General features: G+C 39.1%; 2 protein-coding genes across 9 annotated transcripts; both read left to right on the top strand.

Annotated features, from left to right (window-relative positions):
• The first annotated feature begins 17,793 nt into the window (after positions 1–17,793).
• syt9a (synaptotagmin IXa) lies at positions 17,794–42,476 on the top strand. 3 transcript variants are annotated; one of them, XM_026169994.1, is made up of 7 exons: positions 17,794–17,908; positions 26,591–27,086; positions 27,741–28,296; positions 33,166–33,286; positions 33,384–33,555; positions 33,807–33,936; positions 41,820–42,476. In XM_026169994.1, the coding sequence occupies exons 1-7, from the start codon at positions 17,851–17,853 to the stop codon at positions 41,886–41,888; spliced, it is 1,602 nt and encodes a 533-aa protein (XP_026025779.1). In that variant the 5' UTR covers positions 17,794–17,850; the 3' UTR covers positions 41,889–42,476. The 3 variants fall into 3 exon arrangements, with proteins under 3 accessions (XP_026025779.1, XP_026025778.1, XP_026025768.1); XM_026169993.1 differs by having other exon boundaries at positions 17,846–18,743; positions 27,741–28,235; positions 33,183–33,286; XM_026169983.1 differs by having other exon boundaries at positions 17,846–18,743.
• Positions 42,477–51,972: 9,496 nt separating this feature from the next.
• ppfibp2a (PPFIA binding protein 2a) lies at positions 51,973–70,682 on the top strand. Of its 6 annotated transcripts, XM_026169926.1 has the most exons (23): positions 51,973–52,754; positions 55,152–55,238; positions 56,264–56,377; positions 58,017–58,148; positions 59,730–60,026; positions 60,319–60,411; positions 61,612–61,723; positions 61,917–61,949; positions 63,312–63,373; positions 64,007–64,085; positions 64,237–64,361; positions 64,487–64,554; positions 64,637–64,697; positions 64,929–65,067; positions 65,988–66,111; positions 67,215–67,343; positions 67,611–67,761; positions 67,958–68,069; positions 68,339–68,427; positions 68,602–68,724; positions 69,171–69,296; positions 69,409–69,597; positions 69,685–70,682. In XM_026169926.1, the coding sequence occupies exons 1-23, from the start codon at positions 52,707–52,709 to the stop codon at positions 69,904–69,906; spliced, it is 2,715 nt and encodes a 904-aa protein (XP_026025711.1). In that variant the 5' UTR covers positions 51,973–52,706; the 3' UTR covers positions 69,907–70,682. The 6 variants fall into 6 exon arrangements, with proteins under 6 accessions (XP_026025711.1, XP_026025719.1, XP_026025746.1 ...); XM_026169934.1 differs by lacking the exon at positions 61,917–61,949 and having other exon boundaries at positions 51,974–52,754; XM_026169961.1 differs by lacking the exon at positions 59,730–60,026 and having other exon boundaries at positions 51,993–52,754.
• Positions 70,683–72,089: the final 1,407 nt, after the last annotated feature.

Here is a 72,089-nt window from a genome sequence, read left to right as displayed (position 1 = left end):
ATCAATGAGTACAGCTCAGTAAAGGAATGACCTGTTTATGCAAGCTAATGGCTCCCAGAGCAGTGTCAGTGCATGTAATAGGTCCCAGTAATGTCTTCCTTGTACCATTTAATTTCTCTCTCTCTCTTCTTCCACCTCTCCCAAAGGAAATCTTTATCACAGGCAATATAACTCTGGCTTCTTCAGTCGCTTCAGACAACTTTACTTTGACATTATAGGCCAGCATGATGACCTAATATGTATTAATATGTATACTAGCATAGACAATCTACAGGAAATGTATATATTCAGTATTACCCTAGGTCTTTACAGAAATATGATAAAAATAGACATTTTTTTTCCTGTTTTAACACAGAAGTCAAATAAGAAAAATTTAAAATTAAGTTAAATGAAATTATATTTTATTCACATAGCATGAAATCACAACAACAGTTACCTCAATGAGCGTTATATTGTAAGGTAAAGACTCTACAATAATAAAGAGAGAACCCCATAAAAATCAAAAGTCCCCGAAGCACTTGGCGACAGTGGGAAGGAAAAACTTCCTTTTAACAGGAAGAGACCTCTGGCAGAACCAGGCTCAGGGAGCCATCTGCCACAACCGGTAGGGAGCGAAAGGAGAAAGACACACTATGGAAGAGAGCCAGAGATTAATAATAACTGATGATTAAGAGTTGTGTATAAACACATAGTGTGTGAAAAAAGTGAGTGAGTGAAAAGAAACACTCGCGGGAATCCCACAGCAGTCTAGGCCTAAGCGAGGCAGGATAACTAAGCGAGGATTTAGTCACCTGGGCCCTGTTTCAGGAAGCCGGTTTAGTGGAAAAACTGAGTAAGTATACCCTGAGTTAACGAAAACTCTGGGTTTTCGGTTTCACAAAGCGAGTTCAGCTGAAGCCTGAGTGAGTCACTATGACGACACACGCCGTGAAGCTAACCTGCCCCCTAGCAGGTTTACTACAACTAACCCTGACTGACCCCGCCTCTTTGTCGGAAACCTGACAGCAGGAAGTGTCAGACATGGCGTGTCCCTTCCTTGAAGAGCCAGTAGATGTTGAAGCCCAAATTCTCCGCAGAGCACTCCGCCGGGAGAGAGTGATCAGAGCGCGTATGGACATCTTATCATTACCTGATGATTTCCTGTGCGAACGTTACCGTTTCTCAGCACAATCAATAAGTTATTTGGATAACATCCTCAGGCCATATATTGCGCATGTGACACATCGCGGACATGCGCTCAGTCCATTACATATTCTTTGTACCGCACTCCGTTTCTTTGCAAACGGGAGCTTTCTGTACAATATCGGTGACGCTGAGCACGTTTCCAAGGCTACCGTCTGTCGGGCAGTCAGGAATGTTACAGTAGCACTGAAACGTCTCCTGCACTCGTTTGTGGTGTTCCCCGGTCATAGACCCACAAGATTTATCAAAGAGGGATTCCACAAAATTGCAGGTATCAGGATGAACAAAACTCAATGCATGATGTGGTGATACGTGAACTACCACTCAAATGGTTCATAAATTTCCAGGGTTCCCAGGCGTGATTGGCTGTATAGATGGCACCCACATCCCAATCATTGCACCCTCAGCAAATGAAGGAGACTATGTGAACAGGAAGTCCGTCCACAGCATCAATGTACAGGTACATAATTCCCTGTAGCATTTCACACCAACAAGTGATGGCATCATGGTAATGGATGCTAATATGTGTTCTCTGCACTGGGTAGATCATATGTGATGCTGCCAACATCATCACAAATGTGGAAGCCAAGTGGCCAGGCTCTGTACATGACTCACGAATCTTCCGGGAATGTACACTGAGCACCAAATTTGGACATGGTGGGTCGAAGTAACTGTGAAATATACAGAGACCAATTGCCACAGGGACGTTTGCACTGACATGTATTCTTCTGTCCTAGGAGAGTTCACTGGCCACCTGCTTGGTGATAGGGGGTACCCATGTCTACCCTATTTGCTCACCCCTTACCCTGACCCTGAACCGGGCCCACAGCAGCGTTATAATCTGGCCCATTGCAGGACACGGGCCAGAGTTGAAATGACCATCGGAATGCTCTAGGCCCTGTTCCAGTGCCTTCGTGGACTCAGGGTCACCCCAGAAAGGGCATGTGACATCATTGTGGCATGTGTGATCCTACACAACATTGCCACGATTAGAGGTGAACAGTGTCCAGCTGAACCAGACAACAGCAGTGATCCACACGATGAACATCCTGACCCACCCACGAACGTACAGGATGGAAGAGCAGTCAGAGACACCATATGCCACAACCATTTCCTGTGACCCGTCAACCCAACATGTTACAAGACAAATACACAGATACTGTGGTCAACTGCCTTTATTGGTCACCCTGTATGTCCTGTACACAAAGAATAAATGCGTATATTAGTATGTTGTACAAACACTGACATGATTCGTTCATCTATGATCACTCCACCCACCCTTAACTGTTGTTCCAGCAGTACAATCTCCAGCTTCGACTTTTGGATCTGCAGCTGGAGGTGCACCATTTCCATGTCGCACTTTCTTATCTTCCTGGCCAGATATGTCTTATACAGCTGCTTCACAGGGAGCTATTGCAACAAGGGACATAGCATTGGCATCCATAGTACATGCCTACTTAGGTTGGTTGTAAATCAGTGCTGAACAACCCACTGTGGAAAGGTTCGTTGTAGGAGTGGCTGGACCCTCTTCCTCTTCATTTCCAGCATCACTCTGCCGGGGACATAGTAAGTCCATGGTGTCATCATAGTACCACATTGTCGTCAGTTGTTATATTTTCCACTGTACACTGTATACCTCATAGTGTGGCTCTGTTGCGGCCTCCTCTGTAGCAGCTGTCACTGTTTCGTCATCATGTGCCTGTGGTGGAGACATTTAACAACATTGCTGTTCTACTGTTGACACATGTAGTCTGTGGAGTATTACGAGTACTCACAACTGCATGTCGGTCTGGCTCAACAGGGGGCTGCACCAGATGCAGTACACCATCACCGTCAACTGGAAGAATATGGGGTTCATACAGGTCACTCATGACTTATGTGGGCGCAAATGGCAATTACCAGACATACCAATCACCATACACCTCATTGTCAGTATGCTCTCAGAGACAACCGACACTGAGAGAAGGCAAAATCAGTAGGTGTCAGGGTGGAAACGCTTTTATGAGCTTTATGTTGCATTGAGGTATATGTTCATATGTTACACTTATTGGGAAAGGTACGGAATGTACTACTCGCTCTGTCTCTGGGAACAGGGAGCTCACCCTGTGGGAGGTTAACACACACACACGCATGTATGCAAAATTAAAGGACACTGCTATGCTCATAATAAAGACGTACCACTGCAGCTCGGTGTGTGTGAGTCTCTCCCTGGGCCCTCACCCGTGCAGCACGTTAACAGTTTCCAAGTGTCTCAGTGTTGTTTATTCACCTAACTGTTTGATGACTGTCATTCTCTGTCAGTAGGACAGTAACTTCACTACGACATAGTTCATTTTGGTCAAGGTGACTGTGCAGAATGGATGTATGCACGCCATGTATTGTTTTGGATTTACCCCTTATGTAGGCACTTGTGTCTTGTGGGGTTGTTGCCACAGAGGATGTCCCCGCAGAGATGCCTTCAGCCACAGGGCGCCCACTGTTTTGGCTGAGGGCCAACTGCTCAGCCTCTGTGAGTGGTGGTGGTGGAGGACCCCCACCTGTTTTTCGGGCCTCCGCTTTTTTTCTGTTGGCTGTGACGGCACACATTTGGGCATACAGAGTAGGCAAATGTGTACTTGTGATGTGCTCAGATAATTTCAATATGTGCTTACAGGTGGTATATTATGCTGCCATCAGAATTTCCGCCTCGAGCGCTGTGAAATACGTCGACCGCGCCTTCTTTCCCTCCGTCTCCATGGTGACTCGCTTAATCTGTGCTCCACTGATCGGGGCTTTATGTATCCTCGTGCGCGTGCTTAACTTGGGGTTGTAGCAACTCCGCGTTGATTGAACTAATTGTTATCAGCCTTTCTGAAACGGAATATTCCGAGTTGGACAGTTTGGGGTTACTCAACCGTGAGTGTCGTTTTTCACTCTGAGTTTTCTAAACGGGCTTCCTGAAACAGGGCCCTGATCCAGCCCTGACTATATGCTTTGTCGAGAAGGATAGTTTTAAGCCTAATCTTAAATGCAGAGGGTATTTGTTTCCCAAATGTAAACTTGGAGCTGAAGGTCTGAAAGAAAAAAGGAAGCTTGATTAGACCTTACTGTCACTCCTAAAATGATGTTAGAATATTAATCGGTTTCAGGGAGTAATAATTTAATAATATGTGTTAAATGTTCCAGAAGTCAATCCTTGAAGAAGTGCATTTATCTTAAGTGTCTCGAAAATTACAATACTTTGTAGAGGACAGTAACTGCAATTATGTGATGGACAGGTGACCTGCTCAGGGCGTAATCTGCCTCTCACTCAGTGACAGCACCACCGAAGCCCTAAATCGGATAAGGGGTACTACATGTTATTGTTGCAGATATTCTTTGAGTGCAAAACAAAACCATACATAATGTTATTGGTGTCTATAGGATAACCATAGTCAAAGAAAACCAACCAGGTGTTTCAGGCCTATTAGCACACAAACATTTTTTTTAAAATTTTATGTTCTCTGAAAATATTTCATGATGAAAATAAAAGATAGCAGATGTAAATGAAGCACAAGAGGAACCTAATGGAACTTCAGATGATGATGTCACATCCAGAAGATTTCATCAGACTTAGAGAAATAAATTATTTAGATACAGAGCATCTCCTGAGCATGCTAGAAGTAACTGTGTAGGAGTTTCTTTCTGTTGTCTTATGAGAAAATCTTTGGTGATTTTTTTTGTTTGTTTGTTTGTTTGTTTTGTAGATTAAACAAATCGTAAGTGCTTTCTCCACAACAAAAATACCTGCATAAATCAAAAATTGCAGACAGAAACATTCCATGTTAAAGTCTACAGTAATAAAAGAGAAAGAATAGAGTAAAATAATACTGTAGCTGATGTAGTTAATTGTGAATTAATACAGCTGAGCAGTCCTGATATGCTGCCACACGTCAAAATAATATGTTGTTGCAGGTTTTGTTAAGAGACAAAGTTGTGTGTATTGTCATGGTTATTTGCATCTTAACAGGTTCCACCACCCTTGTGACTAACACTGTTATCATGTGATAACATTGTGGTTCACAGCCATACCCCAAACACATAATTTCTTAATTAGTTTCTTCAGTGTTGCTAAGCAATTTCAACTGTACCAGCAGATACAGGAGCCAGAAAGAAACCGTTTTAATCAACACTTACTCCATCATGCTCAGGTTAGGTTCAGAGAGACACCAGTTTTTCTACATCATCAACGTGTGATGTCAAGAGGTTGCAACTATTTTCTGCGTATTAATGTAAAATGTGTTTAAATATTTAGATTGCAAGTTAATGAGGGTTTTTACAAGTTTGTAGTGATACTGGTCACAAATACATTAGGTTGGCTGTTTCCACCTGTGGTGGATGGAACAAATTTCATCTCTCCTAGGTTCCATCAGATTTTCCCTCTTATGTGATTTCTCATGTAAGAAGCAGGTAGTCAGTCTCAGCTGGGGCCATCCTCAGATGTTCTGCCCCAGTGCCACCCTGATTCGATGATTGGTGAGCAGAATAGTGATCAATCCCTGCACCTAAAAATGGAAACGGACAACCATAACCACAGATATAAGAGCTATAGAGGTACTCGTTGCTCTGTTACCATGGCAACACTGGGTGGGGGTGGGGTGGGCATCATCATCAGCTCTCTGAGATTGGCTGTTGGTGCTATGGTGCAATGGTTCAGCTCAGTTGGTTGTTCTGCCCTCTGACTGGCACGGATAATGGTTCATTCTACCTTGATCTGGTGGACAAATGGGAAAGGCTGTATAATTGACACATTAAAGCCTAATCACATGAAACATGAAAAGAATAATTCCTGATTCAGTTATGTAAAAGCCATGTCAGACTTTGCCATTAAGGAAGCATCCTTTGTCTGTGCATCTCTGTGTGAGTGCGCGCATGTGTGTGTGTGAATCACATATGGTCACATGTTTCTCACTATTTAGTCTCAAATACAAATTAGGCATAAATACACTCATTAGAACTTTATAAATAAAAGAAAAAATAATATAAACTTTATATATTGTGCTTGAAGTAAATTTTCCTTTATCATACAAAAATTACACTTCTGTAATTCTGTAAACTATGATAGTTGTTCCTACAACTCACAGACAGACATGCAGTATACACATCACAAAACCTAGCTGATGAATTATTACTGACATGGTAACACTGTCACCAAAACAAGTGAATTCCCTACCATATGCACGCACTAACGCAAACACATGAATGCTTCCACACACACACACACACACACACACACACACACACACACACACACACACACACACACACACACACACACACACACACACACACACACACACACACACACACACACAACACTGTGAACCTTCGTGTTGTCTTGCTCCCCTGGGTCTACTTACAAAGCTCTTTCCCAGCAGTGCAGTAAGACTGTTGATGCTCTGGGAAAGTGTCAGAATAACAGAAGAGATAGTTACTACATTGCTCAGACTGCCCTCAGGGTAAGGATATCTCTCAAACAAAATCAATAGTAGCCTGCAACAAATAAAACTCATCAGCGTTATTATATGTGAGTCACACGTGTGGTTTCATGCTCACTAATGAGAAGGTCCAGGCATCCTCTGACTGTTTGTAAAGACTCAACTCCTTTGCGCTAATTTATATGTTGGCTTCTTCACATATAATAGATGTTTTATTGTGCATTTTGGACAAAAAGACAACTGTAAACAATACAAAATCTGGTTCCTCAAGAAACAACAACTCAAAGGGCTTTTTTTTTTTTCAACAAACTGTGTCAGCTTCTCAACTATATCATTTTTCTTTCTCTTTTCCCCCTCTCTTGCTAAGATGCACTACAGCCAAATCAACTGGGCAGCCTACACATTTTACCTATAGGAGCTGCTCAGCCATGGAAACTCGTGACATGAAGTTCCTGGCGCACAGTTTTTGTGCTGATTTTAATGCCTAGGAGATTTTAGAGCTCTGCAGTTACTGAGTCAGCAGAGCGTTGGTGACTTTTGCACACTGTGTGCGTCAGCACTCAGCAACCCTGCTCTGGAACTTTATGCGGTCTGCCACTTCATAGCAGAACTGCTGTGGTTCCTAAATGCTTCCATTGACCGTGGAATATTTATGAGGAAACAAATTGCACAAATTGACTTGTTGCAGTGGTTACAATGCCACACTCAAATTCAGTGAGCTCTTTAGAGTGACCCATTCTTTCACAAATCTTTAAAAACTCTATGCACCTCAGCTAGTGGTTGTGAAAACACCTGGATTCTAAGACTAAGTGGTGTGGCTCAGTCGTGTTCTTTTTCTTTTGGCAGGTCCGTTTAGAGGTCACCACAACAGATTATCTTCTTTGATTTCACACTATCCCTAGCGTCTTCTTCTATCACATCAACCCTCTGCATGCCCTGCTTCACTACCTCCATGAAAATTTCTGTGGTCTTCATTTTTATCTGCTGCCTGGCAGCTTGATATTCAGCTTCCCTTGACCTATATATATCCACTATCCATCCTCTGCACATGTCCAACCCATCTCAGTCTTGCCTTTCTAACTTTGTCTCCAAACTGCTCAACCTGAGCTGTCCCTCATATATACCACTTCATCCAGGGTACCCTAGAATTCCTCTTTCAGTTCTAATTGACATCCAACTTGTGGGGAATAAGCCCTGGCAATATTCAACACCACCTCTTCAGTTTTAGCGACAAACACGTGACCCTATCTGACTCTCTCTTCACTTTCATAATACTCCCTAAATATAAAATCCTCACTGTCATGCTGCTTCCTAACACACCTTACCCCTCTCCTCTTCCGTTTCCTTTGGGAAAGAGTGGCAAAGTTTCCAACCTGTTGGCCCATGACCTTCTTGATTCAACACTACTCATTTATCGGGGCTTGGGACTGGCAATAGAAGCATGCTGCCTTAGTGTGGCTCAATACTTTTGTCCATATAGTATACTGGAGTTCACTAAATATTTTCTGACTACTAGCAATTTTACATTTTCTAAGTAATTCAGACTGTAATGTTTCCTAGTGCCCATGGCAAATTGTAATGCAAAGCATCTAAACATTCAAAAACGGTGCCATCGCTTTCATATGTAAATTTAAATTTATTGTGTGCAAATAACAGACTTTTTATGACTGTGAAGAATAATCCATATAAATAATTTATTTGTTACATAAAGTGCTAATATAAATGCAAAAGAAGATGGATATTTGATGTAATCATGCACTTAACAGGTTCTCAGGTGCCGATTTTATAATGCATTGGCGTGCAGCATACAGTGGTTGCAATAGCAGTAATGAATTCCAGACTTAGGACAATCTAAAAAAAAAGTGCACGCTGACAGGCATCAAGTCCATGTTTGTTTGTTTGTTTGTTTGTTTTTTATTTCTAAAAATCACATAGACATTGAGAAAAACTTGCCCAAACAGGTCTGCACGTGTGCTGGTTCCTAGCTGCTAATACCTGTTTAATATGCATTTAACCAGAAAGCACATGTGCGTGCATGCTTGTGTGCATGTGTCCATGAGTGCTTCTCTGTTTATCTTTCTCTCCCTCAACTAAATTCTTTTTATAGGAGCATCCTCCCACGGGCCTCAGCAGGTTTAGCAGGTGTTAACCTCTCTCTGGGAGGCTCCCTCTTGAGGCAACACACCATCTAGCAGAGCAACACATCTCATTCCCAGAGTAGCCTGCAGTCTGCCAGTCATGCGGGCAGAGATGATGGACAGGCAGATGACTCTCCATCAGCTTCAAAATAATATAATGCTCCCTGCTCCCTGTGGAGAAAATAACATGTTAACTTTATTAAAGTTCACGTGGTAGGTAGTTAATTTCAAGTCCCAAGATTTCTGATTTTGATTCTTATATGGCGACTTCTATAGAAGATTGACCCCAGATTTGTGATCATTTTCTGGGTCACCAAATCAAACATCGGCTCTGAGCACGACCTTTTTTCAGGTAGAGGGTTGATTCGTGCTCATGTTCTCTCATTCTCTTCTTCTCTCTCTTTTCGTTTTACTGTTAAATAACTGTTAAATGTTACTGTTAAATAATAATAATTTATTGTTGTATTTAATATATATTGTACACTGTACACTGTACAGTGTACACTTTTATGATACTAAAGTTAGAGCACATTTATCTTGTGTCATGACACTGGTTATGTGAGAAAAGATCTAACCCCAGGTTAAATAATAAAGATAATTAAATGCTACACATTGTATGTGTAATGTGCGTGTACTATTGGGCCTGGGGTAGTGAGCTTTCGTAAGACCAGAATTATACATATAACCACTGTTTTGGGATTGTTGGACACCCGCTTTTCAATTTTCAGGAAGTAGTTTAAAAGTTGATCCATTGTCATATGCTATTGTCTGATGTGTTTAGAAATGCCATGCATGTCACATTTTAAGCGCATCTCGTGGCACTCTTGTGTTACTTTAGTGCAATAAAACACATACCACAATGCAGCTGTGGTGAATCGGTGAGGTCTATAATTATGGTCACGCTGGATGTTAGAGAAAAGGTCAGACTTAAACCAAGGGATGTTACACTGTTCCTGGGACTTTTTCTTTCTTTCTTTATGTGTTCTGTGTTGATACAGTCAGGCATTTATATGTCTAAAATAGCAGCTCTGTTTTCTCCTGAAGACACAACTGTCAATAAAACACACAGACTGATATAGAGAAGCATGTAAATTTTATTAAAACAAAACGTAGTAGACCACCTTATTGAGGTTTATAATGTAAACATATATAGTTTTAACTAATGAGTATCAGCCCACAGTTACATTACAAGATACAAATCTAAGAGTTCATAGACTTTGTACATTACTATCAGTTAATGGAATTCAAAAATCAAGATAGAGAAGATAGAGAGAGAGAATATCTAATTTCATATTCTATCTAATCCATTTCTCTCGGGTAACAGAGAATAGCATGTGCCTCTGTGGCTATTTTTAGCTTCATTCACACACTGTTTTGCATTCAAGCATGCAGAGAGGTTTGTGGCATTAAAGCTGAACTTTTCAAAGCTAGTGCTTTCATGGCTGAACATAACTGTCTAATTAACAAATGTTTTCCACTACTTTTTCTAAACCTATACAACCTCTTATCCACAGATCAGTTGAGTAGGGGGAAAAAACTTCTTTAGGGTCACCACTATAGATCATCTGCTGTTCACTACATTCATGAATCTTCTGTTCTCCTCCAGCCTGTCAACTCTGTATTCAATATACCTTTTTCAGTATATCATTTATCCCTCTTGTGGACATGTCCAGAGCATCTCAGTCTGGACTCTTAACTTGTTCTCTTCACCACTCAACCTGAACTGTCCTTCTAATACACTCATTTTTAATCCTGTCCATCCACATGACTCCAGATCTTAGCATCTTCAACTCTGCCACCTTCAGCTGTGCCTCCTGTAAAAAGGCAATTTATTTCATGCTCGAGAGCCCATAGATCTGACAGTTTTATCCATAATAGCAAATAGGCATGGGATTAGTGCAAACTGATTCAGCTGTGTGGTGTACTATCAGCTATGATAACTGTACCTGTATACATTACTATTGTCACACTGTTCTGGCTGCATTATTAGTGTACATCTGTAAATCATAATGAGGGAATATGATATAAAAATTAAAATAAAATAAAATGGCTTTGGTGTACATTTCAAATTAAAAGTGATCTTTATATATATATTACTAAATCCATTATTATTTGTTAATTAAACACATTGTAACTTGGAAATATATGTGTACAAATGCCTCAATTTATTTACCCCAGGTGGCTTCGTCCCCCAGGAATCCCTTACTTTTGATGTTTTCACTGGCATGATGTGGCACCTCACAGTGTGTTCTGCCTTTGGCATGGTTTTCCCACTTAATTCTAAGAGAGAACTTTATGGTTTTGTGCCTTTGAATATGCAAGTAAGTGGGATAATTCACAGCTAACGGTAGCTTACTCACTGGAAGAAGCTGAGCTCAGCTTCATGTTTCTTTTTTCTTTCTCTGCAGGAGAGCAAAGCCCTAAACTACAGTAAGAGAGGAACAGAGACTTTTAGTCTTAGCTAAGCAACAAAGGGATAGTAAGCTGATACCTGGGGCTAAGTGCAAGAGTGATCATATTGAATAATAGCAGACAGTGAGTGGTTATGTTGTTAAGGATGCAGTAAAACTATTATTGTTACAGTATATCATAGTAAAACAGCCAGTCATATAAAGCCCTGATCTCCAACATTTTCACACCCTTTTACAAATCTCCAAGCTTATTGGTCATGCTGTACATTTTTATGCTGAGAAGGAATTTAACAGTTTAATTCTTGCTTTACATTATGGAAGCGTTTTTGTGTGTTTGTTAATTAGGTCAAAAGCTGTCAAACAGATTTATTACAGTCACTATAGAGAAGTATAAGTAAAGGTATAGTGCTCCAAGAGTGCAAACCCCCACCGAAGAAGCTCACTCTTTTCTTTTAATTTAAGTGGATAGAGATAGTGTTGTTTCAATGTTTAGTAAAAAATGTCAAAAAAATCAAAATCAATCAAAAAAAATTTCATCACACATTTATTTGCCCCCCCCCCCAAAAAAACAAAAAAACAAAAAAACAAAAAAACAAAAAACAAAAAGAAAAACCCCGAGTTATTTCTGGATATGGTATTAAAATTGTTATGTATTAGTATGGTTATGACCTGTTACCATACTGTACATAACAAAGTCCTAATAAGTTAATGTGACATTTAGAATCCCCATATATCATTCACATTCAATTTAGTTTAACTTTCAGGTTTTTTTTGTCACGTTTCAATTAACACAGGGTCAACAAGAATGAAAAAAGAGATAAATAATAAGTAATATATAACATAAAGTAAGTACATAAGTAATAAAAAACATGGGGATGGGGATGGTATGACAGCTGCAAGTAGCAGTCAAGTGTCAGGTGTTGCATTTGGGTAATCTGAAGGCTTGACTAAAAATTGCTCTATAATCTCGCGATCTGTGCAGCCACATCCCTGTGCCATCTGCCGTAAAAAGGAGATAGCTGGTGTGGTGGATGGCTGTGATCAGTCATAGTATTTTGGGCCTTGCAGGAGCTGCTGGAGGTAGAAGTCCTTAATGGCAGGAAGGCTGTTGCCAGTAATGTTCTCTGCTACCTCCATCAGTCTCTGTAGTGATTTCTGGTTGTTGGCAGAACAACTCTCATACCAAACTCTGATGCAGCCCATCAGCAGGCTCTCATTTGTGCTCCTGTTGAAGGTTAAGGAGATGTTGGCGTGCATGCCAAACCTCCTAAGCCTCCTTAGGAAATGACGCTGATGAGACTTTCTGATCACAATGTTCGTATGAGGACTCCAGGAGAGATCCTAAGTAATGATATGTGCCTTTATGTTTTGAGTAAAAAACAATGGCAGTAAGAAAACTAGTTTTAAATAACTTTCCATACTGTTATTATCCCTTTGACCTTTAGCTATTGACCTTAAAGGAGAGGTCAGAAGTCAGATGTCACATGATTTATATTGAATATATACAACACACTTGAAAGAATCATAGTTCCTAAGTTATAAGACCTTTTGGCAATTTTTAATCAATAAATTATTAAGTTGACCTTTGTGGTACCTCGGAGTTCACATCACGCAGGACCTGTCATGGTCCTGTCACATCAACACCGTGGTGAAAAAGGCCCGTCAGCGTCTCTACCACCTCAGATGCTTGAGAGACTTCCAACTGCCCTCCAAGGTGCTCAGGAACTTTTACTCGTGCACCATAGAGAGCATCCTGGCGGGAAACATCTTAACCTGGTTCGGGAACAGCACCATGCAGGACAGACGAGCTCTACAGAGGGTTGTGCGGTCAGTTGAGCGCACCATCCGCTCCGAGCTCCCTGACCTGCACTCAATCTACAGCAGGCGGTGCTGGACCAAGGCCAGGAAGATGGTGAAGGACCTCAGCCATCCCAACAACAGACTGTTCTCTCTGTTGAGGTCAGGAAAGCGATTCCGCTCCCTGAAGACCAACACAGAGAGACTGAGGAGGAGCTTCTTCCCGCAGGCGATACGGTCTCTCAATCACACCACCACACAGTACTGACCCACACATATGGTTCTTACACACACACTGGACTTTCTGGACATTGTTTCACTTCATCACTTAATCACTTTAAGCATATTTGCACTGCACAAGACATAATGTGGATTGCACAACACTGGACATTATATTTCTTTATTTCCAGTTAATACTTGTACAGCTGCTGTTATTGTATATATATTTATTTATATTTCTTCATACATTCTTATATAGTTCTATATTGTGTATTTTGTTGCACAGTTATTTTATTTTCAACTTTAATTTATATATTTTATCTTATTCTTTCCCAGTTAAATTTACCCTTCATTCTAATTTGTGTTGTACAGTTATTTCATTTTTAACCTTAATTTATATTTTATTCCTTCCTAGTTAAATTTACCCTTTTTAATTTTTCATATTTATTTCCCATCTTATTCATAGCCTTTTCCTTTTTTTGTTTTCTTTAGGTCACGAGCAGTTGTCCAAGCATTTCACTACATATCGTACTGTGTATGACTGTGTACGTGACAAATAAAATTTGAATTTGAATTTGAATTTGGATGTAAGCCAGATTTTAATGAATTGTTAACACGACCCCATTCTACACCTCTACAAAGTTTTCTCAGAATTTATTCAACATTTTTCAAGCTATCATGTTTACACACATAATGAGATGTGACACACATGCCCACACGCATTCACGCAAAAGCTACCAAAAACAAAACCTCCTTTTCTGAGGTAACAACTTCTTGGTTTATACACCTCCTGATCAACAGCAACTGTTAACCCACACGGAAAGTACTTTATATCAAACAGTCTTCTTTTTAATTCTTGAAGTTCTCATTGCAGTAATTGAAAATCAGTAATCAGTGATTTCATCAGTGATGAAGTCGCCGGTTCACTAACAAAGAGAATGGCTTGAAGCATTAATATGAGCTGAGCTGAATTAATGTTCCACTTTTTACGGAACAAGGCTTAACTGCAGACACACCAACAGTAATATGGAACAAAAATCCTTGTGAGGTTATAATGGTCCAGTTTTACCTTGTTTGATGGAAAAGCTATTGTCCATCAAATTGTACAAAGGATAATTACAAAAGATGAGGATATAAAAGCCAGTTTTGTTGCTTATTTCTATGATAAAGTTCTAAGTTTTGAAAATTGAGATTCCCATCCAATTTTAAGACTGCTTTTACAATTTGTTAGAATTAAAAAAATCAAAAATATGCTACTCCACATAGACTGAATATGTTTTCTTTTTCTTGTGTCATCTGCAAATCTGTGTTGTTGACTGTATCTTACCTGCCCACATGTATTCTCTCCCCTGTGACCTTTTACTTACCTGCATCGAGTCCCTCAAAGCCTCATTATGTTTCCTGTAACTGCATGTACCTCGCTTGAGTGTTCTGGCCTTTCTAATTAGCTTTCATGTTTCATCTGCTTATATGATTGCATGCTGTCCATATAACTACAGATACAGTTGAGTGATGTGTAGCTGATACTACCCAAGGAAGAGAAATAACACATATTGTCAAAAAAAAGACATATCTCATTATTTTTTTAGCATTTTTGTCTTTGCTGATGCAAACCTATGTATGTATTCCTGATTTGCCTTTGTGTATTTTTTTCTCTCCTTAACAGCTTTTCCTTCTCATTTCTTCCCTCACACACTCACACCCAGCATTATTCTGTTATTCAAATACACAGCATGATTTAACTCTTAACCACGCTGTCTCTCTCACACAGAAACCAAAATATCTTGAATTGGCTTTGCCTTTGAGCCTTTGCCTTTTCCTTTTTTTTTCTTCTTGAGACCAGTTGCTCAAACCCTTAAGGCCTCACTGTTAGCTGTACAGAAAAATAGAGATGGAGCAATTGAGATGAGAAAAAATTCCAGCCCATCCTCCTCCTCCTCTCTGCACAGCTCCTCTAAGAAAACACTTTGTTTGTTTCAAAGGATGCTGAGAAGCTTGGGCAGCAGATGTGAGATTTTGTGGAAAATGACAAGTAATGAATCTCTTCCACAGTTTTCTAGTCACATAGTATATGATGTTCTGCTGCCTCTTATGCGGCTGATTAATCCATGTGCCATGGATGCTTCCTGTTCTCCCTCTTAAGTCTGTACATAAAAAGAACATTTAGAAAACTCGTGTGTGATTCAAATCATGAGGCAAGTTGTGATTAATTGTGTACACTATTATGTGAACACTATGACTCAATCATTGGATTGAGTCATAATGGTAATTCAGAAAAGACCATTTTATACCTTCTTGGAACCATCATCCTCTTCTTGCTGATAAAGAGCAATTTTGCAGTTGTACTGGTTGAGCCAACTACAGGGATTTACCATGGCAAAATAAGAAATGTGGTGCTTGCAAAGGTGAACTAGTTTACAACAAAAGAAAAGAGCAAGTAGACAAGCAGAAAACAACATTGGGGGAGGTCTGAGAAAAACAGAGAATTAATGGATGGCATGGAGGGGAGAGACAAACGAAATAAGCTGAGGGAAGAAATGGGTGAAGTGTGCCTTCTTTCTTTTACAGTTGCCATGGACACCAAGAAAGCTGAGTTACTGCTGTGTGAACCTTTTACAATGAAAAACACATATGCACAATAAAAGGCCATCATAATTGTCATCACCTATGTCTCTCCACTCCTAAAACTCCCACCTTCTTGAGTTAAAGAAGAAAAAGAAAGGATTTCACATAAATGCCTGTTATCACAAGGCATTTGGGGCAGGTCAAGTGAATTCAGCATACATCTGCTGAGTTGGGTCCTCAATTCAAATGAGGTAAAACTAACGACACAAACACCACAAAAAAATCACTGAGAGGGAAAAAAGGGATGAGCGCAGCACATCATTTGCAAGACAGCAGTGCAACAGGATAAATGCACTCGTTAAAAAGTTGTGTTTATCTTTGATGAGAGCTGACTGCTGGGCTCTTTATTCTTGGTGGAACAAGCAAGAAAATCATCAACACAGCAAGCCCATTTATCTGTCATTTCTCTCACCCTGTCATCCTTTTCCTTCAGAATTTCTTTTTCCTTTGTCCCTTTTAAAATTATAGCTATCAGCGTGTTTGAGATCTCGATGCTGTAATATATAAATAAAAAAGTATGTATATAAGAAAACACTATTTCCTAACTACTATCCCCTCACCTCCACACTCCCATTTAGGAGTTCTCCCCATACATCATTTCATATCATAGAGGAGATTACTTTTCATTAAATGTCATTAGCATATATGTTTTCTGTGGCTTTGTGTCAGGTTCATTACTTTATCTACTCAAGTGTAATGATGTGAATTGTATAACCACAAGGATTATATTCCATAATAAGTCAGCTTGTCTTTTGTAGAAATAAACTCAGCAAAGGTGAAACTAACACCATATCACAAAAGAGTGTAGTTAATGAAATACATGAGTGACAGCACATCACAGGTTATCCAAAGAGAACTACACTCCAAACTTATAAAAGTGTCAGTTGTTTAATAATTTTTGTTGTTTGTTTTACATTTTGCTTATCCTATGCAAGCTGACAGCTAGGAGAGAAACACTGTTGTGAAACAGATGTTCTTTTTTGGTTTGTGGATAATCAATATTGACATTAGCTGTCCCATGAGAAATATATTATGTTTTGCTGTTGATTGTAATTTAAAATTAAGCAACACGGAAAGGATTAAAAATAATATCAAATAAAGACAGGGCGATACATAAACACATCCTACTTGAATGTGTGGGCACCCATACTGTTCCTGTCTTATAGTCTGTGGTAGGCTCTCTGTGGTAATGGGTTTTAGAGTTTCTTTTCCACTATTTGTTTTTTTTTGTTTTCTGAATACGAGAAGTACGTAGTTTTCACTTTGGAGTTTCAAACATTTTTTTTTCTAAAACTTTATGTAGTGCTTGGGCTCCTGACAAATCCCCAACGGTCACAACAACACAGCTTCCGTTCAACTCACTGTTACGTGCAAAAAGAAAAAAAAATCTTGCTTCTAGCCTGAGCAGTACCCCAAAGAGTTGTATGTGAGGATCAAACAGCTGGAACGGACATTAAACGGTTTTTACCCCAGCTCCCTAATCATTGTACTATACGATCCATCCCATGTGTTAATAGCTCTGGCAGCTGTCCAGAGAATTCGCAGGAATGAGTGAGCATAATGCATCCTGCCTCCTGCATGCTGCTCGACCACTGAACAAAACCGCACTATGTGTTTCCAGTACTTACACCTGACCTGGAGAATCTACTGAGCGACGTGTGAGAAACTTCAGAAAATGCCTAGACCGGATCGGGGAGTTCGACGAGTGCAGAAATGGGCAATAGATATAAGGTGGAAAAACCTTTATTTATTTATTTTACAGAATCTGTCACAGCCAACTGAAATCGCCATGAAATCCATAAATCGGGTAATTCGAACTTACATTAACAGCTGTTTCACGTTATTCAGAGGTTGCAATAACTAGTCGTAAAAATGAGGGCCAATAACCCAGCTTTTAAAGTGGTCATTCAAGTTGGCATGGCAACGAAACTGCTTGGTCCCCTGTATTTCCGAATTCTACGTCCAGTCTTTGACAAAACAAATCGTAGATGTCATTGTAGCAGTTATCTTGACAAAGATAAGATGGCACCAGGGGGAAAAGGTATTTTAAATTACCTGCAGCAGGAACTCCAAGTGAATGGTGCGTTTCTTGAGTTGATTTACCAAACTTGTAGGCTTTTTAAAACATTTAAAATGTAAAAGGGTAAAGTGATTTCACAAAGTGGAGGGGAAAAAAGCAAAAAAAACCATGTCATTCTCTGATTGGCCATGTGCGGGCACGTAAAACCACACCAGCCTCATCGGAGCAAAGAATAGAGGCATGCTATCGGTATTAGTGCTGGCGAATCCAGCTATTTCTCACTGTAGTGAAGTGCTGCTCAACTTTCCCGGCGATCGATACTGTTCGAAACCTTAAAGATAACGGATTACGGCCAACAGGACCGCCTTGTGCAAAGACACTCCGTGCACACATTTTCAGCACGTTGGACAGCGCACGGCGCCGCAGAGGCGGTGCGCGGATTCAACCGGTGGCTTTCAACGAGCAGAGTGAGGACCAGAGTGGACCGTTTGACTAAATGCTGTACAAAAACTCTTTTTACGTCACATGTCTGATAGGATTTTTCTGCTTTCTGCACTTGGACTAGTGTTTTTCTCGTTCTTCCTAATACACGGTGTCTTTGTCGATTCCATCGTGTGGGAAGGCGTGCCGAGAGTGGCTGACTCTTGAAGCTGTGTGCTGAGTAGCGTGGAATAGGTGACTGTCAGGCGGGAGGAGTGGTGTGGTGGTGCCTAAGAAACCTTCTCTTTATAAGGATGCTGGTGGGAAATGCCTGGAGACAGAGATGACGAGATTTGTCAAAAGGCGCTCGAACTCTTGTCAGATCTTTGTTCTAAGGGGGAAGTGCAGAATGAAAACTGTCGGGATTTTATCTACTATTTCCGAGATCTCGCCAGACCACGCTACACGGATTCAGGTGAGGCATCATTTGCAAGCTTGATTCAATGGTTGCACTAAATTCAATGTAAGTGAAGTCGCATATGACTTCTTTCACTGAACATCGCACGCATAAAGCACACTATAGGTGGTCCAAGCTTGGCTCGACTACTTCACGACGAAGATTAGTCTATAATATCAAAGAAAAATTAGACTTGTACATTATTTTTTCACATTAGTTAGCTCACCGATCCGGTTAAACTATGCATTTTTCGAGGAAGTCCATTTTTTCTTCCATTTTTTTCCCATTTCTATCACACGAGGTTGGCGTGACATCGTGTAGGCTAGTCTGTGAACACTCATCAGATATGTTTCACTGGATGAGTTGCCCTGCATCGTGTATTTACTGACATGTCACAAACATTGAGTCATACTACTTTGAAACTTTGCCTCTTTTTTTTTTAATTCTTACCTAAAAGCATTTGCTTTTTATAATTAGATTTAGAATTAGCCACTCTCGCTTCATAATTATCAACACTTAGGGTAAACACATTCGCCTAAATGGCATGCATAAATTAGTGTCAGTGTGCATGTGTGCGGAGGAGAGAAGGAGCGAGCGAGAAAGCGTTATTTGGAGGCGCGAGAAAGCGTAATTCCTGCACATTTCCACTGCATTCATTCTGCTTCCATAGTTTGCATCAATGATTATTCATCACGTGACAGGACTTTGTGAATTGTCAGTCTCCTCCAACCCCCAAGCTCTCCCTTCTGTTCCTTTCCACTTTACTTCAACTATCCCCCAAAGTCCCAGCTCTCTTCTTGCTTCCTCATTCATCATATAGGCCGATCTTCTCTTGTCTTTTACACTGACACTTTCAAAAGTGAAATTATGTGGGTAGCCCGTGGGGCTAGCTATCAAGAGGGCTTACGGGTTTAATTTCTGTTCCAGCTGGCATATATCACTCAGCGTGATGGAAGAAAGCCATAAGAGAATAACAAAGGAAATAAGTACAAGGCAGAGGACAGCTACTCTTTCAGCTAGAGTTGAAGCTGTGGGTGTACCGGTCATATATATATATATCTTTTTGTTTTTTTTTTTACAAATATGCTAAACATAAAACATCATTTTGACTTCAGATTTGATTTAAATCAATTACGTAAACATATTTACAACTATTTTCTCAAAAGATCATAAAATATCAAGGATCAATGAAATAAAAACTGGAACATGAAAGAAAAATAAAGATGTGTAACATGTCTTTTAATGGATTAGTCACCCACTTGGAAAGATACCTTTCTTGACACTCTTACAGAGAGTATGTTGAGAAGTTTAATATCAATCCCAATGACTGTGCTCAATCAATCAATGCCTGTCTTGCTGAAGCCAAATGCCAATTAGTTTAGCTTTTGCAGGAACAGAAAAATGTGTCTTCCACTGTTCAGAGCACATATCACAGCTTCTAATTTTTACACTTTAAAACTAGCATGATTATTTAACAGACTGTGGCAATTAATCAGCTTTAGAGATACGGTAGGAGGATTAAGTTACCTTGGAACAGAGTCAGGTTTCAGAGTTTATGAGGGAAGCTTTATATTTAACAGATATGTATACGAGTGGATTTAGTCTTTTCATCTGTCAATAAGCAAGTAAAAAAAACAAAAAAACAAAAACATATTTGCAGAAATGCAAATGCAATCGAATGCATCATCCTTTACAACATTGGGGACAACAAGTTGGAACCACCTACTGTACATGTGTAACATATTACATTTCCAATAGTTTTTACTTACAGAGAGGTATTCTTAGGGAAAATAACATCCCAGAAGTAGACATTACATATATTGCCTTTTCAGCACTTGCTTGCCTCCTACACTTTTGCACCTTTGAAGGTCCTGTGCACTAAAATTGGTCCACCCTCTTTGTTCCAATGTAGTCTTTAAATCCCTCCAGATGTCTATAGCTTCTTCTCCACCAGGCAGCATTTGGGCGGCCTGCCAAACCGACTGTGGGCTCAGCATCCTCAGATGGCAAGTCCCTCAATTTCTCCACATTATTCTCTCAAATCACACATACTCTGGTATTCACAGAATTTCACAGTGCAGAAAGGACAGTTGGTCTGTGTTCCTGTGCAAGGTCTTATGACAGCTCCCACACACAGAGCCAGTCCTAATTGCAGGACTGTGGGATTTGGAGGATGGGTTACCTTACCAACAGCATATAGTGAAAAGTGCAAAAACCTTTATTGCCAAATAAGTACACTTTTGGCTGTTTGGACTAAAACAGTCATGCAATTGATGTGTAGTCTCATTAACTTTTATCTAATACTCTTACCATGACAAAAAGTCAGCCTCAGACTCTTAATTACAAGTGTGATCTTTACATTAGATGTGTCAGGTGTGATTCAGCTCATCACGAGTCCTCTCATATTTTTAAAAGCAGCTCTTCTTTGTAGTATCAGTCAGACCAAACACTCAAGACAGACTGAAATCAGCTCTAAATCTGTGCCCAGCTCTGTAAGTGGGAGCAGAAGTTTATATGCAAAAATTCTAAAGTTCATGATTATTAATCTCACTCATTAAAAACAAAAGAAGAAACAAAGTGGATCTTGACAGGTACGGTGTTCTGTTGCTATAGCGTGCAACTAAAAAGAAACAAAATGAGAGGATTGAATGTGATGAGTTCAGGAAATAGTTTGCTTCAACTAAACGTAACATGATATCTGTCAGCTACAATTCGGATTAGTGTACAGCTTTAACATTTCTAATATAAGCTACTTTCATCCAAAATAAAATAATGCATTCAGTCCAACTGTGTAACAGCAAATGCTACATCTAATCAAATGCCTTGTGTTGCAATGAAATTTAAACTTATTGTAGAGCCATTAATGATAAATAAATTATAAATTGTGCATTAGTTGTACATTTGTTGCTTGTGTCTAAGCAGATTATCTGTTCGGGTATTCATGAGGAGAAAGTCTCCTTGATGTGATACACATCATGATTATTACCCTTTTGTTAAATGTATCAACATACCAATCACTTGATTTCCTGGAGCTTTTATAGGCTAATAAAATAACATGCTCTGCTTAACAGTAATAGGTTAATCAGGAAAACAATCATTGCTTTTTCTAAAAACTTCACTCATTGTTATGACTAATGTACTTAATACAGATTACACCAATATTACACTTTTGAGTTTTTTTCTTTTGAAAATTTTATTCCAGTCTTCACAAGCCAGATTTGTCTTCGCATACATGAAGGGACAAAGGATATGTCTGCTATAATACTATGGGCAAATAATAGCCTGTTGCATAGTCAGCACATAAACTGGGAATAATCTGTATCGCTGCCCTCGCATAGCCAAAAATAGATACAGTCAGGTGGATACAGCAGACTGGTTCTATTCAAAACACTGTGCAAGAGCTTGGGCTTTTCAATAAGCAAAATTACCTCAAAGATGAAAGACCGTTACATTAAATTAATAGAAATCATGTGTTAAAGAGAGATGATGGGGAACTGGTTAGAAGAGGGATTTGGGAGTCAGTTTAGCTGGTATCAAAGCTTAGAGGAAGCAGCAGACAGTGGCAGAGCAGGAAAGCTCAGGTGGACACCCTGGGGACTTAAAGGGTAGAAACAAGAGACCTCTGCTGGTGGGCCAGAACAGAAGAGGTCAGGACTGAGCAATGGAGACTGACGTTGCAGAAGAGTTCAGATGGTTCTGGCTGTCGGCTAAGGTGCTAGACAGGATGGTTGCTGGAAACCAGAGTCATCTTTAGTTAAGGGAAACCAGAAGAATCCTTAGTCCTGGCCAATGAGAGGATGGCATTTGGAAAGGGGTGCAAGACAGGTGACTGCGGTGCTGGGAGCTCAGTGAAGCGTGGCAGTGTAGAAAACCATATGGAATAAAAATACGAAAACTGCATCTAATTACCCATTATCTCTATTGGTTAAATCAAACATACAGCACATATTTTATAAGGTCATGTGTATAAGGACATGATATACTTATATAAGTGGCCACTTCCATTTTTAACATATGATATAATGCTTTGCCAAATCTTATGTAATTCTTATAATCACAGGCCATGAGATGGTTGTGAAAGCAGACACTTAAATTAGTCGATAATAGTATGAGATGCAGCATTAATAGCAGGTTTTCTGCAACTAATAGGGAAAAAAGGGACTTCAAAACTATATGTCTTGTAAGACATGCATAACCTGAATGATTGTGATCAAGATTTTCGAATTCTTATTTAATGTGATTTTTGAAACTATGGTGACAGGGGTGCATAGCTGGTCAAAATCGTCACATACAAGAGATGAAGAAATAACTGAATGATGAGTCTCGGTAGCCCTGATAATACAAAATATAAGAGTAAAAGGGAAAAAAAGACTGATGACCATTAATGATGCACTGGAGACGGTTGTTAACAATGCAGTGGTAAAGCACCATGTCAGTATGTGTAGTATTTTTTCAGTACTTATTCAGTGCATTTGGCCACGTTATGAACAGCATTTATTTCTTCTGTTATCTTGATGATGAACAATTAAAGTAATTACCACTTAATCATTTTTTGCCTCACAGAAGCTCAAGGATGGATAAGAGCTTAGGGAATGAGGGAATTCAGCATATAGAAAGTGTAAGCCTTTGATATTTCCATAATTACACATGCATAACAGCTTTAAAATCTATACAATCCCAGATGCGTACTCCATCCTTATTTTATTTTGACCTTGTCATTGCCCCTGGGATTGGTTAGTTTTGAAGGTTTGGATTCTTGTTAAATATTAAATAATGCTGGTTTCTTTTCTGCTTTCACTGCTGCTGTTTTTAAATGTTTGTGTTTTTGGTTCCTACTTTGGGTTTAATATACTTGTGATTTATTTCAGTTATGAGATATTATTGCCTTTTTAGTTTCTGTCTGGAGCTGATTATCATTTTTGTTTCCTCACTGTTTTCTTGTGTCCGTGTTGAGTAGGTGTTCTGGATTGTTTCCTGTTTTACTTTGATAGTTTTCATTGGTTGTTTTAATTTGGGTTTTTTTGTTTGTCTTTTTTTAAAATTTGTGTCTAATTCTCAGCCAGTCCAGCATCTGGATCCTCGTCACCGCTTCCTTCATGACAGACCCATCCCAACTTAATATCTACTACTAAGACATTAGCCGACATAAGGAGTTTATAAGATTGTTCTGGTCTGCTTCAGTGACATTACATCATCAAATAACGGTGCATAAAAACACACTGTTCAAATTCAGATATCAAACAGTAACTCAAAAACATGACATGGGATTTTCAAAGCAAAATTGTGTGCATATCTGTAACACCAATTAGGATGCAAACCATCTCAAGCCTGTTTTAACAACTTTAAACTTTAATTAAAGCCTCAATTAATTTTTATGAAAATTACACATGCTGTGTTTGAACTTGTGACATTTAAAGTTCCCTACAGAGCCACATTTCTTCAGTTTGGTATCTCAGAGACTCCAGCTGTAAAACATGGTTAAATGTAACCTTTTTTCATATCTTCCATGGTCTTGATTGACATTAACAGCACTTTTTAAAAAGGCACAACATTATTACATGTTTTTAAATATCAGTAGAATTAACAAATTTCTGGGGTTAATACATCTAATATATGTGAATACATACATACCCTTACCTCAATTTGAGGCAAATGGTTAATACTCCATGGGGTCCTTATGATCCAAAACAAGACTTCAGTTAATTTTATTTGCTTATAACAACAGTTGTCTTATGGTGCTTTATATTGTATGGGGTAGAAGACCTTAACAATATTAGAGAGAAGGAAACAAGCAAGCACTTGGTGAAGGTGGAGAGAAAGAACCTCCCTTTACTGTAACAGCCAGAAAGAGGCTCGGGGACATTTGCAGCTTCTGGAAAGAGGGAAAGTAGAACAGTGAAAACAGAAAAGTAAAGATCATTTAAGAAAAGACAGGTAATAGTAATGTAACTTAGTATATTATCACTGTTTGGATGAAAATTCCTTTTACTTGCAATAAAGTTGCAAAGTTCATGTAATTATTTCAGAGTCATTGCAGCAGTTTCTATTTTTTTTTTTAGTGCTTTTGCTTCTTGAGAGCAGAGATGATTCAGATGCCCTTGATGACTCTGTTGCTTCACACCTCATCTCCCTTTCCATGGTGACTTGCACACCCTGGGCTGGTGTAAACAAATGCAATGCACTGAAGAATTATTCAGTGTCATGCTTTGAAACTATGAACTTGATAGATGAAGACCTGGATTGATATGCTGGTAAAACTTTTTATACTCATACGGCCATTACTCCTGGTGTTGCCCACAAGTACTGCTTATATATAATCACACAGTTTATGATGCACATGTGTGAACAGCAACCGAGTAGTAACTTTAATTTTGCAAAGCTGTTATCTTTAGAGTGACATCTTCAGTTTGTTTATACGTGTTTTGTGGATCCACAGATTTAACAGGAGAGCTAGAGTAGCTGTTAGGAGCCCTTTAAACTCCTACATGTACCAGTGTAGAGCAGCTTCATGAGTGATCTTGTCCTTGAATTTTGGGATTCGATAGTATTTCTCTTATAAACTCATCTGTTTTCAGAATGTTTTTTTTTTCTGTTTTGTATAAATTGCGACTTTCACGCCTTCCCTCCCCATTTGACAAATTGTTTTTTTTAACCACAGACCATATATAACAGCCTGTAAATGTTTTTCTTGCAAGCTGTTTTTTATACCCTCTCATTTATTTACATGATAATATGCATTAACCACACAGGCAGCATGAAGCGCCTTGGGTTTAGCACTTTATCAAACTACTGGGAACATTTTAAATTCTTGCAATTAATGTACCTCACTGACAGTTTCACATTATAAATTATACTCATGGAAGAGAGTTAGTTCTGCTTTCTTGTGGCTGTAGCTCAGGTGGCAGAGCAGGTCAGCCACTAATCAGAAGGTCGGTGGTTTGATCCCAGGCCAAATATCCTTAGATACTAACCCCATGTTTGCCAACTGGTGGTGGTCAGAGGGCCCGGCAGCCTCGCCTCTGTCAGTGCGCCCCAGGGCAGCTGTGGCTACAATGTAGCTTGCCATTGTAAATGGGTGAATGACTGAATGTAGTGTAAAGCGCTTTGGGGTCCTTGGGGACTGAGTAAAGCGCTATACAAATGCAGGCCATTTACCATTTCTTTTCAAAGTTCTTCATTGGTTATTCCTATGGAAGCCAGGAGAGCTCACCAGACTCAAATAAACATCTGCAAACAGACAAATCCAAGCAAGTTCAAAAAAGTAATCTTCATCTGTATGACAATAGCTGCTTTGCAAATACACACAAGAAAAACCACAAAGCAAAAGTCAAATGCCATGTGCATGCTTGAAAAGAATTTCTGAATTGTCATGTTAAAACAAAAATATTTTAACTTATTTTCTGAAAACAACAACAAACCAAGAACTGTGGTCATCTGTGGTTGTAATGCTGCATTTCTATATTTGGTTTTGTTGTATTTGCACCTCTTTTGTGGAAAAATCATTTTTAAAGTTTCATTTTTTCACCATAATTATCAGCAAAGGAAATGAAATCGAAACATGGGGGGCACACTACCCTTAGAGTGCAGATATGAGCCTCCATTGGATAGTTAAATACTGCTACTACTACTGTACATAATTTTGATTTTATTGAGCATTCTTTATGAGAATCTGTTAGAAAAGAAAAAAATAAATCCAACAGGACCTATAGCTGTGTACCTGACATGTCCATCATGCAGTATTTTTAAAACATTTACTGAGTAACTTAATCATGAAATGGTTATATATGATGGTGATATCAAAAATCAGAGTGCAACAAAGCAAAGAGAAGACTTATTCACTGTCAGATCTTGTTCTCTCTTTCCAGACATATCTGTGAGTCTGCTGTCATTGGTAGTGACTGCCTGTGGCTTGGCCCTCTTTGGGGTCTCCCTCTTTGTTTCATGGAAGCTCTGCTGGATACCATGGAGGGAGCGTGGGCTTTCCCCCACCACCAAGGAAGCCCATGGGCACCTCAACCCGACTATGAGCCCTCTGCCATCACAGTCTGCACCCAGGCAGCCAGTTTACACAGCTGTGGACCCCCCGATGCACAACCGCCGTGAATCATCACATTGTTCCATGGCCAGAGAGCCTACTCCCGTGGCATCTGTTGTTTCAGTGGAGGCTCCGGTGACTCCTGTATCACCACCACCTGTGGTCATGGCCACACCAGAGGCAGCTATGAAGATCAGCCACACATCTCCAGATATACCACTGGATGCCCAGAGTAAAAGCAGGGAAAATGGAGTTCACACTAACCCCCGAATGCAGAGACAGACCACTGAACCCCCACCTTCTGGATGCTCAATGTCTGAAATAGGGTCAGTATGAGGTATTTGTTGATTTATGTGCTCCCATAAGATATGCTGGCCTTATTTTCTAAAAATCCCCTAACAATTATGATCTCTGTTAAAAACGCTAACATTCAAACTACTAATTGTTTCTGCTACTTTTCCCAATAGAACAAGAGAGATGAAAGACAAAATGACTTGGACTTGACTTTAGTTATGACTCCTGCCAACATGTTTCACATTTTTACTTTCTATTTGTGCATCAACTATAATACATTTAAGGATTTTGGTAAAGGAAAACAACTTACACCTTATTTATGATTAGGGTTAGGTAGTTCAGAGGCTTGGTTGAAATGTGGATTTTGTTAAGTGTAGGTGTCTGAAACATGACTAAATGTCATGTGCAGATGTGAGTATAAAAAACAGACACATTATAAGGCAATAATGAAACCAAAACAACAATTTCTGTCTGCTAGACTATAAAATGTATAATACAGCACACTATGTGTACACTATGTTCTTGAAGTGAAAAGCAGCATTGGCACTAGATATAAATTATGATATGCAGAACAATTCATTATGCAGGTTGCTTCAAAAAATATGCAGCTGATGTTTTAACATTCCTTCTTTTCATTGTGTTAATGTTGTATGATTTTGTTTTCTGTTGATTTCCTCTGTGCACAGTCAAGGGTCCATTCGTAGACACATGAACCTCTCTAACCCAGACTTCAACGTGGCCCAGTTCCAAAGGCAGGACTCCCTCACCGGAATGGGCCTGGGCCTGGGCCGCCTCAAACCCGAGCTCTACAAACAGCGCTCCCTTGAGGGGGACGAAGGAAGTCGAAGAGACGGAGGTTGTGGGCGCCTCCATTTTATCCTCAAATATGACTGTGATCTAGAACAGTTAATAGTTAAGATCCACAAAGCAGAGGACCTCCCGGCCAAGGACTTCTCCGGTACCTCTGACCCTTATGTTAAGATCTACCTGTTGCCCGATCGAAAGACCAAGCACCAGACAAAGGTGCACCGCAAGACACTCAACCCTGTGTTTGATGAGGTCTTCCTGTTTCCTGTGGCATACTCTGAGCTTCCTACACGAAAGCTACACTTCAGTGTCTATGACTTCGACCGCTTTTCACGGCATGACATTATTGGTCAAGTGGTGGTGGACAACTTCCTGGATCTGGCAGATTTCCCCAGGGAGACAAAACTCTGTCGAGACATCCAGTATGTCTCCTCGGTGAGTTTGAACGTTCACTCAAAACTATGTCATATTTACTTAGAGCTGCCAGGTTATATTTAACTTTTCCCCCACAAAGGCTGTGTGTGACAGCTGTGTGGAGAGTTCGAAATTTGTCCCTCTGTCTCCCACTGGCAGTACAAAGTACTGAATTTTTTTCCTTTTATCACTTGTCAGGTCTGAAAAAACAGGACAAAAATTAGTTAAGGTGATCAGGCCTGTGTTTGAAAACTGATGTTTTCTTTTACTTTGCTGTCTCTCTCTGCTGTCGAGATGAAAAGACTTTAAAAAAAGCATCTGTTTAATAACAGATGTAGTGACCCCGAGCGCAAAATTTTACTACACAAGACATCTATGGCATCAGTGTTGATATTATATGCTTTTTAAAATTGCCTTTACATGCCCGGAGAATGATTAGCAATAGATTTTTCATTAAATATGGTTTTTGGAAGGAATACTAATTTAAAAAATATGCATTTAGAATAGTGTTTAATACTATACCTTCCTTTTTCTTTAACAATCCTTGATGCTGCACATATTACAAATAGATGACACAAGTGAAGGACTGAGGCATTTTATTAGCAATTACTTTTACTGCATCTGCTCCCACCTATCTAAATTCAGTTTGCTCTGCTGGAACGACCTGTTTACCATGAGTAAATTAAATCCTTTGAGACTTTTTAAGGTCAACAGGATTACAGGCCTCTTGCCATGTTACCTTACTGACTGCGTGCTAGTAAATCTCATTTTGTTAGGACCAGTTTCTGTTAGACCTATAAAGTGAGCATACAGTTGCACAGAGAGTGTCTGTCAGTGTATGTACGTCCTTATAAGACCAAATGTGTGTGAGAGAGAAAGAAGCGGAGAACAGGAGAAAAAAATATTTTAAAAAAAAACTGAGAAAACTGGTTTGGGAACAAGACATACGCACCATTTTTCTTTCTTTCTTTCTTACATTATTAGCTATTTAAGATCTTTATAATGTTTTTCACTGTTCCTGCTCATCTCCTGTAGAGGTGAAAGATCTCAGACACCACAATACAGCACTGGTATTTATATGTTGGCCTGTTTTATTTACAGGCATTTCATTTATTGAGCTTGAACAGCTGTAACATGCAACTGATCCCTATATTCTGTTTGCAGTTGATTGCAGGAAACAGTTTAGGCAACAGAACTCAATAAAACAAGATCAATAAAGCACAGCTGTGTAAAGGAAAACTATTGGTTGAATTTAGATGAGATCAATTCCCAGTCACTATGTTAGTTATGATTTTACTTGTGTAAGGGCATAAATCTTAGTTAAAACATTGCAACATTGCTTAATAAGCAATAAGACAGTCCAACAGGAACAGCCGTGGTGAGTCAGTCTGGAAACTGTAATAAATGTTTACTGTGGAACATAGTTAACCTTCTCAGCAAAAAGATTTTAATAAGATGTGGAGTGTCTTTGCAACTGGGCTTACTTTAGCAGTGCTGCAGCTTTCTGAAATCTTTCAGAAAGCACAGTGTTGCTATAACAGAATGTACTGCGCTTTTCGTTAAAACAATATTTTGACCACTGCCGACCTTTAAGAATGAACTGTTTTACAGACTCATCTCATCTCAGTCAATTCTTCTCATCTTAAGAATTGACTTTTGAGCAAAACATGCAGCCAGTTCAACAGCAGACAAAAAAAAGCATGGGAGTATTTGACTGAGCAGCTGTATGTCTATGTTGTGCATATGTCTGTCTCTTGTTTATCTAATAAGCGAATCATCATCTGCCTCTGTTGGCGTCCAGGCTTGTCTGCTACATCGCTACGTCTTTTGCAAATGTCTGCACTGCAGCCATATCATTTTTAATAAGGAGAGCACATTAGTTAGCAGAGTTTGTGTGCCTGATGCACTGGCCATTAGTAATGGAAAACAAATTGTTATGCTTTCATCTCTAGTATAAGCAGCTCCATCACTGAATTTAGATTTTCATTTCACAATTATACTTTCATTCAGATTAAGAACAGTAATACAGATGGGAGAGAATCAATTAAATATTAAATCTAACACCACGCACTTGTTGTGGTTGTTTTTATTTGTTTGTTTTTAATGCTCATTCTTTGTTAGAACTTCATTACATGCAACTTAAGATTGCATTATCACACATATTTATTGTTTATTCACAACAGCAATATGTAATTAAGTGAGTATTACTGCATATATACTTATAATCTCTGGTATTATTTCAAAAAAGTGATTAAATGTATTTTATAATGTTCACTTTTCTGTATGGCTAGCATGCTTTTATATTCTTCTCATCAAAGCTGCCACATTTATCCATGCATTTTATTGTCTATGGTAAAGGCACAGTAATCAGTTTTCTTTTGCCTTTTGATCTCGTCTGTTTCACCTCATCGAAATTTAGATATGTGGTGTTATTTTGTGCTTTTTATTGCTGTGTCAGTTTAAATTATCACAACGCAGAGCTCAAATTTGTGGCATAGTCCACGCCTGTCTAATTTGCAGGCTACTGATAGCAGCTAAGGTTTTAGTGCATAAAGTCTCACATACAGTGTGCCAAAGACCATTAACGGCTTCCTACTCATGGCCTCTAAAAATACTGACAGAATCTGTCTCTTCTTTCTGTCTTTACTCTGTCTCTCTCTCTTTATCTATCTCTGCCTGCCTTTTTTTCCCTCAACATGTCTCGGTCTTTCTTCATCACACGCACAAATGCATAAACAGACACGGACACACCTGTTTTAACCCAGCTGTGACGAAGTCATCAGCTGTGTCCAACTTTTAGTACGCAAACAAATTGTTTAAAGTAAAACAAAAAAGAAGTAGCTTACTCAGAAAAAGTAATTAGATGTGAATGCATATTATACGCATTCTGAATGTAGTGCTAATGGGTTCTATAGAGTGCTCAGAATGGCTGAGATATTCACAGACAGTAAAATAACAGCTTTTGAGGCAGAAGATACTGGAAAACATAAAAGTGAGAAATGAAGAGAGGGGGAGGAGATGCCGAGAAAACAGCATGACGATACACGAGCATGCCAGATAGAGCCTTCGGGGGAAAATGCTCACAAAAAGTATTGGGATTGTTTTGATCCATCAACATATGGATGTTTACTGGATCAGTGCACCTTTGCCCTGTTTAACTGATTGCTAATCAATGTTGCCTGGTTGGAACAGAATGGTGTGTGACGTCTGGTTGATGGGAACCAGTGATTAACAGAATCTGGAATTCTCACATTTTCACACTGTTCAGTTTGTGTCAGTTTCACAGCACTCAGCTAATGCACACAAACAGAAAAAAAGGAAAAAAAACCCCACAGAGTACACACAGACTCTTACACTTGTACAAATGCTTGTTCTCAGAGATTGACACAGATGCCCCACACATATATCCTCATAAATGAGCTAATTATCTTTGGACACCAGTACATAGACATGATATTCTGTAACCAGTGCACAGAGCTTATTTGATAGAAAATAAAGAATTATCATTAAGTCTTGATTTCCAGTGGGACAGGCCATATTGATGTGTCATTGCCAGATTTTAGCTTGTTTAGCTCTGCAATAGAAGCAGATTGTAGATTAATGAAGAACATGTGTTATTTTTACTGGATTTAAGAATGACAGTCTCAGTATGAACAAAAGCTGTATAATACATTTGATGGTTTGAGCTTTTAAATACAGAATATACTTGTGGCATACCAGCCTGATTATCAGAAACGCTGAGCATGACATTCAACCTGCAGATGTTACATGCTATTTGATGCCTAAGAAGTTTTGCGGAGCACGTAAAACACAGTGCTAATCTGTTTCCCACCTGTATCACAATTATTAGACCATGAAGCATGTAAAACAGATAGTTCTGGGATGTGGGATGCATTTTCTGGAGGGTTTTTTGAGTTAATTCATCCTTCACATTTAAAAGCCTTGATGAGTAATTGATCATGATTGCAGCAAAATATACAAGTGCAATTCATGGGTGATCTCTCTCTCTCAGAAAAAAACAAAAAACAACACAGAAATACACACTCACAAAATGCCAAATCAGTTTCTCTAGCTTAACCAAAAAAAAAAAAAAAAAAACTCAATAGTGTCCAAGTGTGTGTGACATTCCTAAGACATGCTATAGAAATTGTTGCCAATTGTATGAATGTCCCTCTTGATAGATTTCTGCATCTCCCTTTTCACAGATACTTCTAAAACTAGCACTTAACATATATTATACTTTGGATACCAAATTAGTTATTTTGAATATCTTAATTTAAAAGGCATCTTAGCATACATAAGAGTTGTTTTGAGTTGTTTTTTTCATTGACCTGCTGCTGCAAAAAACATTCCTACTTGGTCTTTGTTACTTTTAGTATGAGAGTTTCATAACAATATGGGGCAAATCTCAGTCTTAGATTTCTCAGTGCAGTTGAGTAATATGATGTCATTATCACAATTACTGGAGCAGCAAAGTCAGTTGATCCTAAGTTTTCAGTGTTGTTGTTTTTGCACTTCAGTTGAATTTACTGAGCTTACCTTTGTAAATGATCAGATGATGATGATGAGTTGATGACACGTGCTTTGAAATACCAGCACAATCTCACCAACATAGCAGCAGATCAGCAAGAGATTCTACTGTAGGTGTCTTTACCACACATATTTGTGTGCTTTCCTGGTTCACACTTCTTTTGTGGAGTTATTTTAAGCACTAGCGATAAGTGAGCAGCAGCTGAACTGAAGCCTCTGTGCCGGGTGAAATATGGGAGGCTTTAATTGGAGCAATATGACAGAAAATATTATTTGTAGAAAAGTTGTACACTGTAAATAAATGACCAGAATAATACACAATCAAACTCATTTTAGAGTAAATATTTTTGTGTCTTTTAGGATAATGTGGACCTTGGGGATCTGATGTTTTCACTTTGTTACTTGCCTACTGCGGGCAGACTGACCATTACCATGATAAAGGCTCGCAACCTCAAGGCCATGGATATCACTGGTGCATCTGGTAATTAAAATCTGATACTGACTGTAACTGCAGCACCCCACTGGTATCCCAAATGTAAATCAAGTTAATTTTTCTTGTTTGTGTCATTTTTTTATAGATCCATATGTGAAAGTTTCACTGATGTGTGACGGTCGCAGATTGAAGAAGAGGAAGACATCAACAAAGAGGAACACTCTGAATCCAGTCTATAATGAGGCCATTGTGTTTGATGTCCCTCCAGAAAACATAGAGCAGATCAGCCTTTTGATTGCTGTGATGGATTATGACCGGTTCGAGAGTTTCTATAGAGTAGTTTCTACATCTTTTGCATGGGTCAATGTTTAATTTATACTTGCTGCATGGCAAAAGCGGATAAAATATATTCCAAGAACATTTGCAAATATTTCCTCAAACTCTTTGTCTCTGTAACATATTGTCTTGGGTGGTTTTCACACACAATATGTAAGACATTATTATTTTTGGAAAGCATGGGAGGACTTATAATATTTTTTCTTTCTCCCTTATCCTCCTGGGTCTACAGAGTAGGCCATAATGAGGTCATTGGTGTGTGTCGAGTCGGCAATGATGCTGACAGCCTCGGTCGAGATCACTGGAGTGAAATGCTTACATATCCCCGAAAACCTGTCGCCCACTGGCATCCTCTCGTTGAGGTGAGATGGCATGTGTTGACACACACACACACACACACACACACACACACACACACACACACACACACACATATTAGGGGTGCAACGATACACAAAATTTACGGTTCAGTTTGGTTTGATACTTTGGTGTCACGGTTCGATATTTTTTTGAGAAAAAAAATGTTCATGCCTTTTTAATTTGTCATTTATTAAAATTATAAATATATATTTTAACTCAAAAGTACAGTTTTTAAATTTAATGTTGCTGAAACAACAAAATAATAAAAATAAATAAATCTATCTGATCGAGGAATCACTCATCTTTGGAAAAGAGAGTTTTTTACAGAGAAATGTCTCTTTCCAAAATAAAAGCTATACTATACGCTTCTTCTGGGCTGTATTCTCAGCAGCATATTAAACATATCAGGTGCCCATAAAGAGAATCATGTGCTAACGGCTGTCTAAATGACTCGGGTAAAGTTTGTAGCATGTGTGCTTGTTGTTTTTGTCTGCTTCCACTTGTCTTTGCACTAGGATAATGTCGGCGTAAACATGCAGTCATATTCATTGTGTTCCCACTAGTGCTGTCAGCCTTAATCTCGTTAAAATGACATTAACGCCATAACGCGGCAAATCTCCGTTAACAAGTTACCGCGGATTGCCCCGTACCAGAGCGTTCTCACTCCCGAGGCGTAACATGTCGACGTTTTGTCACGTCCCGCGGCGTTCCTGAGGAAGGCGAAAGGAGACCTTCGGCGTTCTTATGGTACGCGGCGGGTTATGGCTGGAATCCAGTGCAATGACACTCCCGCGGTAGTAGACGTTCCAGCCCTGTATTCCAGCCCTAAACCTAACCTTATCCCTAGCCCTGACCATAACCTTATTCCTGACCTTAACCGAGGTAAGAGTATGAACACTTGTAAGATGGCGGCGCGCACAGATGCAGCGGCCCGGAGCTCCTACACTTTTGCACTTTTGGTGGTACTGTGTATTATTTCACACAGTCTGGGGTTACTTCAATACAACAGAGATGATCTACTACAACTAAGCCGTGGAGATCTTCAACTAACATCCGAGCATCTCATCCCCCCGGAGATCGTTAAGCAACCCCCGGGGCTACCCGCAACAGCAAGCCGCAGGAGGAGACGTTGCGAGCGGAGGCAGAAGAGAGGCAAGCGGGGAGGCCTGTGGGCACGGCTAAAGACTAGTCCGTTTAAACCACCACTCCCGATCATATTCCTCTCCAACGCCCGTTCAATCCGTTACAAACTGGATGAAATACGACTGCAGATCGCCACTCGACGGACTTTTAATAACTGTTCGTGCATGATTTTCACTGAAACCTGGCTGGACAGCGCCATTCCCGATGCGGCTATCGATCTAGCAGGCCGCACCGCCTATCGAGCCGACAGGTCTGCGGACTCGGGTAAGAAGACTGGCGGGGGGCTGTGCATCTATATTAACAACCTTTGGTACACGAACGTCACGGTAACGGAAAAACTGTGCAGTACAGAGGTAGAACTGTTGGTGTTAAAGTGCCGTCCATTCTATCTCCCTCGGGAATTTTCTGCCGTTTACATCTGCGCTGTTTACATTCCACCAGATGCTAATGCTAAGCTAGCGTTAGCACAATTGAGCAGCAGCATCAATAACAGCCTGGTAGCACACCCGGACAGTGTCTTTATTGCGGCTGGGGATTTTAACCACGCGGACCTGAAATCTGTACTTCACAATTTCCACCGTAATGTGAAGTGTGCTACCAGAGGAGATAGAACGTTGGACCAGGTGTACACCAACATGGCGAATGCGTACAGAGCCCAGGCTTATCCCCACCTGGGTCTGTCAGACCATCTCTCCCTTCTGCTACACCCAATATACACACAAAAGATCAAGAGCACTGGGATTACAACCAAAACCGTGAGAACATGGCCGCAGGACGCTATTCCGATGCTTCAGGACTGTTTCCACTGCACAGACTGGGATGTATTCAAGGTGCAGGACACTGACAATCGTGTCGCATTGGACAGTTACACCTCCACTGTCTTGGACTACATCTGTTTCTGTGTGGACAATGTAACAACTTGGAAACGATTCCGTGTGTTCCCTAATAATCCACCCTGGATGACACACGGAGTTCAACAACTTATTCGAACAAGGAACAACGCTTTCAAATCCGGGGACCAGGAGGCATACAGTGCTGCCAGGGCCAACCTGAGAAGAGGCATCAAGACTGCAAAGCAGCAGCACAGGAGGCGTATCGAGGCCAGGTTTGAGAACAACACAAACCCAAGGCAGGTCTGGGAGGGCATCAGGGCTTTCACGGACTACAAAAGAAGAACACCATCACCCTCAGCCGACAGTTCTACTCTGGCTGAGGATCTAAATCTCTTTTATGCCCGTTTTGACAGGGAGAACACCGACCCTGTCCTGTCCCCTCTCCCCTCAACCGACCCTGCTCCGGTCCTGAGCACTCATGAGCTGAGGCGTGTGTTCCGGAGCATTAACACCAGGAAGGCGGCCGGGCCGGATGGAGTGCTGGGCCGGGTGCTAAAAGACTGTGCTGCGGACCTGGCGGACGTCTTCACCTCTATATATAACACCTCGTTGTCCTGTTCACTGGTACCATCCTGTTTCAAAGCAGCAACCATCGTTCCCATCCCAAAACAGTCAAATGTCACATGTCTGAACGATTTCAGACCTGTGGCACTCACCCCCATTCCCGCCAAATGCCTGGAGAGACTGGTCATTAAACACATCAGAGCTGCTTTTCCACCATCCCTGGACTCGCACCAGTTTGCATACAGGGAGAACCGGTCAACCGAGGATGCGATCGCCACAGTGCTGCACACATTACTGAAGCACTTGGAACACAGGAACACCTATGCACGGCTCCTCTTTGTAGACTACAGCTCGGCTTTTAATACCATCCGGCCATACAAACTCCGTCCCAAACTCCACCAACTGGGACTTAACTCTTCTCTGTGCAACTGGATTGTGGACTTCCTCACTAACCGTAGACAGAGTGTCAGAGTGGGTAAGAACACCTCTTCCACCCTTGTGGTCAACACCGGTGCCCCTCAGGGGTGTGTTCTGAGCCCTCTGCTATACACTCTCTTCACCCATGACTGTATTTCCTCCTGCGCGTCCAATCTCATTGTTAAGTTTGCAGATGACACTACAGTGCTCGGACTTATATCCAACAATGATGAGACAAACTATAGGACAGAGGTGCAACAACTAGAGTCATGGTGCCACGACAATAACTTGGTCTTAAACACCAAAAAGACCAAGGAGATCATTGTAGATTTCCGGAAGAGGGGCCATAACAACCATCTGCCTCTCTTCATTGGCAGTGAGGCGGTGGAGAGGGTGAGCAGTTTTAAATTCTTGGGGGTAACTGTGACCGAGGACCTGTCCTGGGGCAACCATATCACCTCAGTTGTACGGAAGGCCCAACAGCGCCTCTACTACCTGAGGAGACTGCGGAGCGCACACATTCCCAGATCTCTGATGTTGAACTTCTACAACTGTGCCATCAGCAGCGTTCTGACGTATGGATTTCTAGTGTGGTTCCCCAAGGCCAATCAGCAAGCACTCCAGCGGGTGGTGAAAGAAGCTGGCAGAATTATTGGAACAAGTCTGCCAGAGATCAGTAATATCTTCCCCACTCGCTGTCTGAGGAGGGTGCACAGTATCCTGCGGGACCAACATCACCCTGCGCGCCACCTTTTCCATCTGCTGCCCTCAGGGAGAAGGTACAGGTCTATACAGGCCAGAACATCCAGACTGGCCAACAGCCTGTATCCACAGGCTGTGAGGCTCCTGAACTCTCTGCCCCCCTCTCACGGACAATAACCATATCCAACTTCTTAATAGCAATGAACTGGTCTGCATTGGTGCATCATATCTTTATTCTCTTCCCCCTCCTGCCCCCCCCCCCTCTTTCTTAAATAGATAACTATCATATCTGATATCATATCTCACAGTACAATAATATTGAATGGGTTGCATTGTTGTATTTTGTCATGTTTCTCAGGTCTTTGTCTGAATTTCTACGAACATTATTGCTAAGGATTGTCTTATTGCATTGGAGTCACACTGGGTTAAATATGTACACTTGGGTTTTAAGGGGTATTTATTATTTTCTTCTTTTTTTTGGGTTGTATGGAAGCCCCAAACGCAATTTCATTGTTCTTGACAATGACAATAAATAAATAAATACTAAATACTAAATACTTTAATGATGTTAAATAGCGTGTTTCTAAGCGATTTGAAGAAAAAGAGCGAACATGTGTAGGTTCAGTCCAGACGGTTCTCATATTTCCTCTTTTTCCGAGGTCGTCATTTAGGAACGTGGTGGGTAGCCGAAAACGTAATATGGTGACGATTTGTCACCTAGCGTAAAATATTACGCTTTGGGAGTGAGAACGGGTTGCCCGTACATGGGGCTGGGTGGCGTCAACACGTTAACGAGCTAACTGCGCTAACACACTAGTTCCCACCAATTGAACATTGTGTGGCACATCTGACATACTGTTTTACTTTTGTCCATGACGCGCTTACCATCAGGGTCATACTTCACATGAAGACCAAGATAGTTCCAAACGCCAGATCTGAATGAGGGTGGGGGAGGTTCAATTTCAGGTAGCGTTGAGGCAGTTGCCATGTTGCAATGAGCTTAGCTTCTGCCTTGCTAGCTTGCGCTGCACTCAGTGGATCTGTGCTCGACAGTGCAGCCTAGGCGGAGAAGTCCACTGAGCGCTCAACACAGACAGCATCGTCAGAAGAAAAGTTGATAAAATAGATAAAAAATTTTGCATTGTTCGATACATATGCCTACCGAAAGCACTGCATCGAATGGTTCAATATCGATACATGTATTGTTTCACCCCTAATGTATGTATGTATGTATGTATGTATGTATGTATAGATGGATAGATGGATAGATGGATAGATGGATAGATAGATAGATAAAATTCCCCTCTCTCCCCTGAGGGGGGGTCTATGCTTCACGCTCGGGTCCTGTACCAGAGGCCCGGGAGCTTGAGGGTCCTGCGCAGTATCTTAGCTGTTCCTAGGACTGCCCTCTTCTGGACAGAGATCCTACTTGGGACTCACTTCACCTAGTGTTCCGATTACCACTGGGACCACTGTTACCTTCACCCTCTTCTCTGAGCCCTTGATACTTCTCCATCTTGCACCCTGCTGTTATGTGCTGGATTGTTTGAGGGGCATCTTTACACAGCCTGCACCTGGGGTCTTGCCTGGTGTGGTAGACCCCAGCCTCTATGGATCTTGTGCTTAAAGACTGTTCCTGTGCTGCCATGATTACTGCCTCTGTGCTGTCTTTCAGTGCAGCTTTGTCTGGCCATTGGTAGGATTTCTGGATGTCAGCCACTTCATCTATGTGCCAGTGGTACATACCATTCAGGGGCCTGTCCTTCATTGATGCTTCCTCCTCTTTCTTGGGTTTCTGGTGCTTGAGGTATTCAGGTCGGTTGGGCCATCTTCCTGAAGTTTAAGCAGTATAAAATATTTATAACATAAATGCTTTTTTATCATTATGTTTATCATTAATTGAGGTTAGAGTTGACAGATGAAAGAAAAAGAAAGTGCAAGTGGGTAGGAAGCTTATCACTGTCCAGTTATTAAGGCACACTGAGCTCATTACTATTCACTGATACTGAAGTGTGTTGTTAGAATGCGGCTGTGAAAAGATTTTTGGTCAGTGGTAAAGGGAATATGGTTGTAAGCTATAACAAAGCAAAAAAAGAGAGGATGTCTGCCATTTCATGGAAATCACTTTATTGCCAGAATTGACAAGAAGCCTAGAAAGCTCAAAAACATTATATATCTGATTTAATCATTTTCAGTGAAAAAGAAAGTGGCTCTCTCCAAAAAGTCCACAGATGGTGATGCTATTTTATGTGAAATTGCATATCTGTGTGTGATGGCTAAAATATAACCTGTTCCACCAGAGATCAAATTGGCTGCCAAAGTTTCCATAGCAATGTAGCGCCTTCTGTAAAATCGTTTATTTTTCTACAAATACAAGCTAGTTTAGAACTTGTAGTCATCTTTGTAATTTACCAGTATGACTTGGCCTTATACCATCGTCTCTGAGATTATGATATCCCTAATATTTATCCCAAATCTTTTTTTTAGCTGTTGAAGAGGGAAGGTAGACATAGTGGACAAAGCACTGACACAATACAGCATGTTTTGTGAATGGCAAAATAGATATCCTTCAGGTTAAAGCCACCGATAAAACTCATGCACTAATCGCCGTACTTTATTCTAGCGTGGAGTGAAACTATTGTGAGTTTGAAATGTCTAAGCTACTTCTATTGAGTGAATGGTAAGGGTGTTCAGTTTCTTATATGTGAACTTATCCATAGAGCTTCACAAACCAAGATAGTTCTCTATATTCATACATACATTCACACTGCAAGTTCAGTGCTCCTCTATCCAGCAATATCAAAACACCTACTGAACCCTTGTTCAAGTCATAATAATTAACAGACGTGACCATTTTAACCCATGGAAGTTAAGTGTATTTACACAGTGTAATAGTGACTAGAATTTACTATACATTTTAGGTATTCCTCTACATCTACAGAATTATTGGGATGACCTATGAATTTTCAAGTTCCAATAGCAGCCTAAGTTTAGTCACAGGCTTTTCAGTGACATTAGTCATCATCTGTGGATGCACTCAACATACAAGTCCTTTACTTGGAAAGTCTCCAAGCCTCTTGAAAATGTGCAGGAGCCATTGTGGGGAAGTAGGTTCAATTTTGACAAAAATATCTCCAGGCTTTATATTTTTCCTTCTTCGTTTCACTTTTGCCTCTTCTGCAGCAAAGGTAAGTATTTATGTACCCATCACTTTCTGCACACTGAACCTTCTCTCTATGGATACACATTATTTCTTGAATAGCCCAGTGGTAAGACCTGTTTACCTTTCATAAACTGAATATGATGTAGTTGTTGAGGTTATCTGACAATATTTTCTCAGATAGTAATACTGCTTTGACAAAACTGTGTTTTACAGGTTACAAATACATACCTGAACTGAGAATCTTTGGCCAACCTCCATGCAAATGATACTCTGTGCCCTCTCCACAGGAGATAGACATTGTAGCTGAGATCAAAGGGTTATAAAAAGTTAATAAACAGCATTTAAATGTCTGATTTGCAGCATTCCCTTAGTTGGTAACAGCAAGGGGAGTAAGATTGGTTTTCCCAAGGGATGAAACTCCCCAAGTGCCAATAAGCAGATTTCTGAAATATGGTGTCTGGCAAAAATTCTATTTTTTGCTTTCGATGTAACATTTATTGCTCTTAGTTAATGATCGGTCTTCAGTTTGTTCATTTACAATGATGGTCAACCTAATGAGTATCTTTGCCAAATTCACTGAATGCTAAAGAAACCATAGTTATCCTGCCCAATTTTGAGTCAGTTTATTCTCATGCTACTCACAAAACAGTACTGTACTTTTATGCTGTGAGGTTTCAAATGCAGGTCTGTTCATGTGTTTCTATGCCAAATGAACCACTTTATCTATAAAAGCTTTTATCCTTTCACTTGGACTTGGCAAGAAAAAGGTGCCATAGAAAAAACGTCTATGCTAATAAAATTTAGTGAATGCATAAATAAACTGACCTCCCAAAAATCAAAAAAATGAAATGGCAGACATACAGTGTTTGTTTCACTGCCCAATTCATCGCTCTGTAGGTGGTGAGTACATTTGTTCCAAGATAAAAAGGTAGGATTGGCTCTAGATTTATTTGATATCATCGTACATCTGTTTATATGACTAATAGAGATGGAGGTTTTTTTTGTTTGTTTGTTTCTTTTACACTAACTATCATTGCAATCTTTCTGCTTTATTCTCTTGCAGTACCAGGGGACCACAGGTAGTAGCCAGGGAGGATCCTGTAATTCTCTGAAGACACCTCCTTCTCCGTAGCCATGAGCAACAATTCAAATAAGCCGAAGGCTGTGCTATATGTACCTTTGGGCAGATGTGATACAGAATTTTGCTCATATATGGTCCTAGCATAAAAAAAATAAACACATGCATTAATACCTATGGAAAAGAAAGACACAAACTGTCTTGAGCTCTGCTCTTTTGGATCAGTTGCATGTTGAATGACTGCAAAGATGGATGTTTTTTTTCTATGATGTTCCATAAGAAAAAGAACCAGCACAGGCAGATATTTTAGGTCTGAGCTGTTCCTGAGTTTATAAACTCATTGCTCTTTTTTTAATAGTCTTGTTACTTGTTTTAATGAGATGAGTCTCTGTAATTGCACAATGTACTTACAACCAGTTGAACTGCCATACTGTTCTCTTTTTTTTTGGTTGTGAATTGGTGCATGAGGTCATGTTTTGATGGGATATCTTCTACTTGTTTGTTGGTTTTTGTTTCTATTTTTTGAATAGGATGTATTGTTCTGTCAGTTGATGTGCCGTGACAGTTCATTTTTAGGCAAAATACCTGTAAGTAAAAGTATGTTAAATGTTACGAATAAAAATTATTCCATAGAAAAATGTTCATCAGTTTCAATTCAGTTAATTTGAATGTGAATTAGAATTTCATAATATGCTAGATTTCTATCACTTTAGCAACTATAGTACACAACACTAGCTCTTCAAGATAAAGTAAGTAAGTAAGTAAAGAGCAAAACTGTGTTAAACAGTATACAGTAAAATATATTATCTGTAGAATATCTTTTTTATTACTGTTTAAGATTAGTGTTTTAGAGCACTAAATATAAGACAAAAAGCTAATGCAAACACATTAAAGTTTTGCATATTATTTTATTTCTAAGGTTTTACATGTCAGGACATAATAAAAATTTATCTAGTCCTCATCGGGTCTTAATAGTAGATAAAGGCAACCAAACAATCAATTAGATTGTTTATTATCATTCATCATTTATAAAAAAAAAAAAAATGAAGCCAAAATGAAGATGCAGCACATAAAAAACATAGTTCACTTCATGAATTAGAAGCATATGGAACCACATTTAACAGCAATAACTTGTAGTAAGTAATCATTTTCTATATTTTCAGATTTTTTATGTTCGGCTTAATTAATGTTTTAATGTTGGCCATGTTTTGGTTTTCAGAGTGATGACCTGACATTTGCTGTATAATGCTATCGTATACATAGGAGTTCATGGTCAAGTTAATGACAGAAGGTTCCAAAGATACGGTGGCCATACTAGCCAACCTTGAGACCTCAGAATTAGGGAGACATTCGAGGGGGGGGGGGATACATGTACATGTACATAAACATATACAAAAAACTAGAATTTTACAGTGTTTATCTATTAGTAGCTAGGCTAACACACTTACCTCTCATATAAAGCTACCATGCTAATGGAGTGATGTAGCTCTTAAGATCACTACTGATTTCACCCATGATGATGACTAGAAAGCTGTCAAAACTATATAGAGGTGCACCTGACTTCTACTTTTTTTCTTAATTCCTATGGAAGCACAAAGCATGTATTTAGTTTTTCACACACTGCTTCTGCATTTTGTCTTATTTCTTATTAAATAAATAATGACATGTTTTGTAGTTAATCTTTGCCAGATTTCTAGCTACTATGAATCTACTGAAATCTACTGAAAATATTTTTTTCACAAAGCACATCTGATGTTGTTCCCTTTGTAGTGAAAAGCTGATTTAATTTTACAATATTCACCGGATGTGTTGTCACAATTTAGTACCATAACTTATCGGTGAGAAGTAAACAACAGTAAACTGCATCCAGGAAGTTGCCTGACTCACTCGGTGAGCTGGAACTTGAAAATCAAAGGAAACATAATTACCAGTTTCCAGACAGTCCCCTTAAGCTCCTTTCTCATTTCATTTGCTTAAATAGCTTATGACTGGCACTGTATCCAAAGTGCTTCAGTTATTTTCTTTACTTCACGCACTGGTAAAAGGTTAGCTCTGCCAGTCAACAGAAATTACAAGAAATATTTCTAAGAGCAAATAAACAATCTTTTATTGTCTTTTATTATTATGTATCCTTATTATTACATGCACTGAATATATTCTTCAGGCTGTATAGAGCAAAACACAGTTTTAATAGAGAAATCAAAGTGGTAGGCATAATCCTCAAAGCATTTTTAATTTCAAAACAGCCAGAAGGAAAGGACATTAATATTTTATCAAAATATTACAGCCACATGAGAAAGAAAAAAAAAAAAAAAAGGGGGGGGGGGGGGGTGATTTTTGGTAAGTAGGTTGGTAGGTAGATGTGAGAGTGAGAGAGTGAGCATGTTTTTCTTTTTTCTCCTTTAATGAAATTCCTCTTTAAGGCCATCTTTAAAATTGTGTGTCACCTGAAGGAGGTGAAGATGACAGTGTTTTTGTGTATTTACTATTAGCTGACAATCATGAGTGGTTTTTTGAAAAGAGTTTCTCAAACTATTCCCTTAGGAGAAGCAGTAATAAAATACTACAAAACATGCAAAACTGTATTCATGGAAAATTGTGCATCGAGTATTAATAATAATAATAATGTTTCCCATCCGGATTAAATGGATGGTTTGTAGCGCCCCTGAGAACAGTATCTCAAAAACAAAAATAGACAGTCATACATCACAGACCAAGACAGGCCATCAAAGACTTGCGTGTGGCATGGTAAACTGTCAATAACCATATCAACAGGGCAGATTCAAAATATTTCAACAAGATATTTTTCATAAATGTTAATCCAAAGGTTCTGGCTGCACCTGGTCAACTGAAGCTGTCATATTAGACATATATTGTTATAGTTTCTTTTTCAAGATGCGAGGACAGCAAATTAAAAACAAAATTCAAAATTAAACTTCAGCTGATTTTTGGCTTATTTAAATATACATTTAAATTACTGCAGTTCGACTCTTCAAAGCCTTCATATTCTAATCCACAAATATTCAAAAGATTGTTACATACAATCACAGCCTTTTTTCCCATCTTTATTCTATAGCTAGGCAGCTTAGCTCAGTACCGCTTGTGTCCAGTGGCAGCCTTTGATAACATTTTATGCAGTCTCTGAGCATGAAAGGGAAAGAATGTAGTACTGTGCAGCTCATTCATCCACAGTTCATGTCATGCTATGGTAGAGAATCGTGATACAGAATGAAGCAATCACAAATGACTAAAAAATTTTAACACAAAAAAAAAAAAAAATACAGCCACAGAAAAGTAACAGCTGATCTCTCAAGTGATTAAAACACTCTAAACACAAAAATGACAACACATACAGACACTTTCTGAACAGAATTTATTAAGAGCAAAATGGAAGCCTTGAGTGTGTGCACTTTTCTTGTGTGACCCTGAATCGTATTCTGGCTCCCTAAACTGGTACTCAGACATCAAAATCTTGAGAAACTCCTGATTTTATGTGAATTTACAAGAACAAAAGTAAATTCAAACATTTAAACTGTGTATTTTGTTTGAGGACAAAGGAAACACATTAATCCTTTAATAAAAACCTGTGTTACCATAAGATCTCAAGGTGAAGATAGAAATGCATTCAGAATATGGATACACTGTATTTTTGAGTACAGAAAGACAGATACATTTATTTGTCCCCAGTAGGGAATTTGGCTTGCAAGAGAAGTCACCTGACATTCATACAACCACATAAAAACAAGCACATCAACATAAAAAGACAGGCACACAATGTGCAGAGACTTTCACTCTCCTTGGATCTTAGGGAGGATTTTCACCAATTTGGCAACGTATGTGTCACTCACGTTCAGAAATTTGATGGCTTGTGGAATAAAAGGTCATTTGAACTTGTTTTGTGAACATAGTTGAATAACAATGCTGTGCGTGTGTGTGTGTGTGTGGTAATAGTTTAGAGGAGGCAAGCAGATGTTTCACATCACTGACAGTATGGGTAAGGGATCTAAAGCTTTGAGGCAAAGATAAGGCATAAATAAAAACCCATGTTTTATAAAAGGCAACAAAGTTATTACACATTTTTTAGTTTCTAATTGTTGCAGTTTCTTTTAGAAATTTTACTTTAAAATATATGAAAAAGTTATGATTTTTCTATACATAGGAAATAACATACGATAGGAAAAAAGAGATTTGAAGTCAAATTATATAATTTACAAAACTTTAAATTACCAGCCTTTTGTCACATTTTAAGAAATTTTAAGTGTATTGTCATAGTTGTGGGAAATCTGGACCCAAAATTCAGACTCCAGGACAGGATTTAATAGACTTGAACAAACCTATATTATATAAGGCCACAAATTCAGTTGACTGAAAAAAGCAGGGTTCAAAAGTAATCTAAGCAGTTAATACACAAGATAAACACTTAGGCACACACAACACACACAGAACAAGAGACTATCAAAATAAGACAGGAAACTAGCACTGAGACAGAGGCTACGATACATGAGCTTGGTAGGCCAAAGTAAACACAAAGACAAAACTAACTAAATGCAGGAGACATCACAGAAACACAGACTAAGCATGGTGAATATAGGAAGACAAGAAAAACTTAACAACTAACAAGATCAGAATGATAACTTTTTTGACAACTTTTTTTTCAAGTGCATGTTGTTAATGACATTTACACACTTTTCCACCAGTTTAAATGTACAACTTTTCAGTGCCCTTTATACTTGAAGCTTTTAAATAGGACCCGAGTGCTTATTCTACCACTGCAACTGATACAATATCAGTTTCATGACATTACTTTAAAAATAACTAAAAAATGGATTATGGATAGATAACTAGTTATTTGAAACTTTTAAACCTACCAGTCCCTTAAGAAGACAGAACAGTCCATCTATTCTCCAGCTGTTCTCCTTGACATTTCTTATCTGGTGCTTCCTGACTCATCTTTCCTCCCCTCTTTCTTACACACTGCTGAATTTGCACAGATTTGTCACCAGGTTTGGAAACCTCTTCCTCAGAGTCACACCACAGCTGATTTGGAGCAGCAGGTTTCTCAGTCTGTCCTGATTCTGGATGCTTGGAGTCCAGGATTAATGGTAGGATTAAAACTTCATTTTAATTTGAAATCACATGTACATAATTTGTATTTTTAAATCACTGAGAAAAAATAAGAAAGAGACAGGACAGACAAAATACTGCAGAAATATTGGGATTGATAACAAAAGTGGGGTAAAACATTATAAAATAGCACAGCCATATGTGCAACCTACATCTAGTAAGTTATCATAGTTTCTGCTCCTTAATCCTTTTTGATCACAACTGCATTGCTGGTAAGTAATTAACATAAAGGGAGAAATATGGAACAACTGAACAGAGAGATGATAAAACAATAAACCTGAAAGATAGAAGTTTGGGTTACTGAGAGAAAATGTCATGATCTTGCCCTCAGGAAACATTTTTAGTTTTGTGTTCTGTTTGTGTTTTAAGACTGGGATGGATACGTATAAACAAAGCTCTAGTACAAGCTTTTATTCTGTGAATTTCCCATCTTCCTCAGTGCAATAATTGTGCTCATCTCCTGGGTTAAGACCTGCTCAATGAAACCCCACAAGCTGACTACGGCTTTGTAGTTGATCTTTAAGGCAATCAATTCTCTGCGCTGTGAAAGAGAAACTGAAACCTGACTGGTGTTTTTCACTTGGTTAAGTGAGTCCACAGCACAAATTCAGTGCTGCAGCTCCTTTGTTATTGTCTAATAACTGGCAAATTAAGCATAAAATTTGGACTCAAGTCAAATTTCTGTGAAGCAATTATTGAAAACCCATTCCAGTGTTCTTGTTACCAAAGCTGGGAATAAACAATCGGTATATTCCAGGGTTTCTTATACAACTGACCTGTTAAGGCACATAGAAACCAATAATCGTTTATCATCAATGAAATCTGAAATTAATTGTTTTTAAATCTACACAGAAAATACAAAATGATCTATCATTTGTAGAAATGCATTGTAGAAAATGGACACAATTTCATACCTTAGCTATAGCTTTACATTCTGTTTGCATACCCTACAAAAAAGTTAAGATGCAGAAAACTAGAAGGTTTAGACATGAGAAATTTAATTTGCTGTGAAATTACATGATAATACTTCAAAGCTCAGCAAGTGATTACTTTGTCCTCCAAAAGAAAGCTTTCTATTATTTGGCAAGGTCTTGATGCCCATTCGAAATCATGAAACAAATTACTTTTAGGTCTTTGCCTTCATAACAGATTCATAAGAAATAACAGTGTGATTGTAGAAATCATTAAGATCTGTGTGAAAAAATAAAATAACTTAAATTTCAATTTGTTCCTTATTTCTGTATTTCTTTGTGGACTTGGATGGTGTTTTTGACCAGGGGCATTAACATGGTTTGTTAGGTTTTGCAACCTAAGGCAAGTTTTTCAAATCTCCAAGCATCTAATATCTACCTGAGGTCTGGGAACTTAGAAACTATGTAGTCCTACAATGTGAATAAAAGAGATAAAACAACTGTTTAGTGGGCATGTGTTTTCTCAAGATAGATGAAGAGATTAATTAGGTGGTAAGACGAATAGAGGTTTGTCTGTGAGCTGAATAGGGCATTTTTGTATCGCAAATGATAAAATACACAAATTTCAGAATACTTGCAATCAGTTTAATTTTATTTATACAGCACCAGTTCACAACAATAGCTATCTGTTTTATATTTTAAAGTAAACCTCCAACAATATTTAAGAAAGAACTCCAGTGATCCAATGATCCCATGAGCAAAGATGGTGGGAAAGAAGAACTCCAGCAGAACCAGGCTCAGGGAGGGGTAGCCATCTGCTTTGTTGGGGAGAGAGTGGAAAAAGAAGCGAGCATACACAGACCATGGACAACAGACTACAGACTGCAGGAGTGACACAAAAGTCAAAGACATGCAATTATGGTATATAAAAGCACCAAGAGTGAAAAGACAAGAGTGGCAAACAAATGCTCAGTGCATTATAGAAACTCCCCAAGAAGCCTATAGCAGCATAACAGGGTCAACTAATCCAGACATCACAATAAGCTTCATCACGAGGTAAGCTTTGAAAATATTCTCAAAAGTATAGAAAGTGTCTGTCTCCTGAACCCAGACTGGGAGCTGGTTCCACAGGAGACAATTTGTGTTACATTCAGTGCAACAACTCTTCAATTCAACCAATTCAATTTGATTTGTTATTTCAGCGTTTTCTTTTCATTTTTAAGTGCTGAATGTCTCCATATAAAGATATTTTCCTTGCCTAGTGATGCACCCTGTTGGCCATTTTGTATATAACATTGCACAGTTTAAGAACAGAAATAAAATATGAAAGGCAGGTAGTGAGTAAATCGTAGTATCTGAATAAGCTAGATTATATCACATATAATTATGGTGGTAATGATGTAGTTACCCTCCATAGACAAAAAATAGCTAAGGAAGAACAACATGATTTGTGGCAATATCAAATAAAATATAATAAAATAAACGCTGCAATATATGTAATCAGTGTAATTCAGCTGTAAGAGGCTCATAAATAACTTAGCGCACTTAACTTTAACATTGTTATTCATAGAGTTTAGTAAAACTGAAACAAAGGAACATTATTTTAAAATATGAAATTGGGTCACATGCACATGCAATAGCATTCCTGCACAAAGTCATGTTTTCTTTGGGTGTGAGATGGTCATTACCCCAGTAAAACCTGCCACTTCATCATAATATATGTGGTTATGAGCACATATTTTTAACAGGCTTGTGCTGTTGATGCTGGTTTGCTAGATGAGAGCGGCAATAAATCATAATATTAAATGTCAGATATCCCATGGGACTGTCAAAACTCTCTGACATCAAATAGTTAAATGAAATATAACCAAAACTGAAACTCCAAATGGTGCAATTGCTCACTCAGCTGCTGCTTTTTCCAGATTCACTGGCTTCATTGGGCCATGTGTGTAATTCTGAATCATATCGTCTGTTATTAATGTCAATCAAAACTAGTCACTATGATCCAAATTGCTGATGTGCTCAGCTGTGGCTAAAAAAAAAAAAAAAAAAAAACCTGTTTGAATTTGAACTTGTTCAAATATTGGTGATTTTATAGTTTTTATAGCACAATTTAAATAATTCACAGATATCTTTTGTAGAGCAAAAATATACACAAACAAACACTGAAAACAGAGCAACAAACTATTCTAAATATGAGCTCTGCCTTTTTCTGGATAACAGAACTGACAATGGGTAAGGCTCTGGTCACAAAATGAGAGGAAAGTTTAAACCCAAAAGCCACATTCAGGAGGTTATTTACTTGGAAGTCACTCAGCTGTTTGCTGTAAAAAGATTTAAGTGCAACAAGGAAGAGGAGTAGTCTGCAGCATTCTGCCATACTGCTGATCATCTCTCACCCTCAGTCATTCCAGTCATACCAGTGAGTGAGGATCTCCTGCTTCTTTATAAGACGGCGTGTTGCCATGGCATCGAATGCCAGCCATATGTTGGAGGCTGCCCTGGAGCAAATGGATGACATTATTGCTGGTAAGAGGTCCCTGCTCATGTTATCTGAAATTCAAAAGACTTCCCAGTTTGTAATTGCAGGCTTGCGTAAAACCAGATATATTCACATGATTTGAGTGTGAGTTCTTCACATCTTTGCATAGTAAGAAGAAAAACAAGTTAAAGATAAAGATAAAAGAGTTTTAAAGCATTTGTAGAGCATGAGAGACAAGTCTAGAGAAAGTGAAAACAGTTCTAGTTTTTATGAGATAACAGCTTTGCCTCTTTTTGCAATTGTCTTCCTAATTCTTTCTCATACTTATGCAATTTTAATATTTCTCATCGGTTTGAAAATCTCACAGCATACTAAATTCAAACACCACGACTTACATTTTGGCTTCTTCCCAACTGTGTTTTCTAGCAGAGGTGATACATTTGAGTCGCTGCTCTTTGTCACAGCCATAGTGGTGCTGTTGCAAAGGGTCAAAAAAAAAGGCTCTATTAATAGAGGTGGCGGCTCGATCATTATCATGCTTCAGCGAAAAACCATTTCACGTGCAATAACTAATGATCACACTCTGTCAGCAGAAACCAATATTTACAAAGTTACCATCTGGCCATGTCCGCCATATGTCCTGATGTATTATTGCCCTTTAATTTAACTTCAGATATTATATGTGGAAAGCAACTTTCTGCAGTTTAGACATGGTGATTACACTAACTGCTACTACATGCTGAACCTCTAATTTGTGGACTTAAGAAGCCACAGTCAAAGTATGATGCTATTTACATTCAGCAAGCTGCATGAGAGCATATTAGTGCCCTCAAGAGGTCATTTCTGGAACTATTCTTACTTGCACTTCCTAGAAACTTTGACTTAATCAGTTGTGTACTAAGACAAATACCCAAGAAGTTAGTAGGATGGTTAAATAATTAAGGTGTGTGAATGTTACAGTATTGATTTCATGTGTCCCTAGGGAAAATGGGGGAAGGCCTGTTCATTGCTCGTATGCAGTTAGATGTCAAAGATTATCAGTCTCCAGAATGCAGTCAACAGTTGACCCTTCCCCCACCCTTGGATCCTGTCCTCAAGGCTCTTCAGCTGACTGAGGCCCTCAGGGCAGTGCTGGAGGGGCAGGGGAATGAGGAAGGACAGGATGCTCTCAGGAAACAAGTATCTGATGATACTGCAGATATTATATTAAAATGGTTGGGAAGAGGTGGGGTGAGTACTGATTCCCAGGTTTGTCACCCATCTATAACAGTTATAGAACACCTCACCTAGCATGCAAATCCATAGCTCAGTATGAAATATTTTCAAGCTAATGTCTAAGAGAACTGAATTGATAAATATACTAATATTTTGACATGGACTAGCGCTACAAAGAACATGGATTTTATTAGCTGCATGATTTGGCTGTCTTTGATCCTGGCCATCAGTACCTGGAGGGCTTTTTCCTGTCTGTGAAGAAGTAGTGAGCTGGAAGCAGGATCTTTAGCAAATGGCACTGTTAATGAGATCCAGAGCTACTGGTTAAAGCACAAGCAGCTGCTCACTGTTTTTTGGTTGTTGTTTTCTTTTTTAATTCTCCCTTATCTCCTTCATTTCTTTTTCTGCAGTAGTTGTCTGAGTTGTCCTTCAACAGTTTTTTCCCTCTTTTACTATGCTTCTGCTCAAGTTCGATATTGTAAACTTTATGCTCTTGTTCCCCTTCAGTGTCCTATAGTGCCCCCCTCCCCTTCTGCTTTGCCTGTACTGACTTCTTTCTCTCCACCACATCTGACAAGCATGTGTGGCAAAAAGTTTCCTCTCCCCTGTTCCCCTTTAGGAAGCCCCACAAAATTAGCTAGGCTGGAAGGTACTTAAGACAGTGCAAGAGAATACTGGAGACAAGCAGAGAGAAGTCCAGAGAAAGGAAGTCAGGGCAGAAAAAGATGAATGATCATACATGAGATGCAGAAGAAATGCTGAGTTGTGGTAAACACTGTAGCAGTTTGAGTACATGTGTTAGAGAAACAGGAGAAAGAAAGAGGGGCAGTTAAAAAGAAGTACAAAAAGGGAAAAGAAGAAAGAAAGGGAGTACAGCCAACTGGCATAGTTTGACTTATTCAGCTCAGCTCTAAAAGTCTCAGGCAGCCCAGACTCCAAACCACACGGACCTAGATCCTCTCTGCACACTCTGCAACTGCAATGTGGAGGCTCTATAAAAGTAGGAGATAGAGAGTGCAGCACAGTAAAGAGCCATTCTTTCAAAACGCTATGGATTTTGTGTTCTGGTTTCTACCAGGGGCTGAATTCTTTCAGTTTTTAACATTAAAAGTCAGACCTGCAGTGTAATGGGCCTGCAGAATGGAGTATGATATTGATTTCTACAAACATTTTGCCTGGCTCAGAAAGGTAAGATGTTTTCCACTTGCATGTCCACTCTTCTTACTTTCATACTGAACCAAAATTGCAGGGTCTTGTTTGTTTATTTTCTTGCAGTGTTGTTGCTTTTACAGTATAATTGCCGTTGCCATGGTAGATAATTTGAGGGAAGATGTGTTTAGTTTTTGAACTAAGGAGGTGTGCTGCAGAACACATGCCGTCTTAAACACACAGGTCCCTTGTGGAGCAGAAAAGGGGGCAATGACTATGAAGCATTAAAAATACCAAATCTGGTATGTGATCTGGTATGTGATTAGAAAAATGTTTTCCATTTAGTTTAAGTGTGACTGTTAGAAAATCTTCCAATTTTTCAATGTTCCGTTTAAAAAAAGTTGGTTGCAAAAAGTGTTTTTAAGAAGCTAAAAAACACTTTTACAGAATCTTTAACAGTGAAGCAAACTGAGGTTGACTAGTGAGCTTACTTCTGTGTCATATGTTAAACTATTTGAGAATAATAAATGGATAAACAGGGTGAGATCATTTCCTGACTCTTTAACCTATAGAGTCTTTGGATAGCACATACCATCTTGCTTCCATTAAAGTCATTACTTATCACTGCCCCCATTTGGTGAATTCTTACTGAATTCTTATAGGAATCCTTTTCATGCCAATCCTACAAGCTAATCATATGTTTGGGATTTTTTAAGAATCTGCAAGGGGAAAATTGGTGATCTAAAAATGTTTGTATAGATATTACTAACGTTCATAATACTGTGTGAAAATGCAATGTTACTTTCAGCTTGTTTTTGCATAAAAAACAACATAACATAACATTTGTATCAAAACTATGAAAACACAAAGATTCAAAAACTAGAAATGACTGCTCACTTTTGAACAGTGTTAAAAGAAATTATTCTTCCAGTTACTCCCAAGATAGCCTCAAAAAGTCTTTTTTTCTGAATGTATCAACTATAATCCTGATTTGAAGCTTCAGATAGCTTCAGTAATGCTATTTTTAAAGAACATATATGGACTTTTAACACCTGGAGATAAGTTTCAACGCTGTGTATAGATCTAAACAACATGGAGACCATTCATATCATTATCATGGCATTATTTGTGTCATGTTGAGGCTGTGTGCAGGCAGTAGTGATGGCAAGGAGGATCCAATGCGCAGACACTCGGAGGAAGAAAGCAAACTCAAACTCAGATTTATTGCTAGATGGTAAACAGAGAACTGCCAAAACTGAGAATACAAACACTAAACTGAAAATAACAATAACCTGAACTGGCAGCCAGATGACTAGAACAAACAGCATGAAATGTGGGTAGATCACAACACTGACACAGAGAAACACAAGGCTTAAATACACAGAGGGAGCAATCAGGGAATGGGAAACAGGAGGGAAACACAGCTGGGGCAAATCAGGGCTGACGAGACCAAGGAAGCAAAACCTGATACAATAACACGAGACGCAGACTTTCAAAGTAAAACAGGAAAAATAACACAGAGATGCAGACTTGACACGGGGATACAGCAGAAGGGGAGACAGCAACTATGGATCACAGAGAGAAAACCAGAATACTAAAACTCTAACAATACCCACACAGAGAACCTAAACTAAAAATAATCCTATAACCCATAAGACAAAGCTAGAATAGAATGAAATAAACAAAATCAAAGAACCAAAAACACAAAACACTGGGTTGACGACCCAGGCACCCTAACAATTTGTTCCTGTCCCAACACATATTTTAGGAGAATGACCTGAATGTCAGGGTTGTATTGTTTTAACTTAACACAATTAATCAGGCCAGGAAGCAAGAAGACTGTAAGCAACATGTTATTTTGATATATTATCCTTGCAGGTAAAAAAAAAAGAAGTCTGTAAATACATTTAAATACATTCAAATATTATACTGCTAAAAATATGATGCGTGGACTATTTGAAAGACTATACTTTTTAAAAAAAATAAATTATCACAAACTGCTTGAGTTTATTTGTACAGACTTTTTAAACTGGAGTATATAATGTCCCTATGAGTATTGTTGAAAGGCTTGATCTTTGAGTTCATTTGTTTGCTCTTTACCGCGCTTGTACACTAAAGGTTCTGAATTATCCCTGACTAAACAGAACTCAGACGTCAGCCAACACTTCCCCCCAGTAATCAGCTGGTAAAAAAATGTTCTACACAAATGTTAATGCTAGATAAGAACTTTTAAACCTATTACAGTCTTTGCACACATTACACACATTAGACACAATACAAAGTGTGTGTGTACGTGTGTGTGTGTGTGTGTGTGTGTGTGTGTGTGTGTGTGTGTGTGTTTGTGTTGTGTGCTGGAAGACAGATTTGACCCACTGTGCTGCTACTCTCACTTAGCAGTGTAACCAGTGAGCCTAACTGCTGCCCTGTATTCTGAAGGTAAACCTCCATTCAAACGCTAACAGTGAGTCTTACCAGGAGCGTTTGTCCCGTCTGGAAGGAGACAAAGAATCACTAATTCTACAGGTACAGAAATTTCTCTGGATGCTTTTCACTTGTTTCATGCATCTTGAACACATCTCCATTGGGTTCTGTTTATAAAATGTATATGACCTATGAAAAGGTTGTTGCACTAGCAACATATTTAACAATAAAGTTGAATCACTTCCACACTGTATGATTCTGCATAAAAAAAGAAAAGAAAATGGGCACATGATACCGCACATTCAGTAGGAAGTAAATCTAATCAGTGCTCGTATCAGATAGCAGTGTTAGAGAATAGAGGTGAGAGAAGGAAGGTGAAAGGACAAAGGTAGGTCTCAGTATTGTGTTGGAAATGTTGCGTAATTGTGTTTTTGTTCAACTTGTGGGTGAAGTAACAGTTTCAAAGTGGGTTTGGTGCTGTTACAACACTTGAATGTCTTGTTCTGTGTGATCTGTTTGCCAGTGTATGTGTAGGTGTAGGTGTGTTTAGCACTCAAGACTGCTCGGCAAGTGTGTCTTAGACAGGTTGAGGCTAGCACCTTTGTGTGCTGTAGCTGTGTGTGAGAGAAGTCAGATGCCCTGTTTGTTTCTTCAGCCCGCGCATGAAACATTTCTTTGGAAAATCCGTTCTAGTTGGCTGGTTGGGCCAGCTTTTTGGCATATGATTAGCTATTATGTGGCCTTAATAGTTTCTCTGCAGATTTAAATTTAACCTGGTTTCTGCTGAAATTGCTGGAGTCACTGAAGTGTGGCAAGCACAAAAAAAACCTTCATTTCTTTGAAAAGGAAATGTTTACACAGTTTGATCTGGTACAGATGTGGAAATGTCAACAAAAATGAGCAGCAGTCATTAACTGAGAAAAGCTGATATTAATAAATAGTGCACTGTGAGAAACTTTGTAGTAAAAGAGAAAATGTGAATCCTGAAGAATGCTAGGCCCAGGCTGTATTTGTGTGATAAAGTTCACATCTAAGTGATGTTAAAACCATTTTATTCTCCAGCCTTTGCTTAGAAAACACATCCTCATGTCCAATATCTTTCCATCCACCTTCACAAAAACACACAGGTGAGTGTGCTGACAGACCAGGTGGAAGCGCAGGGGGTGAAGATCAGCGATTTAGAGAGTTCTTTGATGGAGCATCGGCACAAACTCAACTCCACAGAGGAAATGTTACAGCAGGTATTCAACTGGCCTTAAATCATGCTCATTTTTGTCAAATCCTTCTCTGTACTAAATACTTGACTTTTATTGCTGGAACAAAATAAGGTATGAAAAGTTATTATTTCAATACTGTTACCCCTATATAATTAACTGGGACAGGGCCTCAGACTGTCCCTCTATCGTTTAATTAATTTTTTCTCATAAACTTCAGAATGTTATTTGGGATGAGTTCAGCATCATGGAAAGAAATTCCTTACTCAGATTCCAGTGCATCTGGCTGCAGATTACCCCAGCAACCAAAATATTTAGGACGCTCAGACTCATTCCAGGACAGCGTCTCAGAATGTCTGTCTGGTTCCTGCAGGGCCAGACTAGTCGGGCTGGGCAGGTGATCATAGCATGAGTAGCCACACCCCTAATCTATAACCACCAGAACTGCTTGCAAACAGGCATTAAAAGAGTAAGAAACAAAGGGAGAGGAGACGAGAGAGAGAGAGAGAGAGAGAGAGAAAACAACAGAGGGAGGGTGGAAGGGACGAAGAAAGGAACAAATGAGGAAGGAGGAACAGCTGAAAAAGGTGGAGAGATGGGCTGGAGAAAAAAGAAAATGAGGTGGTGCTCCTTTAAGAGTTACAAGTGTACAAGTGTGTATACTTTCAAGGACTTTGTTAAACAGTGGCGAGAACACTGAATGGAATAGACGTATGAAAATTTACTGAAACCACAGCATCCATGAAAGGAATACACTTTGGTTTCCTTTACTTCATGCAGACATTGGAAAATGAACAAGGTAGTATGTTTTATTCTTATATTGCAGTGCAAGCTCCATTCTACTGTTTCAGTCAGTTCTGACAAATTTCAAGAGTGCCAGAAGTGTTTCTTAGCTACCTGATTAGCTGTGAATTTGATTTGCAATGTCTACTTGTCTGTGCCATGCTGCCCGAGTGTGCAGAGTATCAAAGGGCAGCCGGGAATGGTTTCTTGGAGACATGGTCATTATGAGGCTTTGGACCTGAGCCGCAAATCTCTTTCTGGTGACAAAGCTCTAATATTTTCCATGTGCACTCTGGAAGAATTTCAGATACTTTCCAAAGTCAGCCTTTTAAATGGATGTATCCATACGTACAGTTTGCCTGCCTCCGATGATTATTTCTAGGCTTTAAGTGATTTAGCACCTGCTTGACATCAACCAAATTAGTTATACATCTGCCCGCATAGTCTGGCTTGACTCTCAAGCCTGTCAGCCATTCAGCACAGACTTTCGCAGAACCATTTAGTGGCAGCCTCTCTTAGCACCGGGTTTGATAGGCAGCTGTTTACAGGACAAAAGCACCTGTTGAAGATATTAAGTTATTTTGATGTTGTTCAAGGATGTTTGGCATGCTTTTGCCACCTCTCTCTCTCTCACACTCTCTCCACCAGTGCTGTGTGTTTTGAGTGAGCTGTGAAATGGGCATTATAAATAGTGGTCATGGGTTGTGTATATTTAGCCTCTCAAACAGCTTCTAAAACCAGAAGGGACTGTCATTACAGAGCTGGTAGTTCGCTGTGTCTCATGCTTAATGTTGGCTTTGTTCAGTAAGTATTAAGGGGATAATGTATTTGTGTATGTCTGTTTGTGTTGCTTCATGCTCTTGCTGAATGTTGTTGATGACAGGAACTCCTGCATAGGGCGTCACTGGAGAACCAGAAGCTGAGTCTTATGGGGGAGGTGTCCTACCTGAAACTAAAGCTGGCAGACATGGAAGGAAAACAGGGCCATGGGGGTGAAAGGCAGCACAAAGCAGAGGTATGGCTTCTCACTAAATTAAACAGGAAAATTCCTATCACCAGATATTTACACTCCAATTAAATGTACTTTTTAAAGTCAGCTATGTAAAACTTTGTCGTTTTCTCTTGGATAATATATACCCAAAAGCAAAAAGCAGCCATATTAAGCACGACCAAAAGTTGATTCACTTGTTCAATTTAATTGGTAGGCTATCAATCATTTCACCTTGTAAATGGTGGGGACAGGAGTAATTAGATTATCTAAAATCTTCATCAGCTTCTACTTTACTTCAGTCCCTGGAAATTTGAACTCTTCCTGGTATGACGAGGTAAACACAAAAATCTGCTTTGTGTTCTGATGGATCTAGCCTTGAAGTCTGCTGCTGATTTTATGGAAGACCATAAACACATTCTGGACAGATGAAAGGAAACATTAAACCAAAGCCCAGCTCTGTTGTTCCTGGGAAAGGTCTACAGGAAAAAAAAAGTATCCAAGGAGTTTAATGTTTTTTTGTCAGTCTCAACTGAATCCTGTATTTGCTTAAGGCTACTGTGTTAGGTTACCAATAGACCTCTGAGCATTCAGTGTCGACTTTAGAAAGAGAAAGCAGGGAAAGCAGGAGTGTTACTAGACAGGATACTGTAATGTATGTAGTTACTGTCAAAACACTCCTGGTCAAAGACTCTTTGTGTCCTCAGGTTAGAAGACTTCAGGCATGGTGGATGACAGGCCAAATATGAGTGTGTATAGGCTTCGGCCCAGAGAATTTTATTCTTAGTGGTGTCTACTGGTTGAGTAGGTCCTTCTCCCCATATTGGAAAAAAGATCATTTGAAGACTTTTGAATTTTGTAAAGTTTGTTATTTCTAAGCAGGAAAAAACCCCACAGTAAAGCACTGTGTTTTAGCAGATTGCAGTTTTTAACTAATTTACAGTTACGTTTTTAATTCTCACTTGCTTTTCTAAATCCAACTTTCCCAGCTGCTTAGAATAAATAGAGTAGAAATAAATGTACTTTAATGGTCTCCCACGTGCTGCCTCTACTACACAAACATGCCCACACATATTCATGCTTCTACACATGCCTCCTTGCTGTAGAGCCAGCAAGCTCACAGTTAAATTTAGCCATCAAGGCGCTCTGGATCATCTGTCATATCCGCTGTACTGGACCTCAAATGAGACTTCCTCTGTCCACAGTCCCAGCATAACTCGGCTGCTTGGCTGCTTTCTGAAGGAACACTGACAGGCATCACCTCTGAATTATTCACCCCTACTGAAATGTATCATTGCAAATAACAATTTTGTTTTTGAAAATGGCGATATAGTTATGATCAACATAAATAGCTGCTTAGCAATGCCCGTTTGAAAAGAGACTGACACTGGGAAACCAACCAATGACGTATGTTTTTCAAAGGTTTAAACATGTATTTATTGAAGACTACATATGTACCTGAAATACATCAAAAAATGTTGAAAAGGTTAATTTCTACTAATATATACTGTATTCACACTCAGACAGACAGATACCTGCCCCACAATTTTTCATCTTTTCTTTCTAAACATTTCTCTCAATCTTTTTCTCTCCCACTACATCTGGCAGACTGTAGTGAATTTCATTAGTGAGCTGCAGGAGCAAATATATCAGTTTCAGAAGGAAATCAATAGCAAGATCCAGGAGAAAAAGGCCCTGGAGATCCCAAATGACAGCAGGCTTCCTGTGGAGTGCCCCGCTGAGTCTTCTGAAAGCCAGGATTCAAACCTGGGGGTGCCATGTGACAAAACCTCGGGGATAGTGAACAAACTGGAGGACACTCCAAACGGGGCCGATGGAAACACAACTACCCTGGAAGAGGGCAGTTCAGATGCAGAGCAAAAGTACTACTGTGGAGGAGAAAGTGTAGGCATAGCTTACTTGCATGACTTCTGTTGTTGCGTACAGCATGCGTTGTCTTACTCTGGTGTGTGGGATCCTTAGGTTTAGATGCAAATGAAACTGCTCACCAAACATCCTCAACAGCATTTATGTTGCTATAGAAAAACCAGCAAAACTAATAAGTGCCTGACACGGTTAAGAGCTGCATTTAGTGTGCTGTGTCTTGTGTGAAAAAAAACAAACAAACAAAAAATAAATAAATCCTCTTTTAAAAGTAAAATAATTTTTTTTCATTTTCTCACACATTCTGTTACAGGGCTTGCTTAAGGAACTCAGGATTCTCAAGGACAAAGTCGAACACCTGGAGGATCAGAAGTTACAGTACGAGAAGAAACTCAAAGCAACAAAGGTAAAAGAAAGTTCAGCTTTATGTGCTGTGTGGACGTTGCACTACACCATCACTTCCCAAATTCCACCATTAACTGTCCACTCAGCTTTCCTAAAAGCTGTCCAATCTGATGTTCCTGCCAGTTAAGTGAGTCATTCCTTTTTGCACATGTGCTCCCATTCTCAGACACCTATGTTTATTTGGGAACTCTGCAAGCTATTTTACTTTCTAAGTTAAAGCATGATAGAAATATACCTAATAATAGTTCTTTAATCATTATTGTTGTAATTTGGAGTGATTTAATGATATTAACTTTTTAGACTTTTCCCATTTTTACTTGCTCTCACCATTTGTCCTCTATTATGATAAAATCTCTACCACTCCCATTATTTTTACATCTCTCCCTGTGTTTTTTTTTTTTTTTTTGCTATGTTTGTGGTACAATAACTATACACGTCTAAATGCTAAATATGCCTTGTTATGGTGTCAACTTGTTTGGTCTCCTTGCAAATCTGGTTTCAAAGGGCACGTCTGCTAATTCCCTTATAGATCTATTCGTTCACAACAGACAAGCTGCTGCAAATGGTAATTGGCAAGCTGTATAGTTACACCTTGACTGGCTTTAGGGTATTTATTTCTCAAGGGAGGCTGACAATAATTATTATAATTTAATATACTCTTATTCAAAAACATATTGCAACCTGCCGAATAGCATAATGAATAAATGCTACATTTTATAGAAACATTTTTCCTTGCAGTTCTCAGGTGGACACTTTGGTTACTAGCATCAGGGCCAAATGTCCTGATCAGTATTTGAGATATGAAGTTTATTTTCCACTGCTCATTTGCTTCCACACGCATGCTGATAGAAAACACAGGCAAACAGATCAGCTTGAGTCAATTTCATTACCATCTGTGTGTTCCTTCTGTAACTTGCTTCAAAACAACCTATAAACTCCAGATAGCAATGACCTAACATTTGGTACTCTAAACATCAGAGAAGTGATATTTACGTGCCTTCTTGTGGGTTTTCATATATAAGCAATGGTGGAAAAAAGTTTTGGGCTTCACTCGAGGACATGTGCTGACACTTAAACTTGAAATGCATACATACATCTTATTTTTAGGAATGTGGAAATGTTTTTAGGTGTTAATCTTTAAAGAGCACATGCAGTACACGTCATCTGCTGGCATTTATTTCTCGCTGTGTGTTACCCACAGGCAGAGATCAGCAGCCTTCAGCAGCTCCTGCACAGTAAGAACGCTGAGATTGAGAGCTTGCACTCTCAGCTGCTGGCCAGACCCTCTTTAACCACAGAGAGCACAGAGAGAGGTAAGCAAAGCTGCCAGCCTCAAGCCCTCAGCCGACCTGCCAACAACAGCGTCTCACTCAAAGTTACCCAACTTGATAGGTGACACAGTTAATGACTCTTGTTTGCACTTTCAGTTAAAGTAACAACTATGGAAAAAGCCAGTCTCAGCCCTAAGTAAACTGTCTTATGAGTTTCTGTCTCTCTCTCTCTCAGAGGAGTTGTACAGGAAGAGACTAAACACCAAATGTAAGCCTGAGCAGTACATAATGAAAATTGTTCTAAACCCACTGGCCATGTCTACTTTTGATCTCTCATTTATTTCCCTTCTTCAGACATGCTTCTCTGTTTCATTATCTTTCATTTCCTTCTGCTCTGAGGGGGAGTTTTGACAATCATCAGCTTGTTTCCTCAATAACTTGATGCATCTCTCCTCCCTTTCACTTCTTTGTTGTCTTTATCGATTCCTGAAGAAATAATATTTTTGTCTGTCATAGATAACTGCTTCTCTGGGCTACTTGCTTGGTACAATCATGGTCACTTACTAGCAGTCTTGTGCATATGATTGCAAACGCTGCAGCAAAAGTGCCTGTGTTTGCGTGCCCAGATGTGTCTGTGACTAATAATAACAACAACAGCAACAATAAATATATCAATAACAATTTACTTATTAATGTGCAACATCAAAAATAAGAATAGGAAATAGTGTGAAAAAAAAAAAAAACTTCAAATGCAACATAAAAAAACAGAAGTTGAAAGAATAAGATGCAGCTGACCAATGATTATCAAAAAATATAAACTCTATACTAAGAAGAAGCTACTTTATTTCTCCATTATTCACAAGTGGGTGACACAATGGGGGGCTCTGCAGTTTTTAATTTGGCAGAGTTTTTACACTTGATGCCTTTCTTGAACGGGACCCGAAAGGGATAAAATTTATGAAAAAGCCTTACGCGATAAATGAGTCTTTAGAAGTGATTTAAAAGAAGACACGCTTGATAGTTTTTTGTCTTTGAGCGTGTGGTGGAAACAGGTTCTGCCTGAGGATCCGAGGCTGCGCACCGGTCGGCATGGGAAGAGCAATTTGAGTATAGATTCTGGGGTCAGGCCATGAAGGGCTTTAAAGCTAATAAGTAAAATCTTAAAATCAATACTGGGCAGTAGTGTGGAGTCATTAAGACTTATGCAATATGTTCAGTTTTCTGGGTGCTTGCAAGAGGTGTGGCTGCTGCATTTTGCACTATCTGAAGTCTATTTAATGCTTTCTGACTGAAACCTGTTAAAAGACCAATACAGTGAAAAGATCCAAGAGGAAATAAAAACATGAATGATAGTCTGAATGTCACTAAAACTCAGTATTAATCATATTCTCACAATAGGTGGTCACAGACTCAAACTATGATTGATGGCTAAAAAAGTCTTCGATGAATTTAAAAATAAATGGTTGGGAGAACTCTCGTGATGAATAAATCATTGATTTATGTGTTTGCGCCTTTCCTCGTTTTCTAAATAACTATATGCTACTAAAAAGATCTATTCATATCAAAATTTATATGACACGAGCAGAAGCCTATACAGATTTATAATCAGTGTTGGGGTTTCTCCTTATAGATCAAGAACTGCAGAAGCTTAGGAGTGGTATGAAATCACTGGCAGCTGCCAATGATGAAAAGGTACGTTTCTGGTGACCTGTAAACCTGTCCTTTCCCAGCTGTGATCATAGAGTAAAAGCTACCATCTGTATTGTCATCAGTTTACTGTCCTACAGGCCTGTATATGGATATGCTAACATCACTGCTTCTTCGAAGCTTATAGTGTAACAGTTTTTGGGCTGTGTCATTTGAAGAGGCAACACCCCTTCAACCATTTATAGCACAGAGGGGCTTTTGTATTCTCCCTCCAAGTGTATTTTCGACTTTAAAGACCTACAGACATTGACTTACATGTGGCACACCAGCGAAGACACACACGTACCCACACCCTAAGGCAGGCCATTTCAGGAAAAGCCACACTTAAGCAGGCCTCATTCTGCCAAGCCTAATTTTGGAGTGAGCTACATTAAGAGAACCATAGCAAAACCGGGCATGGGCACCACTTCAAAAAACACACACTCCATGCAGCTGGTTACCACAATCTCTATCCATTACTTTGATCTAAAGGCCATATGGTGGAGGAAAAACATTTGTGCAGTATATCGGTCAGTAACTGGATGAAGCAGGTAGTCCATATGGGTGTTTCCTAACCTTAAATAAACATCTTAATTGTGTTTTATGGACTTTGGACACTTGTTACCTTGTTTTCTGCAGGACCGACGTATTGAAGAGCTCACTCTGCTCCTGAACCAGTGCAGACAGTTCAGAGAGGTCTCTAGTAAAGCAAGGCAAGGTAATCAGCTTACTCAGTACTTTATCATTCCCTTGCAGTGCTTATATTATGACGCGTCAGTGTGATGAAGCCCATCATGCGTTATTGTTTTAAAGAGAAATGGATTCTACTGCTTGAGTGGAATACAAAATCCTTCTCTTTGTTACTGTAGCACCATCTGCTGTCCGCACATTGTCGAATGGCAGGAGCCTGTCAAGCAGCAGTGAGGAAGAAGAGCAGGGTCTGATGAAGAATGGTGACACCTCGAGTGCAAAATCGGAGGATGTGAAGTCTGAAGTGGGTGCAAAAAAATAAATTAATCTGCTGGTCTCAAAAGAGCTGATCGATTAGTTCCTTAAATATTTCAATATAAGCACAGCCTAATTATTTTAATTGTATATTAAAATGTTTATTAACCGCAGGCTTCGACAAACAGTTCTGCATCCCAGCAGACATCGATTTCATCAGTCCAGAAAGACAGCGATTCCAGGTAGTGCAGCAGCTTTTCATTAAAGGGTCATTCCAATATTTCTTAGGAGGACTGAATTTATCGATTGTGATTGTCTTCACAGATCAGAAGTACAGACTTTATCAAGCAGCATGAATGACATAACAAATGGAAGTGCGCAAAAGGTATATTTCTTAAAATGTGATACAATTCATATGAAGAATGTTTTAGCTCACAATGCTTCCCTGCTTAGTTCTTTTATAGTTTAAGATCTGCTATACTGTTTCTGATGAACGCATAAGAGAATCACAATTAACTATACATTTACAGATGTATTTATATTTATATTCACAGATTTCTTTTATCATTTAGAAAAGTCACTGTCTTTTCTGTTTGTATCTACTCTGTTCATCCAGACTGGCCCGAGTGAAATGAGAAGTCACACGCTGCCTGTGAATTCCTCTCTGTCAGAACAAAATGGGATCGGAGACAGCAGCAGTGAAATACAGAGTCAAAGGTCTCCAGCTGGGAGTGAAGACGGAGACTCAAGCCAAAGTAAATCCCAGCATATTAAATCAAGTTTTCCTGACTCCTGCTTATGGTTATTTATTATATAATGGCTGGTGTTCTGTAATGAACCTTGGTGTACTGCAGAATCCGTTCTCCATTTCTATGGAGAAGGCGATAGCCTTGTAATTCCCATGAGTAAAGGCGGTATTCATATTTGGAGGAAACCACTTTATGTCGACCAGGCTACTTTTGATCATAGCTAATTGCAGAGCCTCCTGACAGAGCAGATGGATCATGGTATAGACTTTCATACTGAGCACGCCCTCTCTCTTGCTCTGATTGACCACATTCATCCCAGCTCCACCCATCCACAGCATGACTGACCAATTTTAACTTGAGCCCCACCCTGATTTCTCTTTGCTGCAGTCTGCAGGAGTGAGATGACTGTCTGTAGCCTCTACCTCTACCATAAAGATCAGACCTTGTAAAATTTAGCCTCTAATCCCTTTCTTTTTCATGGGGCATTAACTGATGAATTATTTGCTGAACTCAATGGCCTGTATCCTGAGTCTCTCTACTGAATAGAGCACTGTGTAGCAGCCGGCCACCCTGCATGCACCACTTTGCTCTTAATGTCCTCTTTGCTATGAAAATGTAGGAAAAAAACAAAAAGCTTTTTATGGGTTTTTACTCAGTCACCACCATCATCATCAGGAGTTCAACGCTGATCGTGCCAAAATTACAGGAAACAGCTTAATCATCCATAGAGGCAATCAATCAAATGTGACTTATTTGGCAGGACTACAGTGGAGCTTTGTCTGCTTATATTATCAGAATAAACTCAAATTTTCAAATGCATCTTTAATTTTTTTATGGTTTAACTGGCCATGTAGAAGACACTTTGGATCATATTTTTACTTTGTAATTTACATAACATTTACTGTGGTTTTTGTATCCTCCCAAAGGAAAGCCAGAGAAAGGTGATGACAGCACCTCAAGTGACACTTCCCCTGTTCATTCTGGCCAGCGAGCTGTGGGCTCACCAGAATACATGAAGAATAACAGGAGCTTCAAGAGACTCTGGGGAAAGTGAGTTTGGGAGCATACATAAATACATTAAATACACAGTGCATTAACCTAAATGACTGCCAGATAGCTGGAAAAAAACCAACAACTAAGAAATGCAAAAAAGTTTGATTGATTTGGACATTTATGATTGATTGATTGATTGATTAACACATTAAATTATGTGAACATGGCATGTACCCAATGGTTTATAGGATGTATGTCTTAAATGTACATATATATTTATAAAAAATACTTGTATGCACTCTGCCTTATTTCTTTACTTTTAGACTTTTTTTAGCTGTTACTGGAAAAAGGTGTTACTGAATTGATAAATTAAATTTACAATATATTCTGTTTTTGCTATTCTGTTTTCTTTTTTGGATTAAAAAAAATACATGATAACTGTTTCCAGTCACATAAAAAAGATTTATCAAACTCTTGCAGTCCTGTGAAACTAAGTACACCCTGTGATTTGGTATATTATTTGAAACAAGAAACAATAACTTCACATTGTTGTTGAGGAATTTTGGCACATTCTTCTTTACAATGTTGCTTTAGTTCATTGAGTCCTGTGGGCACAGCTCTCTAAAGGTCTTACCACAGTATTTTAGTCAGGTTAAGGTCTGCACTTTGGCTGGGCCACTGCAGCAACTTGATTTATTGTTCTTTTTCCAGCCATTTTGTTGGAAATTTGCTGCTGTGGTTGGGTCATTGTCCTGTTGCATGACTCACTTTTGGTTTAGCTTTAGGTCTCAGACAAATGACATTACATTTGTCTGTAGAATACCTACAGTACAGAGGAGTTAAATCATTTTGTGATCAATGCACTTGACTGCTGTAGACCAGCAAACTACCTAAACTTTTCCCTTTTACAGAGGTGCTCACACTTTATTATGAGCAGCTAGTCCAGTCCATTTGATAAACAGCATCTGGCTGTTACTGGCCCTCTGGTTACTGTTACTGGTTTCTATGGAAGCAGTTGAGGTGTACTTACTCTTTCATAGGACTGCATAGAGTACCTTGAAAGCTTTCTTTTCAACATAACTGTATATTTTAAAAACATTACTTTGAGAATTAATAACTGGCAGTGTTTCCAGTCACATAATTTTCTCTTCTCCACACAGACTTAGAAGAACACAGTCTGGAGGCCTTCCCGCTACAGATCCAGATTCTGGGCAATTTAGAAGAGGGGGACTGCGTGCGACTGCTGGTCCCAGACTGACCCGAACCCCTGAATCATTTGACTCAGCACGGTAAAACGCTATCTGATCTTGTAATACAATATTTTAAGGGTTATGTTTGACCCTTGTAATTTGCTGTTTTAAAATATTCTGCTGTGGTTTTCATGCCACATCCTCTTCATCACCATTTCCCAAATGGCTACAATGAAACACGACTATTGGCTAATTTGTTGTTTAATAAAATTACCACAAATACTTGAAAATATGGCAATTAAAAAAACCTTCTCCTAATAAAATAACAATTTTTAACGTTCATTTTTAAAACTTCTTTCCTATCAGTGATATGAATATTCCATTCAGCCAGTGGACCAAGGAGCAGGTGTGTGGCTGGCTAGAGGACTATGGATTGGGCCAGTACGTTAGTCTCTCCAGACAGTGGGTTGAAAATGGACAAACACTTCTGTCTGCCACACCTCAGGATTTTGAGAAGGTCAGAATATAAACCCCTTACAAGCTATTTACATAAAAAACCAAATCTCAAATTTTGAAATAAGTTACACTCTATATCATAAATTAAAATTCATTTTTATGTCTAAATATTAGACTTCATCAGAATTGCACGTGTAGAGAAAATGAAAATACCTCAGTATTTGTGTGATAAGACAAACTGTTCTTTGTAACCTCAGGAGATGGGTCTGAAGAATCCACTGCACAGGAAGAAGTTGCAGCTCGCTCTGCGCGCATTCACCACTAAAGCTATAGAGAAGTCCTCAGAGCTGGACCACATCTGGGTCACCCGTAAGTCTATTTGTGTGGAATTATTTCAAATTCTCAGGCTTATGTGTTCACATGTAAATCAGATCTACAAATACCATACCAACAAGAATATTAAACCAAAGAAAACAAAAACAACTGTAACTGTAAATGCAATTTTAACCTTCCCTCTAAACTCTTAAATGTCTTCTAACTAAGCAGTTCCAGTGGACATGCTTTAAACATGTGAAGCAACATTAAAGTGAATGAATGAAGTTGACGGATTTTGTTTTGAATTTTACACACCAATTCAGGCTGGCTGGATGATATTGGATTGCCACAGTATAAAGACCAGTTCCATGAAGCTCGAATAGATGGTCGGATGATACAATATCTCACAGTGGTAAGGATTAATCTTACACATACTGCTTTAGATTTTCTGTAATTTGTGGCCTGCAAATGCATTCATCTGGCTTTAAAATATAACTTAAAACCCTAAAAAGTGCATTATAATGAATTGACAGATTTTCTACTGTGCTCATGCTTATATGTCTTTTTTGTTTTCCTGTTCGGACAGAATGATCTCTTGACTCTAAAGGTTACCAGCCAACTCCACCATCTTAGTATTAAGTGCGCAATTCATGTGCTTCATGCCAATAAATTCAACCCAAACTGTCTTCGACGTAGGCCAGTGGAGGAGGTAGGACTTTTGAAAGCTGTGTCCTTCAAATAGAGTTTCCGAGTGCTGTAGAATCAACACATTATGTTGTTTGTTTGTTTGTTTTTTTTACTTTCCTTTGTCACCTGAGTTTATGTAACAATTACTCTACTTTTTCATGTTATCCAGTATTCTTTGCAAAAAAAATTGTAAATCTTAACAGCTGAAGCTCAGATATAACAAGCTTCTATAGACATTTAGGAGGTGATGCTCTGGCTGATGTAATCGCATCCATTTCACACAAGATGGCGACAATTAGTTGTCAAATATTTGTCAAGATAAAGCATCTAATTTTATATCTGCTTTCAAAAGCCTTCAAGACTATTTGTTTATGTATTTCTTTAATGTGCTTAGAATGAGTTTTACACACGTACATGTATAATAGAAGGTGGGGTTTTTTTTAATTTCTTTTTAAATTTTGCTTTTAGAAACATCCTCCTCCTTCAGAAGTAGTGCAGTGGTCTAACCATTGTGTGATGGAGTGGCTGAGAGCAGTTGACCTAGCTGAGTATGCTCCTAATCTACGGGGCAGCGGTGTTCACGGTGGACTGATTGTAAGTCATGTAAATTTGTGATTCGTTTCTTTGTGATCGTACCAGTTGTATGTGCTTATACTAGATGGGAGCAGAGAGTTCATTATGTTGCCTTTATCTTTGGCAAACATAGATTCTGGAGCCTCGCTTCAGCTCAGAGACTTTGGCCCTGCTTTTAAATATTCCTCCGCAAAAGACTTTGCTCCGTCGTCATCTCGCAACTGCATTTTCTGCTCTGGTCGGGCTTCAGGCCATGCAGGAGAAACGAGAATATGGCAATGCTACGGGCCATGTGCCCCTCACTACAACCGCAAAAGTAAAGGTAAGAGCACTATTTAAATCAGTGAAATACTATGCAGCCTATAATCAACATTATTTGTTAATACATTGGCCTTTTGTGTGTTTTTAGCCGAAGAAGCTGGGCTTCACTCAATTCAGTCACCTCAGAAAGAGGAAGCCTGATGAATCTGCGGACTATATCTGCCCGATAGACAGTGGAGCACTAACAGTAAACGGAGTTTCTCGCCTGCCATCTTCAGCACAAAGGGGCCTCAGCCCCAGGTTGGACAGACAGGCTGAGCGGGAGGAACAAGTGGGTATCAAAGCTCAAACTAATGGCCCCAAACAATAATTAAAATGAAGCACGGAACGCCATGCTGCCCACCCCACATATATCTAAGTGACTTCATAAATCCAGAAATTCTAATGCAGACATTTACCCATGATGCATCTGCTTTGTGATTTGCTGAAAGGGCTGTGATGCAGTATTTAGCAATTGTTAATTGTTGTTAATGTTTATCTAATTAGATAATATTCATCTTAAGAAGGTGATGATTAATGCCAGTGTTTGAATTGTTTTAATAAAGCTACTCTGCATTCCTTATACAGTGGAATTCCAAGGCTTACAATTTTGCTTTTAAGCATTTTATCAACTATTTTGTATGTAGACTTCTTTAGACTTAGTAAGAAAAATGATGACCTTTTCTTGTTGCACATGTGGATTTTTGTACAGTGTAATAATGGATCAGCTACCTTCAAAATGTTTAAAGTTACCTTTAAGGCTTCTGTATAAATCTGATTAAACATTTTTTTGCAGCTTGAAATAAGGCTTGTTGGTTTATGGGAACCTAGAACCCAATTTTGTCCTCATTTGCAGTAATTAAAACTTGTATTATATTTAATTTAAAAAAATGATCCATAACACTAGTTTCCAATAATTTGTGATGCCATCTGATACTTAAAGACTTAAAGAGACTAAAGACTGCCCAGTAACAGTCAAACTTTAATAAGAAACAAGGAATTGATATCAGGAGAAAGTCTGAATATTTGTTTTAATGGAGCTGATAATGGTGCAATAGTGCATGTTTTGATTTTGTTGACGATTTAATAAATTCATCAAAGAACTAATGTTCTCTATATTGGAGTAGTTGTATAGTTTTCACACAGTTAAAATATTTTTTCTAAAGCATCCTCTAAAGCATATATAGGGGTAAATATATGCAGTCATTGTGAAGTAACTGTTATCTGCAGAAAAATTTTCTGTGGCTTTATTGTAAAGTCAGAATAAAATAAAATGGAAACTCTGTAAAGTTTCCATGGCAACTATTTCTGACCCGCCCCGATTCACGAACCACCCATCCCAAAACTATTGTAATAATACCTTAGGAAAAGGGAAATCCATTGTCTATTAATCTTGAAGATCAAGATGCTAACAATGTTTGACTTTGATGCAATAAAATTGAATTGAATGCATCTATGGCTATACAACTAAACAACATTTATGCCTTCATCTGTAGGTTCAACCAAACTAAGGCTGTGGTGATATAGCAGCTCACAGGTGATGAGTAACTGCCTAAATTCATCTAATTCTGTCTTTTTTCTAAATGAGACCTAGAAAGTGACAGTGCTGGTCAGAGTTCCAAATAAAGTCTTAATAACTGACTCAGTGTTGGTGTGTTTGCACACGGTTGCAGAGCTAGGGAATTCACTAGGATTCTGCCAGCATTTCTGGAGCTGGCAGTCAGGGCAGCAGTCATTTTCTCTCTTAACCTTCCTGCAGAAGCACACAGCCTCAATTAGACCAAACACAATAATTAGTGAATCTTTTACCTTTGCATATCATTAGTTCTCTAACAGAGAACACCCTGATCAATGATTATAAATGACAGGTTCATAAATAAATTAATCCTGCTGACAAGAGTGTAACACCACTCAATTGATCCATGTTAAATGGAAATTAGAGGGATGCAGGAGTAAGGACTCAGAAAGCAGGTATTACAGATTTAAAGTTAAAGTGATAAAGAAACTTTTTTTTTCATAATGATGCATATTAGGTATCTAATGTTTATGACATAAAGCTTTTTAGCATTCATGCTTAGAAAATGTTGAAATAAAGTTTTTTTGTTTTTATTTGAGCTTTTTTTTAAACCAGCAGATGTCAGTGTTGCCTGTGCATACTGCATTGTGGCAAACTTGGCAGCGCTGAAACTTCACGTTGACTCAGTGAGGTGCAGCACAGAGGATTCAGATAGAAAAAAAAGAATTGTATTCAGTTTTCACATTTTGAGCTATAGGGATTTCTCAAGGTTGATATTATTTTTATTAATTCAGTGACACTGCCTCAGCTGATAGTTTACTATATGAGCTATAGTATGTCTGTACTTCCCTACACTGGGAATGGCACGTAAAGTTGTATGAATTGGAACACTGTTGTTATACCTATCCAAATAACATGAGAGGATATCACATCATCAATCAAATACCGGACCTGGTGTCCTGTGGAATCTCTGAGTTTTTGTCCAATGCTTACGTCAG

The sequence above is a fragment of the Astatotilapia calliptera genome, chromosome 1 (genome assembly GCF_900246225.1).
Source record: "Astatotilapia calliptera chromosome 1, fAstCal1.2, whole genome shotgun sequence".
NCBI classification, from domain to species: Eukaryota; Metazoa; Chordata; class Actinopteri; order Cichliformes; family Cichlidae; genus Astatotilapia; species Astatotilapia calliptera.
Note: the sequence above shows the minus strand (reverse complement) of the source record. Positions and strands in the feature narration are given on the sequence as shown.

Excerpts from the sequence above, each read along its gene's own strand:
- syt9a (XM_026169983.1), top strand. The coding sequence starts at position 18,596 with ATGCCTGGAGACAGAGATGACGAGATTTGTCAAAAGGCGCTCGAACTC. Across the intron at positions 27,087-27,740 it reads TGCTCAATGTCTGAAATAGG|TCAAGGGTCCATTCGTAGAC; the intron begins GTCAGTATGAGG and ends CTCTGTGCACAG. Across the intron at positions 33,287-33,383 it reads GGATATCACTGGTGCATCTG|ATCCATATGTGAAAGTTTCA; the intron begins GTAATTAAAATC and ends ATTTTTTTATAG.
- ppfibp2a (XM_026169926.1), top strand. The coding sequence starts at position 52,707 with ATGGAGTATGATATTGATTTCTACAAACATTTTGCCTGGCTCAGAAAG. Across the intron at positions 61,950-63,311 it reads GAAGAGACTAAACACCAAAT|ATCAAGAACTGCAGAAGCTT; the intron begins GTAAGCCTGAGC and ends TTCTCCTTATAG. Across the intron at positions 65,068-65,987 it reads AGACGGAGACTCAAGCCAAA|GAAAGCCAGAGAAAGGTGAT; the intron begins GTAAATCCCAGC and ends ATCCTCCCAAAG.